General features: G+C 39.2%; 1 protein-coding gene and 2 pseudogenes across 1 annotated transcript in view; all 3 read left to right on the forward strand.

Moving 5' to 3' along the window:
* The first annotated feature begins 11,210 nt into the window (after window positions 1-11,210).
* On the forward strand, window positions 11,211-11,835 carry LOC149164265 (chaperone protein ClpC1, chloroplastic pseudogene; annotated as a pseudogene).
* Window positions 11,836-11,851: 16 nt separating this feature from the next.
* LOC149164266 (chaperone protein ClpC1, chloroplastic pseudogene) lies at window positions 11,852-60,437 on the forward strand (annotated as a pseudogene).
* A 10,850-nt stretch (window positions 60,438-71,287) lies between these two features.
* Window positions 71,288-72,089, forward strand: part of LOC149164267 (uncharacterized) — a 2,848-nt gene continuing 2,046 nt past the window's right edge. The window contains exon 1 of the mRNA XM_089432010.1: window positions 71,288-72,089. This exon is cut by the window's right edge and continues 144 nt beyond it. Within this exon, the coding sequence (XP_089288136.1) occupies window positions 71,507-72,089 (583 nt within the window). The 5' untranslated portion in view covers window positions 71,288-71,506.

Here is a 72,089-nt window from a genome sequence, read left to right on the forward strand (position 1 = left end):
TTTTGAAATTTTTAATTACAATGTCCATTATTGTTTAGTTGATTCAGGTGCATCTGTGAATGTAATGCCATTATCTGCTGCTAAGATAATAAATGTAAAATGGGAAAAAATCGATGCATAAATCATTCAGTTGGACAAATCTCTTGTCTAAGCCATTGGTGAACTCAAGAATGTTATTAAGTTCACCAATGTATAAATATTGTAATTATGGACATCCCTAAAGCTTATGGCATACTCTTGAGTAGAGATTGGTCTAGTAAATCACAAGGGTATTTTGCTATGGATTGGTCACATTTATGGCTTCCATATAAGGGTAGAAAGAATCAGATTCAAGTGGAAAGTGAATCATACATAAAATACACTGTGACAACACTTGAAGGCCATAATGAGCATGTTTCCTTTGCTGATTTAATATTTGGAATTTGTTTATTGGAAACCCACCATGGGCGTTATCAAGACCAACCATCACTAGTTCCACCAGATACACAGTTGGATCTCCTTCCTTGTTCTCCAGCTGATGTAAATGAATCTTGTAATATAGATGTACATAGTAATAGTAGTATAGGAAGCAACTTAGTAGCTAATAATATTTGTACTTTATACTTTGATGGTTCAAAGATGCAGGATGGTTGTGGAGTTGGTTGCGTACCTATAGACCCATGTAATAAGAAGCATATCATTTCATGTCATTTGGAGTTCGAGTGTGAAAATAATACTGCCAAATATGAATCGCTCGTACTTGGACTAAAGAAGGCCATCAATATGAAGATAATTTCACTCAAGGTAATTGGTGACTTAGAAGTGGCACTTGTAAGGTTCATGATACTATCCATTGTGTTTCATCAAATATTAAAAAATACCAGTAGGAGGTATGGAAATTAATTAATTATTTTAAAGCTTTTAATATTATTTATGTTCCTAGGCTTAGAATTGTTGCAGCATATGCATTAGCAAATGCAAATGCTAGGATGTCGCCATTGTGTTGACAATGCTGGAAATTCATCAACCAAGGGGGTCTCCCCGATGTGAAGTCCCAATTAGACCTTAGACCATTTGGAGTAGAGCTCCATCCAGAGTGTCGACCCGATTGCCATGTATTCTTATAGATTTTCCTTGGCTTTAGTTGTCATCAAGAGAGAGAAGTGTGTATATGCCTTTGCTAAAAGCAAGTAAGTGTTCCTGGTGAATGTTCGGTTGCAAGTGTAGCAAGGTTCTTCTACTGTAGAGGGAGGATAAATGAGCCTCTTAAAAGAGAGGTAATAGTACCACCCTAATAGAGGCAGACACAAGCGGAAAACACAATCGCATACCATCAAGAAGAATAGTCCACATAGATGTGGCTATTGTTACAACCATTACAACACATTTCAATGATATAAGAATTAAAATAACTGAAATAATTCAACTACTTTAGTACAGGTGAAAAAAAAAATTGAATCATAAACATTCACAGAACAATCTTACAAATATTCACAATCCATGCATGAAAACGTGTTGGCCGTTGAGCTTCAAGTATTAAGTAAAAGTCCCAAGATACATGTATACAACGAGCATCACTAGCTCCAATAGTGGAGCAGTGGATCCACGACTTGCTCCCCAAAAGTACTGACTATGTCTCTCTGATGCCTTATGGGAGAAGCCAAGGTGGAAAAGTCCTTTGCTTGTACAATGAGGGTGTATATATATATATCAAATGAGGTGACCATTCACCTCCCTTGTGACTCTTGGACTACCCTCGTGACTATTTGACTTCCCCATGACCCTTTGACTTCCTACATGACTTTTTACATTACATGGATGACTCTTAACTTCCACTTTTACAATACATTTTCTAATGTTGAATTACATATTACACAAATGATGTGGCACATGATGGCTCATGACACGACATGACATGACAATCTCAAGTCACGTTTTACTGTTGCTTTCTTTGTGTCTTCTTGTAGAGATGGTACATATTCTTCTTCTTCCTCCTCCTTATGACTTGAAGATAAGGAGTCTTCAATGTGGTTTTGCGCATGGTGGTTTTCTACCCATGGCATTTTGTAGATCCGGTCAAGGGAAGTACGGTTATGTTCTAATCCAGGGTTAATGGATTAGGGTTTATGAATGCTTCAGAATTTATATATATGTATTGTAACAATGAACATAATGAAAAATCAATCTGGTAGTCCTGTTTTTGGGATCCAAGGGGAAATCTCTATGTATTTTTTTTGTGTGTTTTTTGCCATTGTATATTTTCTGTTTTTTTTTTAAGAATTAGTTTGCAGGTAATTTATGTATAGGGTTAAAACCTACATTTGGTATCAAATTTGTTTAAGCTTCGAGGGGACGCCTTTGCTACTAATGTGTTTTGCTCGGGCCTTTAGTAGACCCTGCTAAGTGGGAGATCTACGGGATCGATTCTTGCGATGAAAGAAGATGGCGAGCAGTGGAAAGACAAAGATCGAGAAATTTAATGGTCAGAGTTTTGAGTTGTGGAAATTCAATATGGAGGATCTCCCCATGGATAAAGATCAGTGGATCATGGTAGATCCAAGTACTTAACCAACGACAATGTCAACAGAAGACTAGGTGAAGTTGGTCGGAAGGAAAAGAGCACAATACAGTTATGTATCTCAGATTCAATATTGTTGAAAGTATCAGGGGAAGCTATGTCGACTGCTTTGTGGAAAAAGTTAGTGATTTTGAACCAATCTAAGTCTATGGTGAAAAAATTGTTCCTATGGAAAAATATGTATAACCTGAAGATGAATGATGGAGGTTCGGTGACAGAATATGAACGAAGTTAATAATGTGGTAAGAAAATTTTTATCTGTTGATATTAAAATTTTAGATGAAGATAAGTGCATCAATTTGTTGAGTTCTCTACCAGATTCGTGGGATAGTCTAGTTGTTGCACTTGGTAGCAATACAACTACCTGGAAGTTTGATAAAATAGTCTCATCCTTATTGTTGGAGAAAATGAGATGGAAAAATATGGAGGGCTAGAATGGAGATTCCTTGTCTGTACAAGGACAGTCCCAAACAAAAACAAAGTTAAGTCCTCAAGTGGAAGATCTAAATGTAGCATGAGATCTAAATCTCTAGGAAAGCCTGTAAAGGTGTGTTGGAAATGCGGAAAGGAAGGGTACATCAAAAAGGACTGTAGATCTAAAGCCCCTGAGAAAGGAAAGAGATATGATGATACTCCTCCTTTAGAGGAAAAAACTACCTCAGTTGAAGGTGGGGATGTATACTTGGCTTCTTCTTCAAGTACACATGTAGATCACGAGGCATGGTTGATTGACTCAGGCGCATCCTTTCACTTCACTCCCCATAGGGAGTGGTTTTGCAAGTATAAGATATGTGATGGTGGTGATGTATTCTTATGGGATGACAAGAAGGTTAGAATTTCCGGACATGGAAAAGTCAAGCTGAAGTTACAAGGTGGAAGGATTAGAACACTTCCTGGTGTTCTGCATATTCCTGCATTGGCCAGAAATCTGATTTTTGTAAGCAAGATGGATGATGCAGGTGTAAAAACAGTGTTGGATAAAGATACCTGTAAGATGGTTCAGGGAGCACTGGTATTGATGCGGGGAGTTCGAATTGGAACTCTGTACAAGCTTCTGGGTAGTATTGTTATTGATGGGTTCAAAAGTTTTGTGGTTTCTGAAAGTGGAGTAGAAAATCTATTGGTCTCTGGAGAATGGCATTAAAGGCTTGGATATATTAGAGAGAAGGGCCTTAGAATACTTCATGGTAATGGTATGGTAGAAGGTACGTCTAATTTTTCTCTGGATTTCAATTTTTTTGAACATTGTGTATATGGGAAGCAGAATCAAGTGAGTTTCCCCTTTGGTGCTAAGAGGGCGAAAGAGATATTAGAGCTTGTGCATAATGATGTGTTTGGACTTGTGTCAGTTTTATCACTGGGTAAGTCTATGTACTATGTATCATTTATATATGATTTCTCAAGGAATACATGGATATATTTCCTCAGGAAGAAATCTGAAGTCTTTGACAGGTTTAAAGAATTTAAGGCTTTGGTGGAAAAACAGATAGAGAAAAAGATAAAGGTGTTGATGACAGATAATGGTGGAGAGTTCTACAAGAAGGAATGTGAAGAGTTCTGTAATAAGTGTGGTATAGCACGTCAGAAGACTACTCCATACACACCTCAACAAAATGAAGTTGCAGAAAGAATGAACATGACATTGATGGAAAAGGTAAGAAGTATTCTCAGTGGTGCCAGGTTAAACCAAGAATTATGGGTAGAGGCAATGGAGACTGCATGTTACCTAGTTAATAGATCACCTTCATCAGCGTTGGAAGATAAGACTCCACATGAGGCATGCACTAGTAAGAAACCATCTCTTTCACATCTGAGGGTATTTGGTTGTGATGCATATGTACATGTTCCAAATGAGAAAAGAACCAAGTTGGATAGTAAGTCTGAAAGGTACATGTTTATTGGGTATAATGATTGTTTAAAAAGTTATACGATTTGGAACCCAAAAACAAGGAAGGTTGTGTACAATTGAGATGTGGTGTTTAGAGAGGTGAAAGATGTTATTAAACATGATGTCCTACCAAAGGAACCCGAGAAGGTAGAGTTTGAGCCAAAGGAGGAAAAATCAGACTCTACAGTAGAAAATGAATCAGAAGATGAAGAGCCACAAACTCCAGCTGTGAGAAGATCAGTTCGAGAAAGAAGGCAACCATAAAGGTATAGTCATTAGATTCATCAGGGAGTGTTAATTTTATGGTATGTTCTATGCTTAGAGCAGTTTACTTATCTTTCTTATTATTATCCACAGATTAGCAATCACATGTACATAAGTAAAGTGCAGATAGAACATTAAACGATCAATAGAAAACAAGCCAAGACAAGAGACACAAGATGTGGCGGCTAGCCAGGGACAAACCCCAATATGGGGAAACCCTTTGATCAAATCTTCTTTTATCTTCAATAATTCAACAAAAAGAAATAGTACATAAATCTGATTTACATCAGCAGCAGCAAACCCTAGATCAACGGCATTAGAATCATCGGCATCATCAGCATACCGGCATCATTGGCATCACCGAAATCATCAGCTTCACTGGCATCATCAGCTTCATCGACATCATCAGCGTCACCGACATCATCATCATCAACATCAGCGGCATCAGTATCATCGGCATCAGCCGACATCACTGGCTTCATCGGCATCATCGGCTTCACCGGCATCAGCGGCATCAGTGACATCAGCGGCTTCACCGGCATCATCAGCATCATTGGCATCATCGGCATCATCGGCTTCACCGGCATCATCGGCATCACCAACATCATCGGCTTCACCGACATCATTAGCATCACCAACATCATCGGCATCATCGGCTTCACCAGCATCATCGACTTCACCTTAGGATCTCTCCTCCTACTAAAACCCAAAGAAAAGTAGAGAGAGGAAAAGATCCAAGTGTGTGTAGAAATGACTTGAAGTCCTCTTCTATTTATACTAAAACATAGAGGTTGAATGGACATGACTGTTGGGCTTCTGAGCCTACATAAGTTGCTAGTTGACTTAACAATTTTTCCATAACATAAATAAATTCATAACTTCATAAATACTTATCGGAATCGGATGATCTTTAGATCAATCCTACACCTCTCGAAAATAGGAATCTAATAAAAATATTATCATCCATGAATAATATGACCCACGTGAAGTTTGGCCCTAGTTGCCAATTTTAATAGGGAGGCAGTAGATTCAGAGGATGGAAAACTCTAGAAAGAGGCCATGGTTGATGAAATGGCTTGGTGAGCTCATAGGTGAGTTACCTTCATTCAATTGAGGGGTAATATTCCCTACACCCTTAGATCTGAACTTCCCAATGAAGTGATCTTTAAGTAGGCCATCAGAAACTTCCGCTGCACCATTTTGATAATATTCTTTGCTTCCACTTCACCCTCAGTGAATTTGAACCCATTGATCCTTTTGTCTTGTCCCAACTGTTGTCGGTGATTGCTCTTTCACTCTTGCTTGGGCATTGTCTTCACCTCAGCTCTGATACCATGTTAATTTTATGGTATGTTCTATGCTTAGAGCAGTTTACTTATCTTTCTTATTATTATCCATAGATTAGCAATCACATGTACATAAGTAAAGTGCAGATAGAACATTAAACGATCAACAGAAAACAAGCCAAGAAAAGAGACACAAGATGTGGTGGCTAGCCAGGGACAAACCCCAATATGGGGAAACCCTTTCATCAAATCTTCTTTTATCTTCAATAATTCAGCAGAGAGAAATAGTACATAAATTTGATTTACATCAGCAACAACAAACCCTAGATCAGTGGCATCAGCATCATCGGCATCACCGGCATCATCGGCTTCACCGGCATCATCGGCATCACCGACATCATCGGCTTCACCAAAATCATCATCATCGGCATCACCGACATCATCGGCTTCACTGGCATCATTGGCTTCACCGGCATCATCGACATCACCGACATCATTAGCATCATTGGCATCATCGGCTTCACCAGCATCATCTGCTTCACTGGCATCATCAAATTCATCTGAATCATTGGCAGCACCGGCATCATCATCATTAGCATCAGCGACATCAGTATTATCGGCATCAACCGGCATCATCGGCATCACCAGTATCATCGGCATCACCGGCTTCATCGACATCATCGGAATCACTAGTAGCATCGACTTCACCAGCATCATCGGCATCACCAACATCATCAGCATCATCGGCTTCACCGGCATCATCAGCATCACCGGCTTCACCGGCATCATCAGCATCACCGACTTCACCGGCATCATCAGCATCACCGACATCATTGGCATCATCAGCTTCATCGGCATCATCGGCATCACCAGCATCACATCGGCTTCATCGGCATCATCGGCTTCACCTTAGTATCTCTCCTCCTTTTAAAACCCAAAGACAAGTAGAGAGAGGAAGAGATCCAATTGTGTGTAGAAATGACTTGAAGTCCTCTTCTATTTATACTAAAATGTAGAGGTTGAATAGACATGACTGTTGGGCTTCTGAGCCTACATAAGTTGCTGGTCGACTTAACAATTTGTCCATAACATAAATAAATTCATAACTTCATAAATACTTATCGGAATCGAATGATCTTTAGATCAATCCTACACCTCTCGACAAGAGGAATCTAATAAAAATACTATCAGCCATGAATAAGATGACCCACATGAATTTTGGCCCTAGTTGCCAGTTTTAACAGGGAGACAGTAGATTCAGAGGATGGAAAACTCTAGAAAGAGGCCATGGTTGACGAAATGGAATCTTTGGATAATAATGAGGCTTGGGATCTAGTGGAGAAATATAAAGCTCGGTTGGTAGCAAAAGGTTATTCCCAGGTGTTGGGAATTGATATTGGCGATATCTCCAGTTTCCAAGGCAGCTTCCATCAGATTACTTTTGTCTGTTGCTACTGCTTTTTATTTTAAGGTAGAAAATATGGATGTGAAGACAACATTTCTTCACGGGAATCTAGAAGAAGAGATCTACATGAAGCAAGTTGAAGGCTTTGCTATGAAGGGAAAGAAAGAATTGGTATGCAGGTTAAAATAGTCTTTGTATGGGTTAAAACAATCACCAAGGATGTGGTATCAGAAATTCGATACATATATACGGGGACTTGGCTTCACTAGAAGCAAAGTGGATCACTGTGTGTATTTTAAATTAATTGGTGACCATGTTATTTATCTGGTCTTGTATGTGGATGATATGTTGTTGATTGGAAATGATAAGGAAATTATCTAGGATTTGAAGACCCAATTGTCTTCCAAATTCGGCATGAAGGATCTTAGTGCTGCAAACTATATTTTTGGCATGGAAACTAAACGAGATTGGGAAAAAATGGAAGATCTGGTTAAACCAGAGGAGGTATGTCGAGAAAATATTTTAGAGGTTTAATATGTAGGACAGTAAACCAATGAAGGTTCCTATTCCTATAGGTGTAAAGTTATCTGCTAAACAATGTCCCAAGACAAAAGAAGAGGAAGAAGACATGTTCCATAAGCAAGTGCAGTCGGTAGCCTGATGTATGTAATGGTTTGTACTAGATTAGACATTGCACATGCAGTGGGAGTATGGATCCGATTTATGTCAAAACCAGGGAAGGAGCATTGGACAACAGTGAAGCAGGATTTTAGACTAGGCTGGAGATCTGGATAAGAAAATATCTACAAGTGGGTATGTGTTCAATCTATTTGGAGGTGCAGCCAGTTGGATGAGCAAGAGACAGTATGTAGTGGCACTTTCAACTACAGAGGAAAAATACATGGCAACCACTCATGAAAGCATGGAAGTAGTTTGGTTGTAGGTATTGTGTTCAAGTATGGGGTTAGTACATCAAGCTATAAGGATAGACTGTGACAGCCAAAGTACAATTTTCTTGGCAAAGAACTCTGCTTATCATTCAAAGATAAAGCACATTGATGTTCAATATCACTTTGTGAGGGATATGGTTGAGGAAAAAAAGGTGTTGCTAGTAAAGGTGGATACTTTGAGGAATGTTGCAGATGCATTAATGAAGTTTGTGACCACTAACAAGTTTTCTTGGTATAGAGAAATAATGGGTTTGTGCAGGGCTGGACTAATGACTAAGCTCTCCTGTGACCCCTTGTGTGGAAAAGAAAACAACAAGTGGGAGAATGTTGGGTGTGCGTTATATTCTTTCCACGACTAGTCGCACAAGCGGGGAGGCAGAAGCATCTCCTGTTCATTGCGTTGGGCGTAGTAGGGGGGTCATGGGGGGGGCACAACTCCCCCTGTCGTGGGGTTTCAGGGGGCTGGCCTCCCTGCACAGGGTCTAGGGCAGCGACTCGGGAATTTTTTTTTTAGGACCCTATATTAGGTGGGAGGACCTATCTATGGTTTTGTGCAGGTGTTTTGCATATGGTTTTGGGCATGATGGTTTTTTGCCCATGGTATTTTTTAGATCCGGTCAAGGGAAGTACGATTATGTTCTAATCCAGGGTTAATGGATTGGGGTTTATGAATGCTTCGGAATTTATATATATGTATTGTAACAATGAAGGAACATAATGAAAAATCAATCTAGTAGTCCTGTTTTTGGGATCCAAGGGAAAATCTCTATGTATTTTTTTTTGTGTTTTTTGCCATTGTATATTTTCTGTTTTTTTTTTTTAAGAATTAGTTTGCAGGTAATTTATGTATGTTGGACACCTAATCCTAAAGGGTTAGTGTGGAAGCCGAAAAGACTAAGCAGTCCAAGAGACCTTGGGATCTGAAACCCAAGAGTCACAACATTGTATTATAAATGTACATCTTCTGTTAATAAAAAATGTACTGAATGTTTTATCTTTCATATCTTTTGTGCTGTCCATGTATGTTTAACATGGTATCAGAGCGGGCGAATTCTGGCCCTGCTCATATTTGAGCCACTTGTTTTGTGGTCTCTACCTACATGTCAGTTCTGTCTTTCTACTAATCAGAGTTATCAGAATTGCCACCTTATTGAGCTTTGTATTCCTCATTCTGCACCATATTCTTTCCTACGCTCTGTGCACTCTCTATAACCGTTTTCTGCCATATTCTATTTATATTCCCTGCGCTATGCTCCATACAAACCTGACATTTGAACGCTGGTCCGACATTATTCTCCTGCTCTTCTGTTGCGCTGTTTGACCACCTGTTTGAATGCGTTGAGTGCCTGCCATTACCTGCGGTCTGCTACAATCCCATGTGGAGTATGAGGATTGTCCTGAGAATTATGAGGTTGCCCGTTACCTTTCAGAAATGAATCGCTGGAACGTTCTGTTACTCACGACAGTAGAAAGGCGTGATTCGATTCATAGTATGCTATTCGATTTATGGTGTATATGAATGGTGTGATTCGGTTCATAGTGTAAATATTCGATGCATAGTATGTGATTCACTGTGCGTTGAAATCCATGTTCGTGGGTTGATATAAAAGGTCTCCATGTATTAATTATTGGAATGAAGAATTGAACTTCTGCTGATCCTAAAACGTTTGAGAAGCTGTTAAAATTGCATTGAAAGTTATGTAACGTTTGCTCTGAAGCTTGTTCCATTGACATATGTCATGAACCATTGTTGAAACGGTCATCATTGCCTCAAAAGTCATCATCACCTCGTTCGCCTTCTCTGCCATTGCATAGAAAGTAAAAATAGTAGCAAAGGTCTAGCGGGAGAGAATCCCATCGGCCTTCACGGATTTTGCTTCATCCCACATTGCATCAAACATCTTGTTATTGCCAAGAACATCGACAAGCAGATTCCAGGCATAAGGGTTGTGCTTGCCCCCAAGCAGATTAACAGACTAGTGGAAAAACTTGAGGGACGCTTCACCTGCCTTGTATGAGTTCTTCAGCACTGATCCAATCGTAACAATATAGATTAAAAAAAATGACATGGTAGGACCTCAGCAAAAATAGTGTGCGGTCCAAAATCCATGTGGTACAGCGATAGCATAAGGTCGTCAGTTCCACTCTCGGCAAAGGATTCGATAGCCTCTTCCAGCAATTGTATTTTCTCTCTAGAGCGCTGAACCAGGTCATTCTGGAAGGTAAGAATTTCTGGAGCAGCTTTCTCATTTCTCCAGGCCCGTTTTAGAAGCTCGACGTCCGTAGCAGCCCCGGATACGTCTGCGGTGTCTTCTTGCGTCCAAATGCTTGAGAGGAGTTATTAGCTGGCCCCGGGGGAAGAGGTTGTGCCTTCCCCGTTCTCCATTACTGTGCGGCCGTCTGTATCAATTCGAGCTACGCTGGTGCTGTAAACTCTCATTCCTCTACTCAATCAATCAGGTGTTTACAGTTGTGGTTTGAAAAAGGTACGAATGGCAAGGGTTTATGGTTTGTAACGCGAACGATGGACAGTTAACAGAATTGTCGAATGGTAATTCAGATGGTTGGAGAAAGTACAGAAGTTGTTGGTGCTGGAGTTGGAGGTGGTAGCAGCAGCAACAAGATGCCGACTCTTGAGGTATATGGAACGAATTTGACAAAACTGGCAGAGGAAGGCAAGCTTGATCCAGTAGTTGGATGGCAGTCACAAATAGAACGTGTTACTCAAATACTGGGACGCCGTACAAAAAATAATCCTTGTCTTATTGGTGAGCCTGGTGTAGGAAAAACAGCTATTGCTGAGGGACTTGCGCAGTGAATAGCTTCTGGAGATGTTCCAAAGACAATCAAGGGTAAAAAGGTCATCACTTTAGATATGGGTTTACTTGTTGCTGGTACCAAGTATCGTGGAGAGTTTGAAGAAAGATTGAAGAAATTGATCAAACAGAGTGATGAGATTATACTCTTCATAGACGAAGTTCATACTTTGATTGGAGCAGGTGCAGCAGAAGGTGCAATTGATGCAGCCAATATTCTGAAACCATCTCTTGCACGAGGTGAACTTCAGTGTATTGGAGCCACCACCTTGGATGAATACAGGAAACACATTGAGAAGGACCCAGCACTAGAGAGGAGATTCCAACCAGTACAAGTGCCAGAGCCAACTATTGATGAAACGATACAGATACTGAAAGGTTTACGTGAGCGATATGAGATTCATCACAAGCTTCGTTATACTGATGAGTCTTTGGTGGCTACTGCAAATTTGTCGTATCAATATATCAGTGATCATTTCCTTCCTGACAAAGCAATTGATCTGATTGATGAGGCTGGTTCTCGAGTGAGATTGAGGCATGCACAGCTTCCTGAGGAGGCCAGAGAGCTTGAAAAACAACTTAGACAAATAACAAAAGAAAAGAATGAAGTTGTTCGAAGCCAGGACTTTAAAAAGGCTGGAGAGCTACGTGACCGGGAGATGGAGTTGAAGGCACATATTGTTGCTATAACAGAGAAGGGTAAAGAAAAATCAAAAGCTGAGAGTGAGGCAAATGATGAGGGTCCAACAGTGACAGAGGCAGACATTGAACATATTGTATCTTCATGGACAGGTATTCCTATTGAAAAGGTATCAACTGATGAGTCTGACAGACTTTTGAAGATGGAGGAAACTCTTCATCACCGTGTCATAGGGCAAGATGAAGCTGTAAAAGCAATCAGTCGAGCTATTCGTCGAGCACGAGTTGGTTTGAAAAATCCCAACAGGCCAATTGCGAGTTTTATTTTCTCAGGTCCAACTGGTTGTGGCAAATCAGAGCTTGCGAAGGCACTAGCAGCTTATTATTTTGGTTCAGAGGAGGCAATGATACGGTTGGATATGAGTGAATTTATGGAGAGGCATACTGTCTCAAAATTGATTGGTTCACCCCCAGGATATGTTGGTTACAGTGAACGAGGAAAGCTGACTGAAGCTGTGAGAAGGCGACCCTATACAGTGGTCCTTTTTGATGAAATTGAAAAGGCTCATCCAGACGTCTTCAATATGATGCTTCAAATTCTTGAAGATGGAAGACTGACAGATAGTAGAGGACGGACTGTGGACTTTAAGAATACCCTTTTGATCATGACTTCTAATGTTGGGAGTAGCGTGATTGAGAACGGAGGCCGTGGAATTGGTTTCCAGCTTGATTACGATGAGAAAGACAGCAGCTACACAAGGATCAAAAGTCTTGTCAATGAAGAGCTGAAGCAATATTTTCGACCTGAGTTCCTGAATCGACTAGATGAGATGATTGTGTTTAGACAGCTCACAAAGACAGAGGTGAAGGAAATGACCAGAATTGAAGATGCATTAAAGTTACTGAATATCCTAATTCATTCCACTGTTGATGGGATGGTAAAAGTCAACATAGAAACTCTTTTTGACATTCAAACTTATTTGCAAAATGCACAAAAAAAAATCGATTTTTTGCAGCTTGAATCACAGCTACAGCAAGAAGAGCTACATCAAAATAGACACCATTCTAAACCTGTTTTTTTTCAGAACATTAAGACAACCACCCATCAGCAGCATGTTAATAATGTTACAATTCATTCAAATAAAGCAGCAGTTGTACATGCAGATGCAGAAACTCAATCTGCACTTCCCAAGCCCATCATCAGACCTTGGGAACAACTTGTCCACAACAAGCACAGAACTGGTCTTGGATATGACAAGGACTTGTCCTTTCATATTCCAGACTATGCCAAGCCCATTCAGTTTCAGAGTGTTGGATTCATTGATGACAATTCACCTGCTTCTCATGACAGTTCAGCTTCAGCTGTTCCAGATTCTGCCCCTCTTCCACAACAGCAGCAGCAACAACAACAACAACAACAACAACAGATCATAAAATGCCAACACTGTGACCGAGTTGGCCATTTGAAAGATCACTGTTTTGATCTTCATCCATGTAAGCACTGTCATAAAACCAGTCATTCCTCACACAGATGCTTCAGAAACAAAGGTCCTGCAAGAACAAAGATTCATCTTGGATGGATCGCTTCTTGGCAATGGGCATCAACAGCCAAGAAGATATTCCAAACACATGTCAGAACTTGTTCCAGAGTATTGAACAGTCTTGCAGTTGAGTTTTCTCCATCTTCTCACCTTGTATCTGACAGGGGGGGAAATGATGGTCATCTACAAGCTTCATCAAGTGAGCCTGAGCCACAACCTGCCACATCAGTTTCAGAGTTGTAGCCAGAGACAAAGATGCCCGTGAACAGATTGAGAACACTTCCTCTTGCAGAAGACACCAGCTTCTTGCGAGTTTTGGAAGAGTTCCAGGAATTGCATTAAGCATTCCAGAGTTGTTGGTTATCCTTAAACCATCACAGAGTTGTTGGTTATCCTTAAACCATCACAGAGTTGTTGGTTATCCTTAAACCATCACAGGTTGAGACTTCCCCTTTCAGGTTGAAGTTTTACCTTTTATGCGGGGTGAGACCTCCCTTTTATGGTTGAAGGTTTCCCTCTTTAAAACAATAGGATCACTTCCTCTAGCAGAAAACTTCAGTTTCTTGCCAGTTTTGGAAGAGTTCCGGGAACTGCACTAAGCGTTCCAGTGTTGGTGGTCATCCTTAAACCACCGCCCTTTATACCAACATTTCAGAGAGCACATTCAGCCTAGTGCTGCCATGTATTTTTTGCACATTTTGTATTACAGCTCTTTTCTTGGACTCATACATAACCCTTCGGATTAAGGGGGGGAATGTTGGACACCTAATCCTAAAGGGTTAGTGTGGAAGCCGAAAAGACTAAGCAGTCCAAGAGACCTTGGGATCTGAAACCCAAGAGTCACAACATTGTATTATAAATGTACATCTTCTGTTAATAAAAAATGTACTGAATGTTTTATCTTTCATATCTTTTGTGCTGTCCATGTCTGTTTAACAATGTATAGGGTTAAAACCTACATTGGCAACACACTGGTAGAACTCCAACTTCTCTTCCTTAGTCAATTATTTTGTGCAGGGTCTAGCCCTTATGGGAGTATTGATTCATCATTTAAATTACCATGGCTTCCCCACTTACCCCATGCATAAACATAGTCCCCTTCATTCCTTTACTCGATTAAACACAAACATAAGGTCAACGATCACACAATGCTTCAAATTAGGGAAGGGTAATGAAGTTCGCGAGATTTATATTTTCAGAGTGTAGTTTTTCATCTCTAGTGTTGCTCCACTGCCAGCAGGCCTAGACAACACCCCGAAGAAGTCACTTTAGGGACACAAACATTGCTTCATTGCCAACAGACCTGGACAATACCCTGACAAAGTTGCTTGCTTTATCTCTCTGCGCAGGAAGCCATTCTCCTCTTTTGCCTTTATTTCTTTATTTTATATAGGATTGTGCATCAACACTTATTTATTTCATGGGCAGAAGAGGGATCCCCACTTATTGAGAGCATAAGAGGTTGTCCATTCAAAGAAGCATATATAAGACCTCTGATATTGGTTTGCTCATTTAGATTTTTCCCTTGTCCTTCTCTACTTGATTGGATCAGCCTAAAAACACCAAAACATAAAGACCCGAGTGTAGGGATGAGCTTTCTAGAATAGGCATGGAGATCATGGTTCGACACAATGATTTCCTTCGCAAGAATCATATTTTCCATTGGAACATCATCGACCAAAGGCTGTAACCAAGGCAAGAAAGAAAGACAAAGAGTTAGCCAAACATTGCAATGTCAGAAATCCCCTTTTCTATTTTGCCACATTTCCTTTTGATCCAATAGAGCATCTTCATGCAAGATCTTACAAAAGAAAAGAAAAGATAACACACATCAAATAAAAAAAACTAGAAGACAAAACAGAGGGTGGCTAAACCAAAACATGATGCGAAACTAAAATAAAAAAAGACAAGACAAACTACAGAAAATGGATGCAAGATGAATGTGTAGGTAAACTAATATGCAACTAGACCTACTCCTAACCTAACGAGCTAGAAGGTCAAGGTCATGTGTAATGAAATTTCCAATGAATCCACTGTAGCTACTTCCGACCTGCATTCACAAAGATACAAGCAATTAAAATAGATACAAATATTATGCCACATAAAATATCAGAGCTTGACTAACTTGCACAAAAAATAGAAGGTCTTTCTTATCAGCAGAAAGATATTCCATAGCCACTACTTCTAACCAGTTGACATTCTTACCTTTTCGATGACCATTGTAAGCAGACAAACCATGAAAGCTCCCTGTGAGTGCACCTTAATTTATGTCATCCTTCTTACCAAGCATGAGAAAAGACCAAAACTTGTTATTATCAAGGGGCTTACTAAGAAAGATGCTTCTAGGGATGCTTAGAAAATATCGTGAAATTCAAAACAGTCCTCTTGAAAACCCCAAAATCCTTGAAAAGATGATTTTTCAATTAAAGGCACAGGGTCCAGATGAGAATCTTGTGAGAGGCAATTGATTTGATCATATTTAGTCGGTTTCTCAAGACAATGAGGACCCGACATGACCATCAGCAAAGGTTGAAGTGCCTCAACCGTTTGAGAAATACTTGAAGGATGAGATGTTAAACCATGAAGATCAAAGAGTGTAAAACAATTGTCATAGGATATACTAGTGGGAAAATGATAAAATGAATGCTAGTTAATATTATGATCACATGGACTATTTATGGCATGAGATTCCTAGTTCAAAGATGGATCAATTTAAACATTTTTACGAATGCCTTGAACAAATGAATCATCTTCCTTGCATGATAGATATAACAATCCATTTCCTTGTAACTGGTAACATATTGCACTAGCATCGTAATCATCGAAAGAAGTGAAATGAATGCCAATATGACAAACACATGAAACTAGTCAGGATACAATGAGTGAAGAAGAATTTGATTCGCCCGATAACTCATGCATTCATTATTACTCGAGGATTTCAGGTTCCATGAAGGGAAAGGTTGAAATATAACACTCACAAGAAAAACCAGGAGCTGACTATTAAGAAACAAATTTGATAGGCATGATTCCCTTAGCCAAAGATGATTTTTGAAATGATTGACTTCACAGTTCCATGATTCTATGAGAGATACACATTACAAACCTGCATTTTCTACATGAGATTTGCATGAAGATGAATCAACTGAAGAGGATTGAATTCGATCAGAAATAAAATCTTGAAAGCTCGAAATACTACATCTGCGATACTAAACATCTTTCAAAAAGAAATTTACATCAAGTGGAACCATGCAAAGAAAAGGATTGTGTGAGAGAAACCATATCTGACTTAGTTCGGGGGGCTTGATAGAGTCGCAAGATCCTAACATAACCATCAACGGAAGTTGAAGTGCCTCGACTTCCTGACAAGTCCCGAAACTTTCAAGGATTGCAAAATCATAATCTAAAGATTGAATTAGATCATGCATGGTGTGAGGATAACTTCCTCATCCGATCTCAATGTGACCATTGCTAATTGGATGGAGGCCATCTTTGTCACTGATTTGATCAGATTTTACAACTTCAACAACCAGATTACTCAAAATGAAAGATTCTTTTGATCGTAAATCTGGAGATGTATGAATCGGGGAAATTTCATGAGCACGCTGTTTTGAAGAGTTGTCTTCATGCAAAACAAGAGATGATGAGGGATTGAAAGAATACTCAGTGATTTGATTATTTCCTTTGATGTCATGGATAATCTCACTACCTTGTGTCAATTGAGAAGTTAACTCATCAGGTGAATAACTTGAAGAGCAATGAGTATCCTCGTCGCAAGTTGATGCAATGCAAATGGTAGAACACAAGGGACAATGAGATGAAGAGGAAGTTTCTATAAGAGCATATTCTTCGACTGAATCAGATTCTAGATCTAAACCTTTCAAATCAAAATCTTCTATAGGAACTGAAAGATTGGTTGGTGCACTTGGGAATTCATCATCACATACAACAACATATTCATCATCATTAGAATGATTGTTTCCCAAGACTTCAGATTTATTAAGTAATTTCCATTTGATTCATCATTGAGATTCTTAGATTGAAAATCAACCAAGGATGGAAGAGCATTATCCTGACATGGGGAACTTTGAAAAAGAGAAGAAAGATCAAATGTCTCTTCATTTTCTTTCCCCTCTACTTGCATAATGTGACTGACTTGTACCTAATCGAAATTTGAACCAACAACTTGAAATTCAAGAGAGTGTGAAGAACTGGTTGATGGAGCAAATTGAACAAGCATATCATGATATAAAAATTCATGGCATGTAGATGATAGAGGGTGAAAAATGTCCCTTAAAGAAGTAATATTTTCAGTGGAACAAGATTCAGGATTGAGGTTAAGAATGCCAAAATCATCTTGAGGAGTGGAAGAATTAGTCTTCACCATAGGATTCATGATCCATTCCCAGGTTTCCTCCATTGGATTTGAATCATGAAAAGAAAGAGGAGGATGAGAAGATGTATTAGGAATTTGATTTGCAAATTTCCCAACTTTATTATGATTGCAAGGAGGCACCCACATTGGTACTGGAAAAGAAGGAGGACAAGGAAAAAAAGTAGTAGGTTCCTCCTATGAAATTAGAGGTGCTTCATGATTTACAAAAGTTGGGGAAGTAGAAATACCAGGGGGTTTAGATACACCGGGCAAAGAGATGTGAACCAAACGCTTAAAATTTTGTTTAAAGAAATCTCAATCTGTGTCTTCTCCCAGAAATTCATAATAAAGGTGAAGGAAACAAATAGAGAAATTCTCAATTAATTCATTAGGTTTCATCTTAGTTGATTAATTCTTTTAAGAACATCATAGTAAGCATACCTATCAAATGTTTTATGGAGCTCCTTTGCAAGCTAGTTGAATGAATGTATAGAAGCGTAAGGTAATGTATCACACCATCTCTTAACACAACCTTCAAATGTGAGGGTGAGCAATATAGCCATGCCATACTTGCAATGTATTCCATTAGAAAGAAAAATATAGACAACTTGAAACATATGTTCACAAAGAGTTAATTCTCCCTCGCCATCAAACTTAAATTGCGACATGTTTTAGAAAACTTCTGTAGGGATGGTAAGGTTAAGCTCTTTAGAAAAACATCCCGGGATTATGATTAGGGAAAGATCCATTTTGGATAAGAGATTGAATGTAGACTCAATGGGCACAACCTGTTATCTGGCCCTCCTTTAGCACCATTTTGTTGATGGTGCTAGAAATCTGTCAACCAAGGGTGTCTCCCCAATGTGAAGTCCTAATTAGACCTCACACCATTTGGAGTAGGAGATCCATACAGAGTGTCGACCCTGTTACCATGTATTCTTATATATTTTCCTTGTCTTTAGTTGTCATAAAGAGAGAGAAGCGTGTATGTGTCTTTGCGAAAAGCAAGTGTGTTTGGTGAATTTTTGGTTGTAGGTGTATCAAGGTTATTCTACTGCAGAGGGAGGAGAAATGAGCCTCTTAAAATAGAGGTAATAGTACCACCCTAATAGAGGCACACATAAGTGAAAAATAGAATCACCTAACATCAAGCAGAATAGTCTGCATAGATGCGACGACTTTTACAACCATTGCAACATATTTTTAATAAGATAAGGACTAAAATAACCGAAATAGTTCAACTAGTTTAGTACAAGTGAAAACCAACATGAATCATAAGCATTCACAAAATAGTCTTACAAATATTCACAATCCATGCATGAAAATTTGTTGGCCATCAATCTTCAAGTATCAAGTAAAATTCCAAAGATACATGTATACAATGAACATCACTAGCTCCAATAGTGGAGCATTGGAGCCACAAACTGCTCCCCAAAATTACTGACTCTATCTCTCTGATGCCATATGGGAGAAGCCAAGGTGAAAAAGTCCTTTTCTTGTACAATGAGGGTGTATATATAAAAAATGAGGTGACCATTTACCTCCCTTGTGACTCTTGGAATACCCTCATGACCTTTTGACTTCTCCATGACTCTTTGACTTTCTACATGACATTTCACATTACATGGATGACTCTTTGACTTCCTACATGACATTTCACATTACATGAATGACTCTTTGACTTCCACTTTTACAATACATTTTCCAATGTTGAATTACATATTCCACAAATGATGTGGCACATGATGGCTCATGATACGACATGACATGACTGCATGATGACATGGCAATGTCAAGTCACATTTTGTTGTTTCTTTCTTTGTGTCTTCTTGAAGATATGGTGCATGTTCTTCTTCTTCCCCCTCCTTATGACTTGAATATAAGGAGTCTTCAATGTGGTCTTGATCTTCCATCTTTTGTTATAATCCAATGTTCCTTTGTCTTCTTTCCTGATGATCATCTTATCTCCTCAACTCCTTATATGTCTTCTAGCATGTCCTCCTTCTTCATCATCTTTCCATATCATGATAAAGTACCTGCATTTGCAATCCACTCATGACAAGATGACATCATTACAATAAAACCCTAGTCTAAGATGTCACACATGATCCAATGACTAAGCCAGAACTGGGCAGTAGGTTGAGTGAGAGGCTCAGTGACTACGCAATTATGCAGCTCAGGCAGTCAAGGGTAAGGATTGAGCCTTGAGACTACGTAATGCATAGTGTAGGCTTGGACTGAGTAATAAGATTGTGTATTTGGGGAGCTCAGGGAGCCAGGATGAGGACTTGAGCACTGATATTGCCCACTGCACAGTTCTGGAAGTTAGAGGAGGCCATGTGATTTCACAATTGCACAGTTCAAGAGCTCAGAGATCAGGCTTGAGCCTTAAGACTACGCAATGCACAGTACTATCTCGGTAGGAGAGAGAAATTACGTAGTTTTTTAGGCCAGAGGTTAAGCTTGAGCATTGTGGCTGCCTAGTGCAATGTCCTAGAAGTTGGGAATTACACATTGCGTGGTTCCAAGAGGAAGGGTTGCAACTTGAGGGATGAGACTGCAAAATGCGTAGTTCAGGAGGGCTATATGAGGCTAAGTTGCTTGGTTGGGAAGTTTTCTGAATTTGAATATGCGTGGGATCTGTGCAACTGATGTGAATAGTGACAAGACTTGAATGTGATCACACACTTAGAACACTTGATGACACAACATATATCATCCAGTACATATGAGAAACATACTTCCCTCAGTGTGACAAATTTTCGACAACTTATGGCAAGTGCAACACCAAAGATACACTTTGCGATGACCGTGACGACACTTATGCAACAATGCTAAACTTTGGGAATGAGTTTGATGCATGTTTACATGGTAAGTACAACTTATTAATGCAAATATTACCCCTTTAAACACAAAAAAATTGGCTTTCATGCATTGTGTGACACTCCACATGCCAAAAGTTGACATTTACTATTTGAAGAGAAAATGGATAACAATAATGAAAGTGACACATGCCATAGTGAAGATAACATGAAAATGACACTAATTAAAGTGAAAGAAATCAAAAGTGACAGTCAAAAGAATGAAAATGACACTCGCGAAAGCGAAGGTGCACAAAAATGACAATTTGAAAAACTCACCAAAATAGAAGTACAAATGCAGCCAAAAGTGAGGGATTGTCAATAACAGTGCACACTGACTGTCAACATGGGTTGAACACTGCAAAAACATTGACTTGATGGAGTGTGCTATGCTTATTCAAGCTTGCGTAAAAGAATGCACTCATGAACTTGTTGCACACTGAGCATGTGTGAGCAAGTGACTTCGACTGATCAAGAAGTGACCATGGAATGAATGATCTGAAGATCCACAGTAGGCTCCAAAATTCAAGTGTAGGCAAAATTTTGTAAGGTGTTTGTCGCAGTGACAACACACTGAGAAATGGTTTTTCTATTGAGATTATATATAAACCATATGTGCCTGATAATGTCACTAATATTTTCATTTTCAATGACGACCAACATATAGTACATTTCATGGCTAGTGCGGATGTGTTTAAAAATGATGCCATAAAGGAGGATGAACATGACAAGGCTTTGTAGGAGGAATTTAATGCAATAAAAGGAAACACTATGCCTAAAGGTGTGGTGTCTCTTGAAATATTATATGACCTGCAAAACCAATTTAGAGGACCAACTAATACCAATACTCAGAGCTCGAAGTTATCATTCGAACAAGTCAATTTGGGAACTCAAGAAGATCCGAAGTATGTAAACCTCAATACATGTTGTTCTCCACAAGAATGACAAGAATTCATCTACTTATTCAAATAGTACTGTGATGTTTTTTCATGGACATACGATGACTTAAAGACATATGATACTCGTATTATCTAGCATGTCATTCCCATCAAAGAAGGGGCAAAACCTTTCCAACAGAAACTAAGGAAAGTTCATCCAACGCTAGAGCCCCTGATCCAAAAATAATTGAGAATGTTGTTGGATGCTCAACATTTTCAAAGTCAGACATTCCACTTGGGTTTCAAATTTGGTCCCAGTCAGAATTTTTTTTGATGAGATAAGGTTATGTGTAGACTTACACAATCTCAACTAGGCATATAATAAAGATAATTACCCAGTATCATCCATGGAACAAATCCTCCAAAAAATATCTAGGTTTGAAATGTTCTCGCTACTAGATGGTTTTTTGGCTATAATCAAGTGTTAGTGGTGGAACTGATTGTTTGAAAACCACCTTTAGGACCAAATTGGGAAAATTCGCTTTTAAGAGAATGCCATTCGGACTTATTAATGTTGGTGCTACCTTTCAAAGAGTGACGGACATCGCTTTTCATGCCCTAATTGGTTAGAGTGTATTTGTTTATTTGGATGATGTAAATTTGTTTTTCAAATGATGATCAGATCATGTACGTCATTTGAAACAAATATTTGAGCAGTGTCACAAATATGGGATTTATTTAAATCCAAAGAAAATAATCTTTGATGTGTCATAAGGGACACTCTTAGAGCACATCTTTGCAAAGAGTGGAATTAAAGTTGATAACGAGAGGGTTAAAGCTATAATTTAGATCTCGTTCCCAATGAATAAGAAAGCTACACAATATTTCTTAGGGAAGATTATTTTCCTACGAAAATTCATCTTTGATTATGATTAGATAGTGAAGCATTTACAGGAGATGGTTAAGAAAGATGCGACTTACAAATGGACAAAAGGGAAAAGGATGTTTTCACTCAAATTAAATAGGTTGTCGCTGATGCACCTGCATTATTTAGTCATGATTATGGCAAAGATTTATTGCTTTACACCTTTTCTTCATGTTTGTCTATTGCGGGCGTACTGAATCAAAAGGATGTTGAAGCAAACAAACAACCGATATCTTTCATGAATATTGGATTACAGGGGTCAGAGCTAAATTACCCCGCCATCGACAAACAAACATATGTTGTGTATAAGACAATCAAATATTTTAGGCCCTATCTTCTTAAAGCTCACACGATTATTTATGTGCCTCATCCAGGGGTTAGAACACTCTTTGTGCAACAAGAGCTGGGTGAGAAGAAGGAAAATTGGATGACCTGTTTACAAGAATATGATGTGGAATCTAAACTAGTTCATACCATTAAGGGTCATTTCCCCTGTCAACTTGCAATTGAAGTGAGAGATTCTCCCGAATAAGATCTTTCTATTTGGGAGAAGGAAATATAGATGTACAATGTTGAACATGTTCCCTAAACCGCATCTACAACACCATGGTATTTGATATATGGAAATTCTTAGAGCATGAAACCTTGCCCACACATTTATTGAATAATTAAATGAGCGAAATTCACCTTAAAGCTCTATCTTACCAGTTTTTTCATGGGGTTCTTTTTAGAAAGCACCACAACCGTGTCTTGCTAAGATACCTTGTGCCACAAGTTACAAACAAGGTACTTAGATATCTACACAACAAACTGACAGGTGGTCACTATGCAAGTGATACAACTGTGCATAAAGTAATGAGGGTCGGTTATCATTGGCCCACTTTATTCAAATATGCTCACGCCTATGTTCGCAAGTGCCCAACGTGTTAGAGATGTGTCAGTCGGGATCAGAAGTCAACCACCCCACTGTTACCAGTAGAAGTCGAGGAACCTTTCCAATAGTGGTGCCTAGATGTTATCGAAGAAATGTTTCCACACTCATCAAAGCAATGTCGATATATTTTGACAGCGACAGATTATTTTACTCAGTGGTCAGAAGAAGTTCCCTTAAGACAAGTAAATGACTAGGGAAGTCATCCATTTCATGCAACAAAACATTATAACTAGGTTTGGTGTTCTGACGTCTGTTATCTTTGATAATGCGACTTATTTCTCTTCATTGAAACTTTATGAATTTGCATTAGAAAATGGGATTGTATTAAAGAATGCATCTAACTATTACCTGAAGTGAAATGGTTTTGCTGAATCAACAAATAGAAATCTTGTTCGTATAATAAATAAAACCATTTTCTTTGAGAAAAGGAGCTGGAAGAACGCTTTGACAAATGCATTATGGGCTGATGGTGTCACTCCTAAGCCTTCCCTTAAAACCTCATCGTACTTTCTGGTTTATGGTAAAGAAGTTATCTTGCCCCTGAACCTGTATCTCCCAGCCTTGCAACTCTCCCATGAGTCCCAAGGTAGACTTTTCCAGCTGGTTCAGAACAAGATAGATACTTTACTCAAACTTGAGGAAGAAAGGCTCAAAGCCAAAGAGAGATTTGTCATCCATCAAAATCATGTCAAGCGCTAGTTCGACAAGAAATATGCAGGGGCTAAGAGTTTCGATGTGTGCGACCTAGTACTGAAGTGGGGGGATTGACCCCCTTCCCGTAAATGGTCTATATTTGAATCATTATTTTCAATGGCAGCTACAAGCTGCACTTCCTGTACAATTTTTCCTTTTCCTTTTCTTTTTTGTCAGTGTTAATCATATATGTGTTGTGTTAGTCGTGTCCTCTATTGTTTTGTGTCTTGGTCATTGTACATAAATAAGACCTTATGTGAAAAGTGCATGGCTAAAAAAGACTTTGTCGTGCAATAAAAGAGAAGATGTGACAACCAAAACGCTTGGATTTCTATTTGTTCTTCTTCTTTGTTTGGGAAGATGCCATAGGTTGAGCTAAGTCTGGATGGAAAATACGATATATCTAAAAGGAAAACCTTGAGGAAACCTATTAGATCTGTGCCTATTCTAGTATCGAAACTACTTTGTATAAATCTACGTGTGTGTTACATGCTTATCCAATCTACTAGAGAGGGATAAGTGGAAAATATAAAGCGAGCAAAACAATATTAGAGGTTATAAAATACTTCTTTGAATGGGAAACCTCCTCTTCTCTCAATAAGCTAGGGTCCTTCTTCCACCCATTGAAAATAATAAGTGTCGAAACATAGTACCACTAAATAAATAAATAAAGAGTGAAAGAAGAGAAAGGATTCCAGCGCAGGGAGGTGAAGCAAGCAACTTTGTCGGGGTACTATCCAGGCCTACTGGCAGCGAAGCAACGTTTGTGGTCTTGAAGTGATTCTGTTCGGGCACTGTCCAGGCCTGCTGGCAGTGGAGCACTACCATAAATGAAAACTCATACTGTGTGAAAATTTCTGAATTTAACACATCAGAAACCCCTACTGCAATTACTAGTTTAACATATCCTCCTTGTTCTTTGCATTAAAAAGTTACTTAATTACATAAACATCGATGTAAACATTATTACAGCCTACACATACATACAAATCATGAACTGAAATAAACTGAGACAAATACACAAGGGACACCATTATTTTTGGACAATCGTCCCCGGAAAAACCCAATTCGGGAAAACCGGTGCAACATATAGAGGGTTTGTATTATTAAGTAGATTCTTGAATACAACTAGGGCATCAGATATGGCTCACCCAACATAGAAAAAACTTGGCAGAAGTACCTCTATCTTGAGACAAATATTCCAGCAAATTCAACAACTGGATGATCAAACCCCACAGTGACCTAACTGTTCCTAATGCTGGACAATGATGGTTGCTCCAAGCTCTACGCTAGAACTATGTCACTCCTCTAGAAGCTGCGTCGCCCCAACAGTGAGCCTCCCTTGCTCAAAAAGTTGATTTTTCTAATCTGCATCCTCTCTGCCCCACAGAATCTCCCTAGCGCTGCCTCTAAGGGCCTTTGTCAGCCTATACCGCTTTTGCTTCACTTGCGTTAGCCTTCTGCTTCACATGTGTCATCCCTTAAAGCCTCTGTGTCACCCTCTCAAGGACTGCGCTGCCTCTCCCAGTGCTTCTTTGCCTCTCTGCTATGTATTCTTCGACCTCAGACTGAAGTTCCCTTGTCGAACCGCCCCTCACTGCAACTCAGACCACTACCTTGATTTTCTCAACAAACCACGCCCTAGAAAAATCGAAATCTTCGATCTCTTAGTGTATCTCTAACTAACCCTCAAGCCTCCTCTGATCTAATCTCCAATCGACAACTAAGATTAAAATAGACTTGATCCTTGTCACTTAGAGCCTTCTCACCCATATTTTTATTAATACACATTAATATTTTTATTTTCCTAAGTTTAGACTTAGGAACCCATTAAAAATATTAATTATTTTAATAACTCCTCATCTAGGTGGAATTTCTCCAAATGATTTATGGGGTATGGAGATCTCATGTGTTCTAGCCCCTCCACAAAAGTTTGCAGCTAGAGCACATTCAATGCTGCCCAAAATAAACACTCCCTCTTAGCGAGGAATGTGCTCTAGCAATACTTCCCCATAGAAGCATTACACTAATCCACTGCATTGGTCCTCTGTGTTGCTGATGCTCGACCTGCTGCCCTTCATCCACTTCACTGTTGCTTCCTATACTGCTGCCCATGACACTGGCACTGTCACTGCTACATCTGTACTACAAATCCCTCTCAAAATGTTGCCTCTTACTACCCATAGCACTGCCACTGCTAACTGTTACACTGCAACTCAGTTGCTGAGAAGTAAGCAACTGAAAAAATTCACCCAAAAACTGACATCTTGATTAGTATGTATGCCTCGTGATCCTAAAGCTACCCCTACAGTTAATCTATGCTGACCCTCTGCTGCCACTACGTTGTTGCAAACTGCTATGTGCCTCTCACACTGCTACTACATCCACTGCGCTGCCTTAGACTTTGGCACTCTAGCTCTGCCATTGTCGCTCCATCACACCTCGCTCCAACTGACACCCGCCATTTTTTTACTATTGTTAAGGGCTCCCGTAGCCGTATGTGATCTAAGAGTTTGGGCACCTCAAGGATCCTACCCCTTATGTAGTCCTCCCAAATACAGCTTAATATCACCCCATGTCTTCTCGAGAGATGCATGAGCACTCATGGCGCAATCATCATCCTCACCTTCCTTGTCCACTTTCGTTGGAGTAGTTTTTGATTCTGAAGCTCCCCCCTTGCCCTTCTTTCAGGGGCACTGAGTGGCATAATGTCCCAGCTCCCCACAGTTGAAGCATATGACCTTGGTGATGTCCTTCTTCTTTTTCTTTTGCTGCCCCTTTTGTCCTGATGATGCGAGAGTTTCATCCTCCTCCTCCTCCTTCTTGACTCGGGCTCCCTTACCGCTACTCCCTATCTTGGTAATCCTCCTGAGCTCTTCTTGTTGAAAAGCTGCCCACATCTCCTCCCAACTAGGGAGAGTTGCTCTGCCCAAGACACTTTGGAAAAAGGTCTCCCAATCCTCGGTGACTGCATTTAGGGAATACATGACCATGAACTCAGGATCTGGTGTAGAGCTCACGGAAGTCAACTGGTCACAAATCCCTTACAACCTGAGAAGGAAGGGATCTATCTCCTCTCCTTTCTACATTTGGTACTATCTCAACTGATTTTCTAATACCATCTTCCATTGCATGAAAGAGCCCTGGTACAGGGTGGTCAGGGTCTCCCACATACCCCTTGTTGTTTCCTTCTCGTCAATGTGTGGTACTACATGATCTTTGATCCTATCTAGGATCATGCACTTTGCCTTCGCCTGGGCCTCCTCATATTTCTTTTCTGCATCAGCGTTAACCAGAACAACAACCACTTTCAAGGCATAGTCCTTGATGCGATGTTTATCTAGGATTTCCAGGATCCTAGCCTTCTAGATGAAAAAATTGGATGCTCCATCCAATCTGTACTGATCCCTCAACCCATTCATTGCCATCTCTGCTCAACAATAGGACTGGTTCTCTTCTCCCTGTCATGCTGTCAATCTAGCAGGACTTGGATCTGCATTCCTTGGGCACAAGAAACCCTCTAAGGAACAATCTCCTCTCTAGACTCCCTCTGAGTCTTGATTTCCCTCTCGGAAATACTTTGGCCAACTGTCGAATCGCTCCTCTTCAATCCTCCTTTGCTGCTACAACCCGGATCTAGATTTCTTGGATAGAAATCTATCAAGGCAGTGATTCCCTCTACCTTGGTTCAGTCTCCTTAGACACTATTATGCACCAACAGAAACAACGTCCCACTAGCTCCTCAAATCGAAAAACTTCTTAGCTTCCTTAGCCCCAACAACCTGAAGAATCTGAACCTTTCAGGCTCTACGCAATCACTGCGTGGGTTGAATCACCTCCTCCTGGCCAACTGCATCAATCCTTCCTGGCTCAGAAAGATGATGTGGCTTTGCATGAGCCTCATCTTCCCCCCTCCGTGTTTGCGCTGACCTTGACGGATTATGCAGCTACTGTGTGGGCTCCTCCCAGCTACTACATCACCTCCACCTGGCTCAGAGTGTTGATGCAGGCATTGCGTGAGCCTCTGCGTCACTTTTTCTACACTACGTCACTCCTCCTTCTGCGTCTCTGGCTATTATGAAACTAGCTCAAGAAAAAGATAGAAAAGATAGATCAACGCCTTAAAATTCAGCCTCTTCGAGGGGGCAACCTCCTTTACATTACATAAATGAACAATTCTTGGATGATTCAAATGACAAAACCTCCTTTCTATATATAGGAGTCTAAGGAGTCACAATATAACCCAACCGACCTAACAATAATAATATAAAGCCACAAAAATAACAATAGAGGGATTCTATGGGGCACAGTAATAACAATATGGGGACAATAGGGGCACAACAATATTAATAAGGGGTACAACTACAATAGTAATGGGGTAATCACTAGTATTATAGTGACCCAACATGCCCCTCTCCTTCAAAAAAGTGTTGTCCTCAATGCTTGAGTAGTTCTGGATGCTTCTGTATAAAATTCTCATCCTCCCATGTGGAATCTTCAATAGATAAGTTCTTCCACTTGATAAGATACTCTGAAATTGATCGATTTCGTAGCTGTTGAGTTCTTGTTTCTGTGATTGCTTCTGGTTCCAATATAATTTTTCCTTCCTCGTCAAGTTTTGGCAATATTTTTTGAACTGGGAGGTTATCGCCTATAACCTTCTTTAAACATGAAACATGGAAAATTGGGTGCAATCGAGAAGCTGCAGGAAGCTCCAATTTGTATGCCATAGTACCAATCTTTTGCAACACCTTGTACGGACCATAATAATTTGGTGATAATTTATTATCCTTCTTAGCTTGCTTGAGGGACATTTGCTTATGTGGTTGTAGCCGTAGGAATACCCAATCACCTACATCAAAACTTCTTTCGCTGCGATGTTGATCTGCCTGTTGTTTCATTCTATTATGTGCCAACATGAGGTTATCCTTTAAGAGTTGGAGGACTTGTTGTTGATGTTCGATGTGATGTTCCACTACTTGAACCTTAGAAATTTCTCTTAAATATGATGTGATGGATGGTGGCTGATACCCATAAAGTGCCATAAATGGGGTCATTTTTGTTGCTGTATGGAAGGAAGTGTTATACCACCATTCAGCCAGAGGCAACCATTTGACCCATCGTGTCTGTTTATCAGATACAAAGCAACAAAGATATCCTTCCAAACATTTGTTTACTATCTCAGTTTGCCCATCAGATTGAGGATGATAAGATGAGCTATGAGCTAACTGAGTACCAAGACAAGAAAATAATTCTGTCCAAAAATTTCCAGTGAAAATGGGATCTTTGTCACTTACAATAACCTTTGGGTTTCCATGTAGCTTTTGAATTGTTTCCATAAATGCAGTAGAAACTGTACTGGCTTTAAATGGATGTGATAATGCACAAAAGTGTGCATACTTGGTAAGTCTGTCAACTACCACCATGATGACACTCTTTCCCTCATACTTGGGTAAACCTGTGATAAAATCCTTTGAAACCTCCTCCCAACGTTGGCTTGGAATGGATAAAGGTTGTAATAGACCTGGTGTCTTAATTGTTTCAACTTTATTTTGTTGGCAAACCAAACATTCCACCACAAACTTTTGAATATATAATTTAAGGCCATCCCAAAAAAATTCCTTCTTAACCCTGTGGTAAGTTTTTAAAAATCCCGAGTGCCCTCCTAAGGGAGAAGTGTGCAATTCCATAAGAATCTTTTGTTTTAGTTGGGAATTCTTACAGAGGTATAAGCGATCTTTGTACCATAACGAATCATTTTTCCAGCTAAATGTATCCAACGTACTGGAATCTTGTTGTAACTTTCGAATAAGTGCCCACACTTCTTCGTCATTCTTCCATTCCTCCCTTGCTTCGTTTATCCAATCTGGTTGGATAATAGAAATGGCGCACAACAATGCTTCCACATCCTCATCCTTTCTTGAGAGTGCATCTACCACCACATTTTGCTTCCCTTTTTTGTAGATGATTTCAAAGTCATAACCCAACATCTTTTTGACCCACTTTTGTTGCTCTTCAGAGGATAATCTTTGTTCTAAAAAGTATTTAAGGCTATCATGATCCATTTTTACCTTGAAGTGTCTTCCCATTAGGTAGGGTCGTTGTTTCTTAAGTACATGGAGTATTGCCAACATTTCCTTCTCATAAAAAGCTTTGTGTAAAAACTTTCCCTTGATTGGATGACTTTCAAAAGCAATGGGTATTTCATCTTGCATTAAAACAACACCAATTCCATTTCCTGAAGCATCACATTCCACAATAAAGGTTTTTGTGAAGTCTGGTGTAGCTAAGACAGGTGCTTGGTACATTGCCTCTTTAAGATGTTCGAAGGCCTTTGTTGCTTCTGGAGTCCATGAAAATGCATCTTTCTTCAATAGTGTTGTTAGAGGTGTTGCTATTCTCCCATAATTCTTAACAAACTTGCGATAATACCCTGTCAACCCGAGAAATCCTCACAGATGCTTTATGGATGTGGGGATTTTCCATTCCTTAATGGCTTTAATTTTGCTAGGGTCTACCTTAACTCCTTCATGAGATACAATATGCAACAGATATTCCACCTCTTGTACTCCAAAGAAACATTTGGATCTTTTGCATATAATTGTTTCTCCTCTAATAGTTGTAGCACCTTGTCAACATGTTCAACATGATCCTTCCAAGACTTGATGTAGATTAGTATATCATCAAAAAATACTAACACAAATTTTCTAAGGAATGGTTTGAAAATTGAATTCATCAAACCTTGAAATGTTGAGGGTGCATTGGTAAGGCCAAAAGGCATGACCAAAAATTCATAATGACCCTCATGAGTTCTAAATGCTGTTTTTGGAATGTCTTCAGTCTTCATTCTGATTTGATGATATCCTAAACGAAGATCCAACTTGGTGAAGTAAATTTATCCATGCAATTCATCCAGTAATTCATCAATGACAGGAATGAGAAACTTGTCTTTAATAGTGAGCTTGTTGAGCTCCCTATAATCCGAACACATGCGCCATGATCCATCCTTCTTGTGCACCAATACTACTGGAGCAGAGAAAGAACTTTGAATCGGTTGAATTATACCAGCCTCTAGCATTTCTGCAACCATACGTTCAATTTCACTCTTTTGGACATAGGGATATCTGTGCGGCCTGATGTTTGAAGGAACACTTCCTCGAATTAAATGAATAGGATGATCATGATCACGAATAGGTGGGATCCCTTTGGGAGTCTCAAATACCTCTGAATGATTGTCCAAGACATTTTGGAGATCTGGAGAAATAGATGATTCCAATGTGGAAACATCTAGCGAACATGTTATGCTCCTATACCAATAGGTGTCATATTTCATGATTGACTGATGAAATGCCAAATATGTTCATCCTTTCCATGCTGCAAAGGTTCCATATTTTGAAAAAAAAATCAAAAAATTAAAAAATGAAAAGAGGGTATGCCCTAAAAGAAATATCAAAGGGCAAAAAGAATGAATTGGTCAAAAAGAAAGAAAATGAACCCAAAATAAAAGACCAGGAAAGTGTGCTAGTCCAAAATGCCACTACTATTCTGTTTTTGCAAAAAATTTCATCATGTGCACTTAAGTGACTTTTGTCACACTTGATGGATGGCCTAACAGCTTAATCTTGGCCAGTCCATGTTTAAATTTCTTGTTTTAGAACTAGAGAATAAAATCTGTCCAAACAGTTCAAGCTTGGCAGACAAGTAGTTAGGTAGAGAAGCAAGGGTGCTCAACAGTTAAATCTGAGCCCCTGGAAGAAATAAGGGCAGACTTAGATAGGATGGCAGTTAAAAGAAAGGAAGAGAGTAAGGGTTTGCTAGCTTAAATGCACCCAAGGAAAAGGAAGAAAAAATGTTAGGTGTAATAGGTTGGGTAGGCAGTTTTGATGTTGCAAAAGCAGGTTTATGAGAAATTTTGTCTTTTGAAGATGATCCATCTCATGGATATCATGAGTATCATGGCAACTATGTGGTCACAAAACAGAAGAAGCATGACCAACTTCCCTCCACACATCTCCAAAAAAAAAAAACACTTACTAACCTCCCCTCCAAGGACATTGGGATCTACTCAATACTCCCAGTTCACTTCATTTCATGAAAAAGACTAAGTGAAACTCTGTTTTTACTTAGGAAAATAAAGCCACATTTCTTGTGTAAAAATGTTTTTCTTCCATTATGCTAAGCTTTCCAAATTCATAGATTGGATCCTTTTCATTTCCCTAAGCCTAAGTTTCACTTTTACAACTTAGTCCTTTTATTTGAATATGTCTCTTATATTAACATATTAACCTTATTATATAGTTCCCACATAATATTTTTCCCGCCCCTATTATATAAAATACATGAAAACCCCAAAAACATTGTAAATATCCCGACCCCTGGCTAATTATAGCCATATGGTAATGTTACGGGAGTTAGTGGTTCATCTGGGGCCATTAACAACCCTCCGCACATAAGAACATTGGAATTTATTTAACATTTGGTTAAATAAATAACCGGACCCGCAAACCCCGATAACCAAAGGTTATACCCGCCCGATATCTTTGAAACATTGAATATTATGTGGGTCCCTTGCGCCTTAGCCCTCCGCCAATTCTGGTTACCGCCCGCCATCGGATCATAGCCCACAGATTGGATGGCTCGCATCAATATCGCGAGCCCCCCTCTGCCTACACTTTAGCGCCGGGGGATGGTGGTTTTGCCACTGTACCATGGGACAGGTGGCAGTCTCCCGCACTGCTCACTGCCCCCCTCCAATACCACCTCTGTCCAAAAGCGGTGTAGGGGCCAAACCGCTTACCGCCCTGCTGCCTCCCTGCTGACATCACCCTCGCATCATCCGCTGATGTCACAACTACGTCAGCGCTACGTCAACGCCACGTCATCCCGCTACACGACAAATTGCTCTGTCATGCTGACGTCACCCGACCGAAACGTGCCAAAACCCGCCAAAGTCAATTTTGTGTTAAAAAAGGCGTGAAGCGTCATTTTCACCCATTTTTGCTTGTCTTCTCTGTGCGACCTCTGCATGCTGTTTTACGTCCAAAGCAGTGTTTAACCACACAGTCCGCCACCAGGCCAAATCAAGCCCGCAATTCGGTCTTCCAGCTCGTCCCGTGACCTACAATTGCACAGTCCACTGTTAAAACAGGTATTTACCTCGATTTTTACTTCCAAACCCTGTTTTTTAGCTTTCCTATGCAATTTTCCAAAAAATACCCAAATTTAAGTTCAAATTCGCCATACCACCTTCAACAAGTGCACCAGAACCACTGTTTTTGCCCATTTTTACCAAAGAACCCCGCGGACTTTGTTTTCCTCTGCAATTTTCACCCACTAAGCTTAATACAAGTCAGCTTCGGTCTGCAATTCCTGGAGAAAAGCCCCAGAGTTGTCATTTTACCCATTTGGCTACAAAAACCCCAAATTTCAATTGAAAAATCACAGAGAAGTAAGCAATGGAAGCTCCAGTGGCCCTAAATATATCTCCCCTTAATGCACCTCATAAGGACTTAGAATGGTTGCCCTTAGCTGATAGGGATTTTCAAATACAAGACTTAATTGGTGACAAAAACCACCTCCAAGCATTCTGTGAAATCAGGAACAGTGACCTAAACAAAACTGATCTCTATGGGATATGGGAATCCAATCTGCCCAGATACTATCTCCCCTCAGTAAATGTAGTCCCAGATGTCATCCGCCTGTGTTGTACCAATTATGAACCTACTCAAAGAGCAGTCATGTCCCCAACTAGAACTGTCCTTTTCCATATAACTCCTGACTCAATCAATGAGATGTTGCACTTCAAACCTACTCAGCCTCTAACTCCTCTTTCCATGGGAGATTTGCTGGATCAAGGCTCTAAACTATCCACTGCAGAAATAGGCCGGGTTGCCAAGTTGTTTATGAGACCAGATTGCCAGCCCAGAGAGCCACCTCCTTTTCACCATGTCTGGTTCAATGAAGCTGGAAGATTCATTATTGATATGATATCCTATGTCCTGGGATTTAAAACAAGTGAATACGTTGATGAGACCATTTTAGCTCTGATGTCCATGTTTATTCTAGGACATCCTCCTGCTGTCAAATTTGACTTTGCTACTTTCATTGCCAACAAGATTCATGACCAATTCATGAGTCTAGAAAGAGAAGGAGTCTTCAAGTACACATCATATATATATCATCTGTTCTTGTACTATCAAACAGACAGTTTTCAGTTGCCTATCAGAAAATTGGATTCTAAAGGAGAAAAGAGGTCTGTGATCTTTTGGACCTCAGTCTTCCATCAAGTCCATAATTCTCCTTACACTTACTGTGAATTCATTGATCTATTTATACATCCAGTCTCCTCTCTGCTGATGAGAACTCCTCCCCCAGACTCTCTAGTGACATGCAGAAAATTTTACAGCTCTCCCAAAGCTACAAAATAGGTGACTGGTATCTCTACGAGAATCACACTGAGATCAGGATATATGGCTGTGAGCTGTGCCCCTATAAACTACCAAAATATGTGCCTATGAGACTCTTTGCTCTTGAATACTTCAGGCAATTTATCAACTCAGATTTGACTCATTTTTATGGTGCCAAGAAAAAAGCTCAGCTGAAATTAAGAAACCAATTAGGCCCTTTCATCATTAACAAAAAGGAAGGATGGCAAGATGCTGAAAAGATATTGGGTGAACAACTCAAATTAAAAAGGAGCTTTTGGTGGGTACCCTATGACCCAAATGGATTCATCTGTGATAGAAAGGTAAAAAATAGGCTATCAGCCTATAATCATTGTAGGATCCCTGAATTAGAGCAGTATGCTAATCAAGATGAGTGGGTAGAGGGCACATTGATAGAAGAACTCACTGAGGAAGAAAGAATGGAACAAGCAATGAAAAATCTTGAAAAGACTCTTGACCTGGACTCTTTTGGACAGGTCTCTTTCAAATTGCCTCAGCAAACTGGAGTGGGCACATCAACTGCTGCAACTTCACAGCAACCTGCCCAAGAAAGCACTACACCAGCGGCAAGGACATCTAAGGGCAAAGAAGTGCTAGATTCAGAACAACACATAATGACAGATCAGCCAACATCATCAAAACAACAAGGCCAAGGGAAAATTCCTCCTGCCCAGACCAAAGCACCAGAGGTACCAGCATTGCAGACTCCTCTAAATGAGGAAAAGGGCATAAAAAGGGACCAAGAAGAGACCATAGCTGTAAGTGGGCCAGTAGAGCAACCAGGGACAAAAAGGCAGAGGGTGGATCCTCTACCTGAAGAGGAAATTATAGAGGAGATCATAGAAAGTCCAAGAAGTGAGAGGGCAACCAGCCCACAGACATCTCTAGTGGTAGAAACATCCACCAGTTCTCATAGGCAGGAATTGGAGAAACAACATAGTGTGGAAGTTTCCTCCTCAAGGCCACAAAGCAAGCAAGGTTCTGATATCAAAAGAACATTTACGGATATCAAGGCCCAAAATGAGCCAATAAGACTGCAACTTTATGATCAGTTTCTCAAGATGACCCCCGCCAAACAGCAAAGGTTAATGTCTGCATATGACATTAAAGAAGGAAAGATGATCTTGAGTCACTTTAAGCCTAAAGTGCAACAGCCACAGTCAGCAGCTGATTATATTAGAACAAATCTGGAGGCTCTTGCCAAAGACATTCACCCTATGGACCAGATTGAGTTGCACAAGAAAACTGGAGAGATGGTCTACTCCACATTGGCAGACAAAGCAATGCCAACTCAACAATTGCAGAATTCATTGAACAACACATCTGCCCAACTGGATTTGGAAAAGGCATCTTCTTTGGCCAAGGACAACAGGATAAAGTCCTTGGAAGAAATTATCATTGAGCTGGGACATGATCCCAAGGATGCCAAGGGAATAAAAGCATTAATGAAGAAAAATGAGGATGACATAGCTTCCCTCAAGAAACAATTGAAGCTCCCAATTACTATGCATCCACAAACCACAGAGGTTGTGCAAGAAAAAGCAGAAGAAGACATGATGGATTTGCTAATGAAAATGAATCAAGGATTAAATGAGGCAGAGCAAGAATTGGAGAAGGCATTGCAGGAAAAGCAGGGAGTGTTGACCTCCCAGCCATCTCAAATAGCTCCAACAGTTACAACTGCTCCTCCTACAGCCACAACAGCAGTCCCTCCCACTGGCCCAGCATCAGCAGCAGGTACTTCAGCAACAACAACAGCAAGCAGCAGCACTACCATGACCACTGAGGAATTGATAAAGGCTATGGAGGATTTAAAACTCCAAGTATCAGAATTGAAAGAAGCCAAAGAAAAATTGGCAAAGCTAGAAATAAGTTATGATAAATCTAAAATGACTGTGGCAGAAAATACAAGAGAGGTAAAGGCATAGAGAATAAAGTAAAGGCATTGGAAAAGGACCTCTTTTTAGATAAGCCTCTGGGAGAAATCAAGGGAATTTTGTGGGCTAACATCAATGAATCGATCAGGAATGTGTGGAGATCTATTCAAATTATATATGAGCAGATTGACTTGATAGTAACAACCCAGGTGGAAATTCAAAATGCCAGAAATTTATTGGGACATAAGCCCGAACAGGCCAACAGGCTAATCCATTTTTTGAACAATAAAACCAAGGAAGAACTAGCAATATTGGACATTAGAGACAGGACAGGCACCATCTTAACAATCAAACGAGTTCTGACTATGAGGACCCTGATGCAGAATTTAGAGAGAAAGAGCCAAGATATGTAGGTGGAGGTAAATTCTTTTTTAGAAAAATTTGCAGTTTTGCAGGAAAGGGGCTTGCCAAGTCTGGTGGGAAACAATGAACGCCTGTTGAGACAAGCTGCGTATCAGCTCAGTTTGAATAGACATGCTTCTGATCAAAAAAATGCATCATCATCAAGTACTCCAGCAGAGAAGACCCTTCCATCTAGCCAATCTCTTTACAGCAACTTGGAAAATCTGTTTTATATTGAGCATGAAGTACAACATCTTTTTACAGTCCAGCCTAACTTCTACAGGTAAACAGACGCTGATGAGACTTTGATAAAGCTGCAAAGACATCAGTTTCCAAAAGAGCACTGGTGGCAAAGCATGTTGGAAGTCTTGTAGGTAGGTTTCAAACTTTTGTTTTTTCCCAGAAAATAACAGATATCATAAAGCGCAGAAAAGGAATGGGTGAAAGTCTCGCGGGGCAGTGGTTTATTAAAGCAAAATTAAAAGCACCCAAGAAAGCAAAGCCAGCAATGCGGAATATCAGTGAAATCATCCACCCGCCGACTCACTAAGCAAACAGTCAATGCACCTTACCAACTGAACGGCCAGCACAACACCATTCACCTCTGCATTTATTTCTTCCTGTTCCCAAGATCATTTACTTCCCCTGTAGAGTAGGTAGAAGAAGTTATTGCTAGATATTATCTCATTGAGATATTTTGTAAACATTTTTTTACAAATACCTCCCCAAGTGAAGTATTAGGGGTTGGTGATACATTTCTGGAACTGCGTTGTAACTCTGAAAACTCTTCTGAATAAAATGTTGCTGGAATGCGTTGTTGCTGAACTCTCTGGTTATGGAATTGATGGCAGAGGACTATGTTGCAGAATTCTCGAATTATTTCATGGATCAATAAGTCTTTTTTAACTCATGTTTTACAGTTTATGTGTTTTTATATATCATCTATGTTCATAATCTTAATAACAAGGAAAAAGAATAACCCAGAACTTGCTCAACTGTACTCTGTGTTCAATCTATGTTATTGTTTATGTTTTCTTCAGAATTATCATAAGCAGGAATTCTTAACTGCTCCTGTTTCCCCTGGTTCTTACATCTTGAATATAGCTAAGGAATTCTTAACTGCTCCCTGGCAATATTCATCCACTTTCCCTCTATCAGCATGATGAAGGATTCTTAGTTGCCCTTCACCCCCTGACCCCATCTCACTCGATTCCAGCTTACAATTTATTTCATGGTTGATTACCTTGCTCTATAGTACCTCCCTCTGTCAAAGAAACCATATCCAGCAGTTCATCCTCACAGACTCCATTAGCACAATGGACTGAACTTCTCAGATTTACACCCCTATTCTGTTGAAAGTCACCATCCAAAAATCAAACAAACCCCTATATTTCATAACTAGCCTAATATACCTTAAAAACAAAGCTAAATTAAAAAGAGAGAGCCCTCTCTGGATGTAGATTGGCTAGAACCTGCATCTAAAAGATTGGTCTGTGGTTACCTCGGTCGTATTCCCTTTTCTTACAACTTTTGGGGAACAACCTGAGTGATAATAGAACATAATTGTGCAATTACACCTTTTCGTTCCTTTTTTAGAAGCTTTGTCATACCGTTAGAGCTGATTATCTTTCTTGGTTTCCCTGCAATACCCATTAATTCAACTTCCTTTCCTTCCATAGAAAATTTCATTAAAAGTTCTTGAAAATTAAAAGCTATTGTACCCAAGGATTGTAGCCATTAGACTCCTAATACAACATCAGCACCTCCCATTGGATTGGAAAGCATTGGGCTAATCAATACATATTCTCCCATGGATAGCTCGATATTATGGCACTTTCCAGAGCAATTTATTGTTCCTCCATTTGCAACCATCACTTGACACTCTGGTGCTGGATATAAGAAGCAATTCAATTCTTTTGCTACCTTACAATGAATAAAATTGTGGGTACTTCCTGAATCAATCAACACTATTACCTTTTTCTTCTTGATTTGTCCTTCTATCTTGATGGTTTGAGGAGTGGTAATTCCTGCCAAGGCATTACAATATATGGTCAGATTCATTTGTTCTTCATCTAGGCTTTGTTCCTGGAGTATATCCTCTTCCTTTGAGCCTTCTTGCTCCTTTTGTTCTTCCTCTTCACAATCTATGTAGAATAATTTCTTCTCAGCACACTTATGACCTTAAGTGTATTTGCTATCACAACTGTAACAAAGCCCTTTTGCTCTTTTTTCTTCCAACTGTTGCGGTGTCAACCTTATAGGTTGTGGAAGACTAGCAGCAACAACACTTTCGTCTTTATAGTTGTGAGTGGTATGCTTCCTGGTTGCCATAATTTTGATTTCCATTTTTCTTGCTAACCTGAATGCCTTCTCTAATGAATCAGGTTCCCAAAGGCGAACATCATGTTGGATATTATCCTTTAAAGACCCTATGAACACATCAATCCTATGCTTCTCTGGAATATTTTTTACCCTTATGTTCAATTTTTGGAATTCTTCAATGTGCTCCATTATTGAACCCTTTTGTTTGAGACTTATCAATTGGATAAAAAAAGTGTTGCTTTTTGTATCCTCATAATGTGCTATCAATTCTTCCGTGAAAATTTCCCAAGTGATAAATTGTTTACGAGAGCAAAGCCATTGATACCATACAAACTGATTTGGTTCCAAATATAAAGTTGCAATACGTACCTTTTGTATGTTTTGCACATTATTGAGATTGAAAAATTGCTCCATCTATAATATCCATGTTGCGGGATCCTTGCCATCAAACTTCCTCATATCGATTTTTGGAATATGGTGCGTCTTCGATCCAACATTAGAGTCTATGAAATCATGATTAACATTTCTCTTGTTTGCATCATGAGTTTCTTTTCCTCCCCTTTCACCATTAGTAAGTATTTCTTGTAGAAAATTTGTCAAATCTGCCTTCAAATCTATCTTCAAATCATCAATCTTGGCTTCCACGCCCTTTATCTTAGATTCCACTCCATTTATCTTAGCTTCTGTTAGCTTTTGTGAGAGTGAAATTTGTTGCACTTGGTCTTGTAATTTTGATATATCATGTAGCATTTCTTCCTCTTCTTCATGAGTCATGCTAGAGCTTTCAGATTGCTTACTAGGTGTTTGCATTTTCTTTCCTCGGGGCATTACTTACTGATACTAATGCTCTACTATGCCCTTTGAATTCCTTAAAAATAATTTTTCAAACCAAGCTTAAGCAAAAATTTTAAAAATCTACACACCTTTTTTCACTTTGTAGGAGCTCAATATTGCCTCTGATATATCTCTGTAATTTTGGATCATCTAATTCTGAAATTGCGACCTGTGTTAGCCTTCTGTGTCCTCTTTCCAATGCCACCAGTCTAACCCCAAGTGGATTCTCCAATGAAGAGTTATGCCAAATATCCCACAGTGACCTTATTATAGACTAATTCAGTAGATCAAACTTGTACGACGTGCCACATGTCCCTGTTTTGACCTTTGGCTCTAAAAAATATATACAAGAAACTACAGTCCGTCCTCTTTCTGTACCTTCTTACAAAATTTCAATCTGATGCTCAGAGAGAAAGTTATGATGATTTTCGTCAGGTCACCTGTTTGGAATGTAATTCAGGAGTCTGCAAAAAGACCAACTTTCTCAGATCATATCTCTGCAAATATAGTGTGAAAAACTCTAAAATTTGGACTGGAGCTTCAACGTGATGTCTTCTCAAATGGGTTTTTTTTTTTAGCTTCTGAAACGTCACAGAAAAAAAGTTATAGCGAAAATGCCACGATGACTTGTTTGGAGCAGCGAAACCCTAGAATCCAAAGCTCTGATACCAAATGTTATGAAACCAGCTCAAGAAAAAGATAGAAAAGATAGATCAACGCCTTAAAATTCAGCCTCCTCGAGGGGGAAACCTCCTTTACATTACATAAATTAACAATTCTTGGATGATTCAAATGAAAAAACCTCCTTTCTATATATAGGAGTCTAAGGACTCACAATATAACTCAGCCAACCTAACAATAATAATATAAAGCCACAAAAATAACAATAGAGGGATTCTATGGGGCACAGTAATAACAATATGGGGACAATAGGGGCACAACAATATTAATAAGGGGTACAACTACAATAGTAATAGGGTAATCACTAGTATTATAGGGACCCAACACTGGCTCTGGAACAACGCTGTCACTCGGGACAACTACTTTTCTGCTGCAAATTCTCCGGATTTCTTGGCTGGTGTCTTCAGTTTCCTATGATCTTCAATGCTCTAATACCATGTGAAAAATTATGAATCTAACACATCAGAAACCTCTACTGCAATTACTGGTTTAACATCTCCCACTTTTTCTTTGCATTAACAAGTTACTTAATTACATAAAAATTGATGTAAACATTCTTACATCGTACACATACAGACAGGTAATGAACTGAAATAAATTGAGACAAATACACATGGGACATCTCTATTTTTGGACAATCGTCCCCAAAAAAACCCAATTCGATAAAACCGGTGCAACATATAGAGGGTTTGCATGATTAAGCAGATTCTTGAATACAACTAGGGTGCCAGATATGGCTCACCCAACAGAGAAAAAACTTGGTAGAAATACCACTATCTGGAGACAGATATCCCAACAAATTCAGCAACTGGATGATCAAACCCCACAGTGACCCAGTTGTTCCTAGTGTCGGACATTGATGGCTACTCCAAGCTCTGCGCTAGAACTGCGTCACTCCTCTAGGAGTTGCGACACCCCAACAATGAGCCTCTCTTGCTCAGAAAGTCGATTTTCCTGATCTACATCCTCTCTGCCCCATAGAATTTCCCCAACGCTGCCTCTAAGGGCCTGCGTCAGCCTCTACGACTTCTGTGCCACCTGCTTCAACCTTCTGCATCACTTGCGTCAACGCCTACGGCCTCTGCGTCACCCTCACCTCTCTCGGTGCTACTCTGCCTCTCTGCTACGTATTCTTCAGCCTTAGACTGAAGTTCCCTTGTTGCATTGCACATGACTGCAACTCAAACCACTAGCTCGATTTCTCAGCAAACCACACGCTAGAAAAATCGAACTCTTTGATCTCTTGGTGTATCTCCAACTGACCCTCAAGCCTCCTCTTATGTTTTTCCTATTGATGAATCAATGGAAGTGATCTAATCTCTAATCAGTGACTATGATTAAAACAGACTTGATCCTCGTCACTTAGAACCTTCTCACCTATCTTTTTACTAATACACATTAATATTTTTATTTTCCTAAGTTTAGACTTAGGAACCCATTAAAAATATTAATTATTTTAATAACTCCTTATCTGGGTGGAATTTATCAAAACGATTTATGGGTTTTGGTGATCTCATGTGTTCTAGTCCCTCCACAAAATTTTGGAGCTAGAGCACATTCGATGCTACCCAAAATCAACACTATGAATATCATAAACTTGTTGTGCATGTTATCCTTTCCTAGATTGAAACCATTGTGATACGACATATCTTTTGTGTGTTGAACCAAGTGAAATAAAGTGAGGTTCTATGTATATAACTAGGTCAAAAGGAGAAATTCAAAGAAATTTTATTGGTGAATCAATACTTCCTGAAGGGTTGACCCTTTTAACTAAAAATCTATTCCTAGACAGGGAAGCTGAAGCTTGCCCAATGTGTCGCCAAGTGTTGTCACTACTACAACACCCTCCAAACATTTCATTACATTTAAATTTTGGATCCTATTTCACTGTCATACCTAGTGTTGCCTTGGTCTTCAAGTGGTGTTTCGAGTTATTCTATATGTTTCAAGTGTTCTTAATCATCCTTATGTGTCGTCGCATTGATTAAAACATCTTTAATACATTTCATGGTAGTAACACCTTTGTTGTTGTAAAATGAAACCTTTTGGTTGCATTCACACACACTTTGTTTGTTGTACTTGGGGAATGTATGTAAATTGAGATTTTGATGTCTATTTATCATTGTTCAATATTTTCTAAGTTTTCTTGATGAGTTGGTATGTGTCGCACATAATTTTATGTCTAAACTCATTGTGTTCGCCCCTCGTTCTATCCTCCAGAATTAGACAAATTTTGGTTGGAAAGTGAACCCATTAAGGCAAGGAACACATGAGCACACTCTCAAGCCTTGATCGAGAATCCTTCATTATTCGAAAGTGTGCCTTGCACCCTCCAAGAGTGCATAGTGCACTCCTAAATCATATTTCCCCTTCCTTGTTCCTAACTATGCCCATGAAGAGCCAAGTCTTCCTTTGATTAGAATCCTTTGGCTCGAAGGATTATTCCCTCCATGAGCACATGAGCACACCCTAAAGACTTGAATCTTAACCCCTTTAACTTTTGGCAATGCGACCTCCTTAGCCCTTTGAGCGCATGAGCACACCCCGAAACCCTGAATCCTCTCTCTTCAGCCTTCAACTCTACGCCATGCACCCTCCTTGTTTCCTTGGAGCACACAACGTACTTGAGAAGATCAAAGCCTCATACTTCTTCCGTCAAACATGCGCCCTTCTCCTTCCCTTGAGTGTCTCCCTCTCTTGAGCACATGAGTGCATTTTTAAACCCTGGAGCTTTTTCTCTTTATCCCTTTAGCCTTTCGAAGTGTGCCCTAAAGCTCTCCTTTCTTCTTTCAAGCGCATTGTTAAGGCATGACCACAAAATCTAGATGAAACATGTTAGAATACAAGATTTTTAGGCTAATGGTTGCTTGTCATGAGTGATTTCAGTTACAGGTATTTCAGGAACAACATGGAAAACATGCATAAAGAAGATTAGGCAAAGAAGCCAGACGAAAAAAGCATCGAAGAACAAAGAACAAATTGAAGTCTTGACAATCGAAGCATCCTCATGAAGACCCCATAAGATCAAAGACCCTTCAGAGGGTGAAGCCATCAATGATCAAAAGTTGCATTTAGAACAAAGACACGAGTGGAAACCATGTCACCTACTTAAGAAAGTCCACGTCATCAGTCACTATGAGTCCCGGTCATCAAAGATAGTGACTTGTCATGTGTCATCACATGATGATGTGGAGGTTATGATGTAATGATGTAATCATTGTAAAGATAAATAAGTGGAAGTCCAAGAGTCATGTATGGATGAAAGAGCCATAAAAGTAAAGACATGTAGTACCAAGAGTCATATATAATTCCTAAATTCATTTGGAAGTCCGCGGGTTGTAAAAGTCAAAATGGCATTAGGCTTTTGAAAGTCAAGAGTCATGAGGATGTGAAAGGTCATGCCTTAAGTTATAAAAGGATCCTCATTACTCATGCATGGGAATTTAAACCTTGGCTTCTCCCACAAGGCATTAGAGAAATAGAGTTAGTATTTTTGGGAGCAAGTAGTGGCTCTAACGCTCCACTATTGGAGCTAGTGGTGTTCATAGTACTTGTGTATCTTGGAAATTTTGCTTAATACTTGAATCCTTTGAGCCAACACATTTTCATACATGGATTGTGGATGTTTTAAGACTATTCTTTGCATGTTTATGATTCATGTTCGCTTTCACATGTATTGAAGCAATTGAACTATTTCGATGACTTTGGTGCTTAACTTATTGGAAATGTGTTGTGATTGTAATGATTGTTACATCTATGTGAACTATTTCGCTTGATGTTAAACACACCTTTCTCATATATATGTGTCTCCATTAGGGTAGTACTATTACTTTGCTTTTAGAGGCTCACTTTATTTCCCCTCTGCAATGAAAGAACCTTGATACATCTGTAATTAAACATTCATAAGGAACACTCGATTTCTCATTCAAGAGCACGTGTGCCTCTCTCTCATGCTAACCATTAGAGCCAAGGCATATCTTTAAGTAAACGACAACTAGGCCGTATTTCTGATGGCACTCCTACACCAAACAGTGTGAGGTCTAATTAGGACCTCATATCTGGGGGATCCCCTGCATGTTGGCGGTATCCATCATCATCAACACGGCCACATAATGCAAAAGTAAGAGGTTCTCAAACTATTGAAGGACAATTTGATTATAGCACAAAATAGGTTGAAACAACAAGAAGATCAACATCATAGTGAAAAGGAATTGGAAGTGGGGTATTGGGTATTTTTTAGGATAAAAACATATAAATAAATGTCCCTAAAGAAACAAAAGAAGGACAATAAATTAGCACCCAGGTATTATGGCCCCTATGAGGTGTTGTAGAGGATTAGAAGTATGAATTACAAATTTGAGTTACCTCCATGTTCATGTGTACATCGAGTCTTCCAAATTTTTTTATTAAAGAAGGTAACTAGTGAAAAGATCTTAGTCGAAATTGTTTTACCAAAGATTAATGAAGAAACTTTTTATCATTTTTAAAGTGATTGGATCATTACGCTATGTTGAACGCCTAAGGTTGCATTATTTTCCTCTTCCAATTTTCATAGTGTTGTTTTTCCTACATATAATCCTACTCCAATGTTTTAATTATTATCAAAAGACAATGTGATGAGAATAACCTTGCTTATAATATTTGTTTTCTTTTAATCTCAAATTTATTATATCCATGGACTTTTTGTGCCACTAATATCACTCTCCTTAATTAATCTATTATCTATTGGTTGCTTACAAACCTAACTTATACTACATAACTCATCCGTTAATTGATTACAAACTTAACTTATAAAAGTGGCCTTAATGAGTTGTGATCCACTTGAGTAAATTTGTGCATATTGGTAAGCCCATATAATACTATGATCATGACATAAGATGCTAACAAGAGTGATAACTACATAACATTATAGTCCCTACCTCTTTTGATAGTTATGGATATGTTGGTATGATTAAGGCAGTGTGAGGTCCATGTTTTGTCATTATTTGAGAATGCTCCATTTCCAAAATCGTTTCTGCAAGCTGCACCTCTGCACTCCACACAATGATGGTTAAACCTTGAGATATGAACACTTCACAATCATTATAGTAGTTACTTGAATTTGGTCACATCTTATCTGAAATTCAATTTAAGAAGCTAGATTAAATATAGGTGAGACAAACACTCAACAATATTATATATCAAGCAAGTGCACACATACCCAAAAATTTAAGTCCCACAAAATTAATATATCAATTTCACTCTGAGGTGTAGAGGAAGCTTTCTTTGTGTGGAGAGTGGAGGTGTAGGAGTGCAAAGATGCAAAAAAAGCACATCGAAAGCTTCCTTCATACCTCTGCACTCTCCACAATGAAAGCTTCCTCTACACCTTCACACTTAGAGGAAATATATTTGTATTTTTTATGAAATATATTTTGTAGAATCCTAATCAAAGTTATAAAGAAAATATGTGTAAATATCAACATGGAATATAAACTATGGATCTTTTTTAATAGATGTTTAGGGTTTCACTTCTCTGATTTCTTTACAGGTGGTCTTTAATTGTTAGACATATGTTGGGCAGGACAAAAAAGGAGATCATGGATTATGTTCGTCCATGGAAAAGGTATTTTATAGGAAGGAAATGATTCATCTATTACAAACTTGAGGTGAGTTAGTGGTAGAAATGATGCCTGAAATTCTATTGCAAATATCAACATCTTGTTTATTGCAATTTTTCAATGCCATGATCTACTTGCCCTTTTTGGTGAATACATTATTAATTTTGTAGCTTGGGAGGTACTCCCATAGATCATGGGTACTTGATTTGTGAGGTGGTAACTAAAGTACGCAAGTTATGAGTTCTAACCCTAAATGAGTGGGAAAAGAACTCAACTTAATGTTATAAGGGTCAGTGGTCTAAAACGTTAAAATGATCTAGTGCTGTCCTAATAAAACCGAAAGTGAATTATAAGTAGAGGCCAATGGAAAGGCCTAAAGACACATTGTGAAAGTGATCATTCATGAGAGCTATTCATGAATGAGAGGGATATTTTTCTGAGATAGCTACTGCAAGTAAGATAGTGGAAGGTCAGGCCATGTATGGTAGACCTAGGGTCGAAGGCCTAAGAAGAAGCCAAGTTTTTTGCAAGTGATCATGAATGAAGAAAAGGAATAGTTTGTTGGCCTATATATAGCTATTGGAGAGGTAGGTCTGGTTGAGTTTTCCTTGTGGTCTTGTTATAAGGCTAAGTAGTATGCCCATAAAATAAGTGTTAGGTCCCTATAATACTAGTGTATTCCCTTTATTTTTATTGTTAATGTATCCCCTTATTGTTATTGTTGTGCCCATGTATCCACCATGTTGTTATTGTTGTGCTCCATAGAAGCCCACTATTGTTATTTTTGTTCCCTTACATTACTATTATTATGTAGGCTCTGATTATATTGTGACCTCTTAAACTCCTATATATACCAAGGAGGTATTATCATTTGAATCATCCAAGATTGTTCATTTATGTAATGTAAAGGAGGTTTCGCCGTCAAAGAGGCTAATTTTCAAGAAGTTGAGGTATCTTTTCTTCTATTTTGTGAGTTGGTTGCATAACATTTGGTATCAAAGCTTTGGATTCTAGGGTTTTGCTTCTTCAAACATGTCATCTTGGAATTTTAGCTATAATTTTTTTTATATGAGACTTCAAAAGATGAAATTGCAACCACGTAGAGTTGAAATATTGGTGAACTTCGTGTATGAATTTCATATTTTAGTTCGCTATATTTTTGGATATATGATCCGAGGAAGTTAGGGTTTTTACAGGCTCCATAATTAAATATCAAACAAGTGACCCAGGGAAAATTGTCATAACTTTTTCTCTGAGCATCAGATTTGACTTTCGTAATAAGTGGCTAAAATTGCATGGAGTGTATTTTTTCTTGTATCATTTTCAGGGCCGAAGGTCAAAACAATGACACATGACACTTCGTACAAGTTCGCTCTACTGAACCCATCGATAATCAAGTCATTGTGGGAGATTGGACATAACTCTTTCTTGAAGAATCCAATCTCAGTCTGAATTATGGGGTTGGAAAAAAGACTCATAGGGCTACCATAGGACAAAATTTCAGACCTTGGAGACTCAAAATTATAGAGATATAATAGTTTCAATATCGATCTCTTAAAAAGTAAGAAAAATGTGTGTATTTTTTAATTTTGCATAACTTTTGTTTCAAAAATAAGTTTGAAGTGATTCAAAGGGCATATTGAAGCATAGATATTATTATTTTGTTCTAAATTCCTCCCCCAAAAAACAATTCTACACACATTAATCCCTTAGAAAGTTCTACTATGACGCATGAAGAGGAAGAATTGAAACATGATATATAAAAATTATGGGACCAAGTGCAACAAATTTCGTTCTCACAAAGAGCAACCAATGATGCCATGGATGGCTTAAAATTGGACATGGATGGTATAAAAGGAAACATGGAGGTCTTTAAAGTAGACATGGATGCGATGAATGTCAAGTTGGAATGGTTGACGAAGTTGTTGCAAGAAAGGCTTCTCGATGGTGACAAGGTAATCCATGAAAATCACGATGAGGACAAAATGAGTATGAATAATGATTTTAGAGACTCTAATGTGGGGTTTAAGAACCACCACATTCCAAAGATAGATATGAGGAAGTTTGATGGCAAGGATTCGGTAACATGGATACTACAAATGGATCGATACTTTAATCTACATGATGTGCAACCCTCACAAAAGGTACATATTGCATCTTTATATTTAGAACCCAATTAGTTTGTATGGTATAGATGACTTTGTCTCATAAACCACTTGTCACCTAGTCAATTTTTATGGAGGAAATGACAACACATTATGAAGATACAAAGAGCAACAGGGATACGACGTGATTGAAACAAAAAATCTATGAACAATCAGGAAGATAATCAATCTCCACACCCAACAAAGGAAACTTTCATTGTGTGGAGTACAGGAGTGTGGAGGAAGCACAATAAAAGCTTCCTTCGCACTCCACCCAATGAAATTAACTCAATTAAAAATAAAAGATTAAAACGTGTAACATATTTCGAACTTTAAAATATTAAAACTTATAACATATTTCAAACTTTATAGTAAATAAAACTACAAATATTCAATAATCAAAATAATAAAAGTTGCCATATATTATGTGTTTTCACTGAATTTCTTATTGACCATCATTGTGTTAGTGTTGTATTCTTGGGTGATGTATGCATTCAAAATCCATTTATTTTGTTTCCAATCAGGGGATGTTTCTCCATATTTATCAAGTCAATTACTAATGACATATGTCTAAATAGAATTATATAGCATTGAAAAAGTACCGTAGAAACGTATAGATTTCAAAAGAACCTAGGTCTATGCGGAATAGAAACAAGGATAGGAAGTCTTCCGTCCCTTTGCTGAGGGTGCCACTAAATTTTATTTATGTATGGATTTGAAAATCCTTTATATAAGATACATATTAAATACAAACATGTTGTGAGAAGGTTAAGGTTAGATTAAAATAGACGCTCGATTCCAAATCCATGTAAATGTGGAAGTGTGGAGGTACACGAGTGTGGAGGTGCATGAGTGTGGAGGTGTGGAAAGTGACAATTTTTGAAAACTGGGGAATGGAAGTTGTTTTCACAACAATTGTATAAATTCAACTCCTCCCACACAAATTAAGGTTCCCAACACCTTTGCTTGAATGGATAGGCTTCTTATCCCAACTCTTTCCAATTTGTGACAAGTTCAAAATTTTTCCTTTAGATAATGAAATTAAAAGCTCAAACTCATTAATGGTCTTGTGAAGACTCTGACTAATCTTCATAGGTTATCTGAAAGGAATAACCATGAGAAAATTCACAACAGGTGACATGTTATCAGTAAAAGTTCTAGTTAAAAGTGGACCTACACATACATAGACTACATAATTAATCCCAAAAGCAATGAAACTTTTCAGAGCGGGTGAATGTCGAAGTCTAGAAATTATTACCTAAACAAAGTGCTCAGAAAAATCTCACAAAATATTTTAAATGTGAGAGCTGGCCTTGTACTCCCGAAAAAGCACATGAAAAAAAATATTAACTCATTTAATAGAATCTTAACATCCATGTTAAATATGCATATTTGTCCTCCAATAATTTACATTGACCTCTCCTAAACGTATGCAAAAGGAAGTAACACTAGTTTGGTGGCGTCATGTTTGTAGACTACAAACACAAAATGAGACAAGTTCTTGAATCGTGGGGATAGTGAAGCCAACGCAAAGTGCCAATTGGAAGATAATAACAACATGCATGGAAACACTATGAACGGTGGATGAAGCTTTCATTGTGCAGAGTGTGGAGGAAGCACAATGAAAGCTTCCTCTGCACCTTTGCACTTCGTACAATGAAGTTAACTCAATTAAAAATAAAAGATTAAAACATATATATTTTAAACTTTAAAAGATTAAAACATATAACATATTTCAAACTTTAGAGTAAATAGAACTACAAAGCTTCTATAACCAAAATAATAAAAATTGTTGTACATTATGTGTTTTCATTGTATTTTTTTATCGACCTCCACTGTGTTAGCGTTGTATTCTTGGGAGATATATGCATTTTGAATTCATTGAGTTTGTTAGCAATCGATGACAGTTTCTCGATATTTATCAAGTCAATTACCAATGACATATGTCTAAATAAAATTCTATGTAGCATTGAAAAGGTATTGTAGAAAAGTATAGATTTCAAAAGATCCTCAGTCTAGTCAGAATAGAAAAAAGGATTGGAAGTCTTCCGCGTCTTTACTGAGGGCGCCACTAAATTTTATTTACATATGGATTTGACAATCCTTTCTATAGGATACATATTAAATATGAACACATTGTTAGAAGTGACGACGTTGTAAGAAGGTTAAGTTTAGTCGAAGATAAACAATCAATTCAAAATCCATGAAATTGCGGAAGTGTGGAGGTACTGGAGCGTGGAGGTGTGGAAGGTGACCATTTTTGAAAATCGAGGAATAAAAGTTGTTTCACAACAATGGTATAAATGCCACCCCCCGAACCCCCTCGCTTGTGTGAAAGACTTGGGTAGAGCACTAGAAGTGTTAGGCTAACAATGTCAGTGTTAATGTCAAGTTAACAAAGTTAGTATCAGTGTTAGAGCATTCACCGATGAAATATCCATTTAGAAAATTAGTCTTTTTTATTTATTTTAAAATGATTTCTGAGGTACTAACAAATACCAAAAATAAATTGCCCTACAGCAGGGGAATTATGTCACATCAAGGCTCGCTCAACCAATGATCTGTTTTTGAATGATTAGTTTTTGCTGTGCTAATATCAATTATAGATTTCTATACATATGCTTGCTTATTGCTTCTTGTGCTGAGGTTTCATTAGCTGTTTGTGTATGTAATCAGGTAAATTCCTTAAGTTTAAAATGACATTCATGAGAAAAATAGCTTTAAAAACAAATACTGAATAGCAGACATTCAAAGTACAACAAATCATCAATGAGACACTTTAACACAGTGTTTCGATGAAGGATTTCACCCCTCTTGGGCTACATCTCCTTGGTCCAACTTCCATGGATTAGGCCTCTGTATTATCTCAATGTGGCAAAATGTTATTTTACAAAGCTCTATGGCTCCTAATACATGGACCAATGTGTAAAGAATGTCCAAATTAGCCAAGAACACCTCTTCTTGAGCTCAATTTGGTCGAAAATTGCCTTCTCCATGACTCAGTTAGTCTTTTCCTAGAAAAGTTCTGCTAAATCTGGAATGACTCTAGTTAGTGCGCTAAATTTGGAGGTAGGACCGAAATTAGGGGCACCGCCAAATCCTCCCCAAACTAAACTGAGAGTTAACTAATAGTTAAACTGCACTTACTTAAATTAATTTGGATTAGCACAAACCTTATCCTTAACATCCAGCGGTTTTGGTGGGTTGTTCACATGTGATGGTTAGCATCGCATTAACTGTCGGGTTAATGGTCCATCGGAAGTGCTGACAGTTTGATGTTGCGGTAATCACGTTCACATGGAATATATTAAACCATCGTGGATTAATGGTATGTCAAAGCCGCCTGGTTAACATAAACTGTTTGCAGTTTATAACAAATGCATTCACATGGGGTAGGGTTGGCCTACGGGCTAGCCCTCCCCTAACCACCCAACTCCTAACTGTTACACTTTAAATGCAAGCGGAAAACATATGGGGCAAGGATCACCCCGTAGAGGAGGCGGTTAAGGTGTATGGACTGTGTACCAGAGGTCGTGGGTTCGACCTCGACTTCCACCAAATTTTTGTTGAATTGCACTTTGCTTAGGCCGTTGGGAGGTGCCACGTGGTAGCCTCCAGGCTTGCCACGTGGCATTTTTCCATTGGTCCAAAAATAAAGCAAGCAGATTGCGCCAACACACCACCTGTATAACCCAATAAAGCGATGCCACTTGTCCATATGTGGTTTTTTGTTGACCATATTTGACCATGCCTAGTCACTTGCCACGTCAGCAGTATGAACTACTAACTGTGCAGTGACTGGGCATTTTTTTTGAAAATTTTGCGTGTTTAGCAAAGCGATCAGAACACAATAACTTTCTCATATGAACTCAATTTTCGACGAAATGAGTTGCGTTAGGATCATTTTTCTGAGACGGACAAGATCATTTAGGTTTTTGAGCCATTCTGAGAACTTTGATATTTGAGCTAAATACTAAGCACTTGATTAATCAAGAAAGTAGTGGGAATGAGATTGAGAAGAAACACTTGGATCAGAAAATGCCAAGCATGGCAATCTCCCCACTAGGAGCCTTTTGGACCCCAAAAGATACTATCAATTGTTCAGCAGGTGAGGGTAGAACTCCCTCACCTTCTCGATCTGCAACCATTTTGATTTTGAAGGCTTTTGTCCCTTGAGTCCCACTCCAAGGTATTCAACATCCCCTCTCTTTGAAAGTCCTGATTCTTCTGTCAAGTAGGAGATCTTGCTGAATATCATCTAGATATTCTGGTGAGAAATCATCTATTGATGGCAGCTGAGCATGCTCTCCTTGATCATCAATCAAGGGAGGCTCAAACAATCTCAAATTCTCAACATTAACAATAGAGTATATTTGCATACAAGGAGGCAAATCAAGTTTAAATGCATTGTTACCAATCTTTTCCAAAATTTTAAAAGGACCATAATGGATTGGTTTAAGCTTTTTACCTTCCCCTAGAAGTCTCTCTTTGCTAATATATAACCAAACTTCGTCACCAATTTGAAATTTGTGATCAACTTGGTGTTTTTCATGCCTTTCCTTATAACTGCTTTGACTTTTCTCAAGCTGTTCTTGCATTGTATAATGTATCAACTGAATTTGCTCTATGAACTTCCTTGCCTTATCGATGTCAATGTGACCATCAATGGTGACATATTTCTCAAAGATGAATTCCAATGGCAATCTTGGCAAGTACCCATAACATTCCTCAAATGACGATATGTTTGTGGAAGAATGCTTTGCCCTGTTGTGTGCACGCTGTATGTAATGCAATTGTTCATCCCACAACTTTGTATGTTTGCTGCAATATCCTTTAAGAAGATAAATAATTGTTTTTTTGACCACCTCAGTTTGTCCATCTGTTTGTGGATGAAAAGTTGTACTTTTTTTCAACTTTGTGTCCATCATGTCCCACAAATTCGACCAAAAATTCCCAACAAATCGAGAATATCGATCACTTACAATAGAAGTAGGAAGACCAAAATGAACCCAAATGTTTTGGAAGAAAAGATGAGTTGTTTGTTCAGCTGTAATTTTCTTTTTACATGGTGTTAGTATGCACATCTAGTTGAACCTATCTACAATTACATACAAGTAATCATGACCTTTCCTTTATAGAAATTCTCACTGTAGATCAACAGATTATGCAATATACTAAAACAAAATACAAGATCTACTTCTACAACAAACTTTGCGAAATCTTAATCGAATATGAGAAAGATTAAATAGAACACATATAACTGAGAATGAGAAATCAATCACACGTGAACACAGAAGAATAACCCGAGGAAAGCCTCAGCCTAAAACCCCAACCTTTGTATTATCATACAAGTGGAAATATGTTCAAGTTACAAAAAGAATCACCTCTCAAGCTATCCTTCTCTCTTTGCAATCAAACAATACAACTCACAAAATGAATAGACACTAGATATGCCTTCCCTAAGCCCTCCAAGCCTCCTATTTCCTTGCGAAATTTTTCTTGGGGTCCAATGATGCCACCTGTGTGAATTGGCCTCATCACACTCACTAAACTAAAGAAGTAACTGTGCAATCTCCAAGGAATGAATTTCTTCTGCATGCAAGAGATATTCACAATGGAATATTCCTGCAACTAATAGTACATTGTCCCTCCATCTGATCTCAACTGGGTCTCTTTCTGAACTGACATGCATGAGTTATTCATGAGAGAATATTCAGTTATCTGAAGTGCAGCAGTTACATGCATGCATGCATTAACTAACTGAACTCACAATTAATTCAACAAATTGTTTGAATTAATTTAACTAGACTTGACTCAGTTAACTGAGCCAACTAATTACAACTCATCCTCATCTCTTTAACTCATGGATAAATTCCTCAATCAATGGAGAAATTGTTGCATGTCCCCACATAGACTTCATGTTTGATTTTCTACAACTATTTAACTCAAGATGAATTAATTAATTATTTTACAAACAGATGCTAAGATCAAATTCAAATTTTACTTCTCTATTTTAATTTAGGGTCTAACTAAAATAGGAAGGTATCCCGAAATGCTATTTATAGCAGTGCTAAATTTAGCATTTCTTGTTGCTATTTTTAACACTCCTTCTCAACAAGAAAGGGATTATCAGTAACCCCAATCCTGTCTCTGTGGAACTTGAACTTGCATTTTGACAATGCCTTAGTCAAAATATCTGCATTCTGTTCCTCGGTTGAAACATACAACAACAACATGATCCTCTCGACCACACAGTGTCGAAGATGGTGATACCGGATATCAATGTGTTGAAAATAGCAACAAGAAATTCTAAATATAGAAGTGCTAAATTTAGCACTGCTATAAATAGCATTTTGGGATACCTTCCTATTTTAGTTAGTCCCTGAATTAAAATAGAGAAGTAAAATTCGAATTTGATCTTAGCAGCTGTTTGTAAAATAATTAATTAATTCATCTTGAGTTAATTAGTTGTAGAAAATCAAACATGAAGTCTATGTGGGGACATGCAATAGTTTCTCCATTGATTGAGGAAGTTATCCATCAGTTAAAGAGATAAGGATGAGTTGAAATATTGAGTTGTAATTAGTTGGCTTAGTTAACTGAGTCAAGTCCAGTTAAATTAATTCAAACAGTTTGTTGAATTAATTGTGAGTTCAGTTAGTTAATGCATGCATGCAAGTAACTGCTGCACTTTAGATAACTGAAAATTCTCTCATAAGTTCAAACAGAGACCCAGTTGAGATCAGATGGAGGGACAATACTGTTAGTTGCAGGAATATTCCATTGTGAATATCTCTTGCATGCAGAAGGAATTCATTCCTTGGAGATTGCACAGTTACTTCTTCAGTTTAGTGAGTGTGATGAGGCCAATTCACACAGGTGGCATCATTGGACCCCAAGAAAAACTATGCAATGAAATAGGAGGCTTGGAGGGTTGAGGGAAGGCATATCTAGTGTCTATTCAATCTGTGAGCTGTATAGTTTGATTGCAGAGAGAGAAGGATAGCTTGAGAGTTGATTCTTTTTGTAACTTGAACATATTTCCACTTGTATGATAATATAGAGATTGGGATTTTAGGCTGAGGCTTTCCCCGGGTTATTCTTCTGTGTTCATGTGTGATTGATTTCTCATTCTCAGTTATATATGTTATATTTGATCTTGCTCATATTCGATTAAGCTTCTGCAAAGTTTGTTGTAGAAGTAGATCTTGTATTTTTCTTTAGTATATTGCATAAAATGTTGATCTACAGTGAGAATTTCTACATGGTATCAGAATAAAGGTGATAAAAGCGAAGAACAATATACAAGAAGGGAGAAGTTCGAAGTTTGAAGTTCCTGAATATAGAAATCGAGTTCTTATCACATCTCAATTTCACCAATGGCATTCAATGGTTTAAGACTCGAGTATGCCCTTGATGGTAGCTTGAATTATATAGCCTGGAAGGATCGCATGGAAGTGGTATTAGAGGATAACAGTCTAAAGGAATTCATTGATCAAGAAGTCCCTAGGCCGACTGATGCTACAGAATTGGTGGAATGGAAGAAATGTGTGACTGGAGCAAGGAGAATCCTTTTGGAGGGAGTTCGAGACCACATAGTCTCGAGTATCCATAGGAAGGAGACACTATTTTCGATGTGGAAAACATTGAACGATCTATATCAGAATAGCAGCGATCAGAGGAAGCTGGCGCTAAATGACAAGCTTTGGAAAATCAAGTGTGAAAAGGACGACACGATCTCTACATATCTAAACAAGCTCATCACCTGCAAGGATGAGCTTGGAAGTGTAGGGATCACGACAGCCGATGATGACATGGTGAGTCTTGCACTCCTCGGTCTTCCTAAGAGCTGGCATAGCTACCAAGACTCAGTTAATGGAAGAGAAAGACTGCCAGATTGGGAATGAATTTGGTCGGATCTGATGCAGGAGGAGATAAGAAGAAGCACCAGAGATGGATCCTCATCAAAGCAAGATGATGAGGAAAATCTAGCCTTAGCAAGTAAGGTGAGGAAAGGGAAAGGGAAGGTGTCCCATCCCAAATCCAGTTCTTCCCATGGTGGGAAGAAGTTTGAAAAATCGAAAGTGTGATGCTTTCACTGTCATGAAGTGGGCCATTATGCTATGAATTGTCCAAAGAAGAAATCCAAGAAGGGTTCCTTGAAGAGATTTGATGGTGAGGCACTGGTCTCATAGTTTGAGTTGGATTTCTCGCTTATCGCATGCATGGTTTCATCCATGGTGGGATGTGTGTGGTACCTGGACAGTGGAGCTTCATTCCACATGTCAAGTGACAAGAATCTTTTCAGTACCTTGGAGGAGAAGGATCTCCAAATGTAGATCGAGATGGGCGATGATGGAAAGTATCGTGTTTTAGGTGAAGGTACAATTGTGTTTCAGAGGGAGCATGGAGCTCCCCTCACCCTGACTAATGTAAAGTATGTACTAGTTCTGAAGAAGAATCTTATGTATGTCGCTATGCTAGAAGATAAAGGCTATGATGTAGTCTTTAGTAAAGGAAAGGTATTCCTGAGGCATATCGGTACTGGACAGACCAAGCGAATCGGGATTCAAGTAAAGAATCTCTACAAGTTGGAGGTAGATGATTGTGCTGCATTGAGTTCCAAAGCTAAGATGGTGCAAAGCCAAGATGTTGGCGAGCTATGGCATAGAAGATTAGACCACTTGCACCATGGAGCCCTGAAGATCATGCAGCAGATTTCTACCGGACTTCCCAAGGGAAAATTGGAGCAGACGAATACATGCAAAGGTTGTACCTTGGGTAAGTGTGTGAAATATTCCTTTCCGGATCGAGACAGTAGAGCTAGAGCAATCCTGGAGCGAGTTCACTCAAATGTTTGTGTACCATTCTCTACATCCTCCACCGCTAAACAAAGGTACTATGTTATTTTTATTGATGATTTTTCTCGTAGATGCTGGATCTACTTTATGCAAAAGAAGGATCAGACCTTCTTGAGGTTTTGTGAGTTTAAAGCCTTGGCAGAGAAAGAATCTGGAAAGAAAATGAAAGCCTTGCATAGTGACAATGGTGGAGAGTATGTCTCCCAACAGTTTAAAGACTTCTGCGTTGCAGAAGGAATTAAATGGGAATTGACGGCACCCCATAAATGATAGCAGAATGGGGTGGCCGAAAGGAAGAACAGAACGATTGTGGGAGCAGCTCGAGCGATGTTGCATGACCAAAGCCTACCATTGCATTTGTGTGCTGAGGCATGAAATACAACAATATACTTGTAGAACAGAAGCCCACACTGTATACTAGGAATGGAGACACCTATGGAGGCCTTTTCCGGGAAGCGACCAGATGTGAGTCACTTCTGGATCATCAGTTTACTATCATGTGACCAAAGATGCCCGGAAGAAGCTAGATCCAAAAACTGAGTTGGGAATACTTGTGGGGCACACGGATACACCCCACAACTATCGGGTGTACCTGCCTACCAGTCAGAGGAAAATTGTACGTAAGGATCTGAAGTTTGACGAGCAGAAAGCCATGCGAGTATCACTTGAGAGGGAGCTCAAGTTGCATGCAGAGGAGGAACTTGTGGTTCCTAAGGAGGAGGAGCCTCAGATTGATGCGGAGCAGTTGCATGCAGAGGATCCAGGAGTGGAGACATCCACTCATTTTGAGACTTCCAGAGATGGGTGGAAACGCTCAAGGGAAGTTGACAGGTTGATGCTGGATGTGCGGGAGAATATGGGACAACCATCTTCTCAGTGTAGACAAAGGAGGTCACCCGAGCGGTACACTGTGTACATGGCCCTGGTTGGAGAGTGTGTAGATACCGAACCTTCTTCATTCGAGGAGGCAATGTAGCAACTAGTCTGGGTTAATGCAATGATAGAGGAGTACGACTCTATATTTCAGAATAGTGTGTGGGATGTTGTCCCAAGACCTCAGGGCAAGTCAGTAGTTAGTTCTAGAAGGATTTACAAGGTAAAGCAGGCAACTGATGGCAGTGTTGAGAAACATAAGGCAAGGTTTGTTGCCCGAGGTTTCTCACAGGTCGAGGGGATCAAATACGATGAGACCTTTGCTCCTGTAGCAAGGTACTCATCTATCATATCGATGTTGGCACTATCAGCTCAGATGGATTGGAAGATCAATTAGATGGACGTGAAGACAACATTCCTCAATGGGAAGATTGAGGAGGAGGTGTACATTGAGCAGCCAGAGAGTTTCGAGACCTTCAATCGTGAGTCGCATGTGTGCCGACTCAAGAGGGATTTGTATGGGCTGAAGCAAGCACCCCGTGCTTGGTACACCAGGATCGACAACTATTTCACCAGGTTGGGCTTCACCAAGAGTGAAGCAGATGTAAACCTTTACCACATCATGGTAGAAGGTAAACCATTGATCATTGTTCTTTATGTCGATGATCTGATTTTGACAGGTGATGATCAGCTGATACAGTCTTGCAAGGAGGACCTTGCAAGAGAATTTGAATGAAAGACATGGGTCTTATGCACTACTTTCTAGGCATGGAGGTGTGGCAGAAAGATGGTGAAGTATTTGTGTCTCAAGGAAAGTATGCCAATGATATACTCAGGCGCTTTCACATGGAGAAGTGCAAGCCCATGCAGACTCCTCTAGCTGGGAAATGGAGGAAGGAGGATGCTACTTCAGGTGAACAGTAGCTGCTATTGTTTATCGGCAGCTGGTGGGTTCACTTATGTATCTGGTGAACACACGACCCGACTTATGCTTTGCGGTGAACCAGCTGAGTCAAGCTATGGTTCAGCGTACCCAGCTTTTTTGGAAGGCAACAAAGCATGTGCTTAGATACCTCAGAGGCACATCTCAGTTTAGATTGTGGTACAGACGGATAGAGGGAGTGAAGCTTCAAGGCTTCACAGATGCGGATTGGGTAGGGAGTCCATTAGACCGGAAGAGCAATTTTGGAGGAATCTTCAACCTTGGTTCAGCTGCAGTTTCCTAGTACAGCAGGAAACAGAGGTCAGTTGCACTTATCTCAGCGGAGGCTGAATACATGGATGCTAGTCAGGCTGCATGTGAGGCCATTTGGATGCGGAAAATTCTAGTGGGATTGTTTGGTCTGAGGATGGATCCAACCATGATCTATTGCGATAATCAAAGTTGTATCAAACTCTCTGAGAATCTAGTTTTTCATGACAGGTCCAAGCACATTGATATTCGGTATCACCATCTTCGAGACTGTGTGGTCAAGAGGATCGTGTTGTTGTTGTATGTTTCGACCGAGGAACAGGATGCAAACATTTTGACTAAGGCATTGTCAAAATGCAAGTTCGAGTTCCACAGAGACAGGATTGGGGTTACTGATAATCCCTTTCTTGTTGAGAGGGAGTGTTGAAAATAGCAACAAGAAATGCTAAATATAGAAGTGCTAAATTTAACACTCCTATAAATAGCATTTCGGGATACCTGCCTATTTTAGCTAGTCCCTGAACTAAAATAGAGAAGTAAAATTCGAATTTGATCTTAGCAGTTGTTTGTAAAATAATTAATTAATTCATCTTGAGTTAAATAGTTGTAGAAAATCAAACATGAAGTCTATGTGGGGACATGCAACAATTTCTCCATTGATTGAGGAATTTATCCATTAGTTAAAGAGATAAGGATGAGTTGTAATTAGTTGGATTAATTAACTGAGTCAAGTCCAGTTAGATTAATTCAAACAGTTTGTTGAATTAGTTGTGAGTTCAGTTAGTTAATGCATGCATGCATGTAACTGCTGCACTTTAGATAACTGAATATTCTCTCATAAATAACTCATGCATTTCAGTTCAGACAGAGACCCAGTTGAGATAAGATGGAGGGACAGTGTACTATTAGTTGCAAGAATATTCCATTGTGAATATCTCTTGCATGCAGAAGGAATTCATTCCTTGGAGATTGCAAAATTACTTCTTCAATTTAGTGAGTGTGATGAGGCCAATTCACATAGGTGGCAACATTGGACCCAAGGAAATACTGCGCAAGGAAATAGGAGGCTTAGAGGGCTGAGGGAAGGCATATCTAGTGTCTATTCAGTCTGTGAGCTGTATTGTTTGATTGCAGAGAGAGCAGGATAACTTGAGAGCTTATTCCTTTTGTAACATGAACATATTTCCACTTGTATGATAATACAGAGATTGGGGTTTTAGGCTGAGGCTTTCCCCATGGTATTCTTCTGTGTTCATGTGTGATTGATTTCTCATTCTCAGTTATATGTTTTCTATTTGATCTTGCTCATATTCGATTAAGCTTCCACAAAGTTTGTTGTAGAAGTAGATCTTGTATTTTGCTTTAGTATATTTCATAATCTGTTGATCTACAGTGAGAATTTCTACACAATTTTCTTGGACCTGTCATGAAAAACTGGATTCTCATAGAGTTTGATACAACTTTGATTATCGCAGTAGATCACAGTTGGATCCATCCTTTGACCAAACAATCCCACTAGGATCTTCTACATCTAAATGGCCTCACATGCAACCTGACTAGCAGCCATGTATTCATCCTCTACTGAACTAAGTGCAACTGAACTCTATTTCCTGCTATACCAGGAAACTGCAGCTGAGCCAAGGTTGAATATTCCTCCAGAAGTGCTCTTCCAGTCTGATGGACTCCCTGCCCAATCCGAATCTGTGAAGCCCTGAAGCTTCACTCCCTCTGTCCGTCTATACCACAATCCAAACTGAGATGTGCCTATGAGGTATCTCAGCACATGCTTCACTACCTTCCAAAACAACTTGGTAAGCTGAACCATAGCTTGACTTAGCTGGTTCACCGCAAAGCATAAGTCAGGTTGTGTGTTCACCATAAACATAAGTGAACCCACCAGCTGCCGATAAACAGTAGCAGCTACTATTCACCTAAAGTAGCATCCTCAGCTAGAGGAGTCTGCATGGGCTTGCACTTCTCCATGTGAAAGCGCTTGAGTATCTCATTGGCATACTTGCCTCGAGACACAAATACTTCACCATATTTCTTCCACATGTCCATGCCTAGAAAGTAGTGCATAAAACCCATGTCTTTCATTTCGAACTCTCTTGCAAGGTCCTCCTTGCAAGACTGGATTAGCTGATCATCACTTGTCAAAATCAGATCATCGACATAAAGAACAATGATCAATGGTTTACCTTCTACCATGATGTGGTAAAGGTTCACATCTTCTTCACTCTTGGTGAAGCCCAACTTGGTGAAATAGCTGTCGATCTTGGTGTACCAAGCATGGGGTGCTTACTTAAGCCCATACAAAGCCCTCTTGAGTCGGCACACATGCAACTCATGATTGAAGGTCTCGAAACCCTTTGGATGCTCAATGTACACCTCCTCCTCAATCTTCCCATTGAAGAATGTTGTCTTCACGTCCATCTGATGGGTCTTCCAACCCATCTGAGCTGATAGTGCCAACATCGATAAGATAGATGAGTACCTTGCTACAGGAGCAAAGGTCTCATCGTAGTCGATCCCCTCGACCTGTGAGAAACCACAGGTAACAAACCTTGCCTTGTGTTTCTCAACACTGCCATCAACTGCCTGCTTTACCTTGTAAAGCCATCTGGAACTCACCACTAACTTGCCCTGAGGTCTTGGGACAACATCCCACACATTCTTCTGAATGATAGAGTCGTACTTCTCTACCATTGCATCAACCCAAAATGGTTGCTGCACTGCCTCCTTGAATGAAGAAGGTTCAGTATCTACACACTCCCCAACCAAGGCCATGTACCCAGTGTACTGCTTGGGCGACCTCCTTTGTTTGCACTGAGAAGATGGCTGTCCCACATTCTCCCGCACATCCAGCATCAACCTGTCAGCTTCCCTTGAGCGTTTCCGCCCATCTCTGGAAGTCTCAACATGAGTGGATGTCTCCACTCCCGGATCCTCTGCATGCGGCTGCTCCGCATCAATCTGAGGCTCCTCCTCCTTAGGAACTGAAAGTTCCTCCTCTGCATGCAACTTGAGCTCCCTCTCAAGTGATACTCACATGGCTTTCTGCTCGTCGAACTTCAGATCCCTGCGTACCACTGTCCTCTGACTGGTAGGCAGGTACACCCGATAGTTGTGGGGTGTATCCATGTACCCCACAAGTATTCCCAACTCAGCTGTTGGATCTAGCTTCTTCCGGGCATCTTTGGTCACATGACAGTAAACTGATGATCCAAAGATTTGGAAGTGACTCACATCTGGTTGCTTCTCGGAAAAGGTCTCCATAGGTGTCTTCATTCCTAGTATATGGTGCGGGCTTCTGTTATGCAAGTATACCGCTGTATTGCATGCCTAAGACCATAAATGCAATGGTAGGCTTTGGTCATGCAACATCACTTGAGTTGATCCCACAATCGATCTATTCTTCCTTTTGGCCACCCCATTCTATTGTGGGTTATGGGGTGTCGTCAATTCCCATTTAATTCCTTTTGCAGCGCAGAAGTCTTTAAACTATTGGGAGACATACTCTCCACCATTGTAACTATACAAGGCTTTTATTTTCTTTCCAGATTCTTTCTCTACCAAGGCTTTAAACTCACAAAACCTCAAGAAGGTCTGATCCTTATTTTGCATAAAGTAGATCCAGCATCTACGAGAAAAATCATCAATAAAAATAACATAGTACCTTTGTTTAGCGGTGGAGGCTGTAGAGAATGGTCCACAAACATCTGAGTGAACTCACTCCAGGATTGCTCTAGCTCTACTGTCTCAATCCGGAAAGGAAGATTTCACATACTTACCCAAGGTACAACCTTTGCATGTATTCGTCTACTCCAGTTTTCCCTTGGGAAGTTCGGTAGAAATTTGTTGCATGATCTTCAGGGCTCCATGGTGCAAGTGGCCCAGCCTTCTATGCCATAGCTCACCAACATCCTGGCTCTGCACCATCTCAGCTTTGGAACTCAATGTAGCACAGTCATCTACCTCCAGCTTGTAGAGATTCTTTACTCGAATCCCAATTCACTTGGTCTGTCCAGTACCGATATGCCTCAGGAATACCTTTCCTTTACTAAAGACTACAACATAGCCTTTATCTTCTAGCATAGTGATAGACACAAGATTCTTCTTCAGACTTGGTACATACTTTACATCAGTCAGGGTGAGGGGATCTCCATGCTCCCTCTGAAAGAAAACTGTACCTTCACGTGAAACATGTTACTTTCCATCATCGCCCATCTCGATCTGCATCTGGAGATCCTTCTCCTCCAAGGTACTGAAAAGATTCGTGTCACCTGGCATGTGGAATGAAGCTCCACTGTCCAAGTACCACACACATCCCACCATGGATAAAACCATGCATGCGATAAGCGAGAATCCAACTCAAACTGTGAGGCCAATGCCTCACCATCAAATCCCTTCGAGGAACCCTTATTGGATTTCTTATGTGGACAATTCGTAGCATAATGGCCCACTTCATGACAATGAAAGCATCACACTTTCGATTTTTCAAACTTCTTCCCACCATGGGAAGAACTGGATTTGGGATGGGATGCCTACCCTTTCGCTTTCCTCGCCTTACTTGCTAAGGCTAGATTTTCCTCATCATCTTTCTTTGATGAGGATCCATCTCTGGTGCTTCTTCTTATCTCCTCCTGCATCAGATCCGACCAAAGTCGTTCCCAATCTGGCAGTCTTTCTCTTCCATTAACCGAGTCTTGGTAGCTATGCCAGCTCTTAGGAATATCGAGGAGTGCAAGACTCACCATGTCATCATTGGTTGTTGTGATCCCTACACTTCCAAGCTCATCCCTGCAGGTGGTGAGCTTGTTCAAATATGTAGAGATCGTCTCACCCTTTTCACACTTGATTTTCCGAAGTTTGTCTTTCAGCGCCAACTTCCTTTGATCGCTGTTGTTCTGATTAGATCTTTCAATGTCTTCCACATCGAAAACGGAGTCTCCTTCCCACGGAGACTTGAGACTATGTGGTCTCGAACTCCCTCCATAAGGATTCTCCTTGCTCTAGCCACACATTTCTTCCATTCCGCCAATTCTGTAGCATCAGTCGGCTTGGGGACTTCTTGATCAATGAAGTCCTTTAGACCGTTATCCTCTAATACTGCTTCCATGCGATCCTTCCAGGCTATATAATTCGAGCTGCCATCAAGGGCATATTCGAGTCTTAAACCGTTGAAAACCATTGGTGAAATTGAGATGTGATAAGAACTCGATTTCTATATTCAGGAACTTCAAACTTCTCCCTTCTCCCTTCTTGTATACTGTTCTTCGCTTTGATCACCTTTGCTCTGATACCATGTAGAAATTCTCACTGTATATCAACAGATTATGCAATATACTAAAGCAAAATACAAGATCTACTTCTACAACAAACTTTGTGGAAGCTTAATCGAATATGAGCAAGATCAAATAGAACACATATAACTGAGAATGAGAAATCAATCACACATGAACATAGAAGAATAACTCGGGGAAAGCTTCAGCCTAAAAACCCAATCTCTGTATTATCATACAAGTGGAAATATGTTCAAGTCACAAAAAGAATCAGCTCTCAAGCTATCATGCTCTCTCTACAATCAAACAAATACAGCTCACAGATTGAGTAGACACTAGATATGCCTTCCCGCAGCCCTCCAAGCCTCCTATTTCCTTTTGCAGTTTTTCTTGGGGTCCAATGATGCCGCCTATGTGATTGGTCTCATCACACACTCACTAAACTGAAGAAGTAACTGCACAATCTCCAAGGAATGAATTCCTTCTGCATGCAAGAGATATTCACAATGGAATATTCCTGCAACTGATAGTACACTGTCCCTCCATCTGATCTCAACTGGGTCTCTGTTTAAACTGACATGCATGAGTTATTTATGAGAGAATATTCAATTATCTGAAGTGCAGCAGTTACATGCATGCATGCATTAACTAAATGAACTCACAATTAATTCAACAAACTGTTTGAATTAATTTAACTGGACTTGACTCAGTTAACTGAGCCAACTAATTACAACTCAATATTACAACTCATCCTTATCTCTTTAACTGATGGATAGATTCCTCAATCAATGGAGACAATGTTGCATGTCCCCACATAGACTTCATGTTTGATTTTCTACAACTAATTAACTCAAGATGAATTAATTAATTATTTTATGAACAGCTGCTAAGATCAAATTCAAATTTTACTTCTCTATTTAGTTCAGGGACTAACTAAAATATGAAGGTATGCCGAAATGCTATTTATAGCTGTGCTAAATTTAGCACTTCTATATTTAGCATTTCTTGTTGCTATTTTCAACATCCTTGACAATGGAAGACCTCCTACAAAATTCATTAAGATACTCTCCCATGGACGTGAAGGTACCGGAAGTGGAGTGTATGAACCAAGTTTCCTATTGCTAAGCTTACTTGTAGCACATAAAGAAAATCCTCTTATGAAACGAGAAACATTATCCAACATGTGTGGCTAATAACAATACCTTTGAAGATTTTCTATTGTCTTGTCTACATCAAAGTGTCCAACAATCAATGAAGTGTGCGCCTCCCTTATGATATTGTTTCTTTCTCCCTGTGGAATACACAACTTGCCCAAGTGATACAACAAACTGTTATGTACATGATAATCCAACTCTTCAATTTGATTTCCTTGACTCAAGCTTGCATATACTTCTTGAAAGTCACTATCATTTTCATATTGTTCTATGTAACTTTCATGCAAAATAGAATTATGCTTGAGTATAACAGATGAATTTACAATAGGCCTTGAAAGAATATCAACTACCTTATTGTAGATTCCCTTTTTATACCTGATAACCAAATGAAATTGTTGTAGAAAACCCATCCATCTGAAATGTCGTGACTGCTGCAACTTTGACTGTGACTGTAAATACTGCAATGGTTGATGGTCGATATGGATGATGGTCTCCTTCCCCATCAAATAGTGCTTCCATTTCTTAACACTTTGTACCAATTCATAAAGTTCTTTGTCATAGATAGGATAGTTAGTTACAATTCCATTAAATATTTCAGAATGAATAAAATGGGCTTACCATGTTGCAATAGAACTGCTCCCATGACATAGTCGCTTGCATCCGTTTGAATCTCGAATGGCTGTCTAAGATCTAGAAGAACCAATACCGATGTTGAACTTATCTTTTGCTTCAAAGCATCAATGCTTTCTGATGTACAGGTCCCCAATGGAAGACTTTCTTGACACTTGTCAATGCATGTAATGGAGCTGCAATTGAAGAAAAATTAGCAATAAACTTTCTCCAATATATTGCTGCCCCTAAAAAGCTTCTTACCTCTGTAACTGTATTGGGCTTGGGCCAATTCAGAATGACCTCAACCTTAGAGGGGTCGATCTTCAACTCACATCCTCCAACAATGTGTCCCAAATACACCAAAGAAGTCTTGCCAAATTCGCACTTCGACATCTTCAAAAACAACTGTCCTTTTCTCAAGACATCAAGTACTTTGTTTACATGCATGGCATGTTCATCTCTTGACTTTCTGAATATGAGAATATCATCTAAGTAGACAATGACAAATTCATCTAGAAATGGTCTTAATACATCATTCATTACCCTCATGAAAGTAGCTGGAGCATATGTAAGACCGAAAGGCATAACAATCCACTCAAACAATCCTTGTTTAGTTTTAAATGTGGTTTTCCAAATGACTTCTTCAGCTATTCTAACTTGAGGATAACCACTTTGTAAGTCTAACTTAGTGAAATACTTTGCATACCTTAGCTGATCAAGCATATCATCAATTCTTGGGAGTGGATAACGATTCTTTACCGCGATTTTGTTCAATGCATGGAAATCCACACACATGCGCCAAGTTCCATTCTTCTTTGGCACTAAGACAATGGGCGAACCACATGGCGAAGTAGATGGGTGTATGATACCTTTGTTCAACAATTCTTGAATTTTCTTTTTGATTTCCATGCTCTCCATAATCAACATTAGACATATGCCTATGTTTGGAAGTGGAATATCTTGTTGCAACTGAATCTCATGCTGAATTCCCCTCTTGGGAGGTAACCCCTTTGGTTCCTGAAACATCTCGTCATGCTTGCTTACCACATCAAACAAATCAGATTTCAATTTATCATCACAACCTTCAAAATATTCATAATCAATATCGTTCTTTTTCTTGATCATGAGAAGCACAAAATTTTTACTTGCATTTACTAGTCTCTTCATCCGCCCTACATTAACCAAAGAAATATTCAGCTTTTTGTGATGGGCTCTCACAATGTACTACACCCCATTCTTGAGCAATATGTATTTGCTATCATGGCGATAAAATACTGCTTTCCTATCATACAAATAAGGACTACCCAAAATAATTCCTGAGATGTCAAGTGGAACTACATTAACTCAACTTCATCAATGAACTTTTTAGTAATAGCGAACTTGAATAAACGCTTCCTTGTAACCTGTAAGTTTGCATTGTTAACTATCCAACCCAATGGATTTGGCTTATGATGAGGTACAATTTCAAGGTTTAGTTTTTTAAACAAGTCTTTGAAATCAAGTTTGATTGTGACCCACTATCAAATAATGCATCAACCTTTGTATGATTTGAAATCACTCTTACATGAAACAACTCTATTCTTGACTCTTCATTTGGAGTGTTGTTTTGATTATGTGATGAACTAGTGCTTGCAACAGTTTCTTTTCCTTTTGTAACCATGGCTGAAATCTTGGTCTCATCACTAGAGTCTGAACCAAGATCATGTTGTGTGGTAGTGGTTGTCTTTTGTTTTCCCTTATTGTTTTGTTTCTTAGGCCTTAATTTGGGATGCAATTTCTAGTAGTGGGCTTCATCATGCCCCTCTTTGGAACAATGTTTGCATGTGATTTTCTCCCCTTCTTTCTTCACACTTGCATTCTTCTTTCCCTTCCATTTTCCACCCTTCTCTTTCTCCTTACCCTTGAATGGATTCCTCTTATTACCCTCTTCCTGAATGTTCTTTCCTCTAGATTCTAGGCATGTGGCTTGCACACATACCTCATCTAAATTGTTTGGATTGAACATAAAAATAGTATGTTTCAAATAGGAATGTAAACCCCCAATATATTTCAGCAGTGTATTTTGGGAATTCAAATTTACTCCTGACAACAAAGCCCTTTTCCTAAACTCCTGTGTATAATCTTGGACTGTTTGACCTTTAAGCTGCCTAAAATTATGCCTACTCATAACAACTTTTTGCATATAGGCTAAAGGATAAGATTGTCTTTTAATTGCAGAAACAAATTTAACCCAAGTAATGGATATCTTACCTTGGATTTGCATTTCCTCTTGAGTCTTTGCTTCCCACCAAACTAATGCAGCTCCTTCTAGCCTTAGTGAAGCCAACTGGATTTTATGTTGTCTTCTTGAAGGTTCTGAATTCTGCAATATACCTCCAATTGTCGAATCCAGTTGTCCAACTAATCTGCATTCACCTCTCCATTGTACATGGGAAGTTCGAACTTTATGTCCAATTTAATTAAGGGAGTCTTTCATTTTTGGGTTTTTTTGAATGAGTATGGGCAGTTTCAGTGGTGGTAGTGGAAGATGATGCTGTGTGAGATGATGAAGATGATGAGGAAGATGATGAGGATGGTGGAGATGGAAGTGGCTTTCCACCATTCCCTTTGGAATCCTTCTTCTCATATTTTTTATCCTCTGAGCTTCCTTCTCCATGTGGAGGCTTAGAACTCTCTCCAACAATTCTAGTGTTCCACTCTTCATAGATGACTTTAACCATCTCAGTTAAAGTGAAGAAAGCTTTCTTGAATTCTTCCTCTTCTGAAGAAAGACCTTCAGGCTCTCTTTCTCCAGACATAATGGCTATGGATTCATGCTCAGAAACTAGTACTGCTTGTACCTCTTCAATCTCAGTTGAAGGAAAAACTTGAAGAGTTTCAAGTGCAACTGGAATTGGAACTTTGGGTGGTGGAGATTGTGGCCTTGTGGCTCTCCTTATTCTAGGCATTACCTTAGGAGTTGCTACCAATAGCTTCCCTTCTCCTTTCTGCAACTTTAACCTTGTAAGCATCACAATTTTGCAACCATTAAAACCCTAATTGCACAAACTCAAGCAATTAAGCAATTCAACCTTGCTCTGATACCAACTTGATCTGTTTTTGAATGATTAATTTTTTCTATGCTAATATCAATTACAAATTTCTAAACATATTCTTGCTTATTTCTTCTTGTGCCGAGGTTTCATTCGCTGTTTGTGTATGTAATCAGGTAAATTTCCTTAAGTTTAAAATGACATTCATGAGCAAAATCGCTTTAAAAACAAACACTGAACAACAAATATTCAAAGTACATCAAACCATCAATGAGACACTTTAACACATTGTTTTGATGGAGTTCACCCCTCCTGGGGCACATCTCCTTGGTCCAGCTTCCATGGCTTGGGCCTCTGTATTAGCTAAATGTGGCAAAATGCTATTTTACAAATATCTATGGCTCTTGATACCTACACCAATGTGTTCAGAATGTCCAAATTATCCAAGAACACAACTTCCTGAGCTCAATTTGGTCAGAAAAAACCCTCTCCATGACTCAGTCAGTGTTTTCCTAGAGAAGTTCTCCTAAATCTGGAATGACTCCAGTTAGCACTCTAAATCTGGAGGCAGGCCCAAAATTGGGGGCACCGCCAAATCCTCCACCAGACTAAACTGAGATTTAACTAACAGTTAAACTGTGCTTAATTAAAATAATCCGGATTAGCGTAAACCTTATCCTTAACATCTGGCAATTTTGGTGCACTATTCACATGCGATGGTTAGCATCACATTAACCGCTAGGTTAATGGTCCATCGGAAGTGTTGACCATTTGATGTTGAGGTAATCGCGTTCACATGATGTATATTAAACCGTCGCAGAGTAATGCTATGCTGGATTTGTCGGGTTAACATAATTGTTTGGGTTTATAACAAATGCGTTCACACGGGGGAGGGTTGGCCCTCCCCTAACCGCCCAACTCCTAACCGTTACACTTTAAATGCAAGCGGAAAACATATGGGGTAAGGATCACTGGTAGCGGAGGCAGTTAAGGCGTATAGACTGTGTGCCAGAGGTCGTGGGTTCGACCCTGACTTCCACCAAATTTTTGTTAAACTACACTCTACTTAGGCCATTGGGAGGTGCCACGTGGCGGCCTTCGGGCTTGCCACGTGGCATTCTTCCATAGGTCCAAAAATAAACCAATCATATTGCGCCAACACACCACCAGTATAACCCAATCGAATGATGCCACTTGTCCATCTGTGATTCGTCGTTGACCATATTTGACCATGCCTAGTCACTTGCCACATCAGCAGTACGGACTATTGACTGTGCAGTGACTGGGCATTGTTTTTTGAAAATTTCGCTTGTTTAGCAAAACGATTAGGACACAATAACTTTCTCATACGAACTCGGTTTTCGATGAAACGAGTTGCATTAGGATCGTTTTTCCGAGATGGGCGTGGTCGTTCGGGTTTCGAGCCATTATGAGAACTTTTACTTATGAGCTAAATACTGAGTACTTGATCAACCAATAGAAAATTAGAAATAAAATTTCCAAAAAATAAAAAATTATTTTTTCAATTTACGAAAAATAGATATATTCAACATTTTCTTGAAACTTTGGTTAAAGTTACTAAAAATACAAAAAACTTAACAAACTAATCGAGAATCTAAAGACTTCGACCACTAAATAAATACTATACTACTTAATAAAAACAAATACTAATAACCCTTACCAATATCTAAACTATATAGTTTAATAAATAAGCATTTCAACCATTAAATTTGAATGGTATCACATTATTTGCTTAAAGAATGAGGCATTGTCTTGTAGTTTATTAAATTTGTATCATAAAATCTCCTCACCTCATGTGACATTGTGGATTGGCATTTATCTTTCATAGCTAGGAAGTCTTTTTTTTTTTTTCCTTCCTTTTAACACTCCATAATGATATTACATAATAGGTTTCAGATTTTTACAAATACTAAAAAACAACTTATCTCCACAATTAAAAGCGTGGACAGAGAGGGCATATTTTCTTGTGGATAAAAAATCTCTCTTCAAGTTCATGTGAAAATCTATCACATCCAATACGAGAACTCATGGGCGAGTGCAGATAGAGATATAGCAGAAGATACCGCAACAAAGAACGAAAATTGAAGCTTGATGGTGTGGTGAAGGTTACATACATTCATTCACACATTATTCTCAATCTCCACCTGAATCTGAATCTGGTCACCATGCTTGCAATATCCAACATTTCACTTGCTGTTATTCCTCAACCCCCTCCTCATTCTTCTTCAAACAAGAAGAAGAAGAAGCCTGCCACCCATATTATTTCCCCTCGCAAAACCCTGCCACCCTCCTCTCGCGCTACACACTCCTCCCTCGCTGTCAATGTAAATGCAGAGCAGCACATTAAAAAACTGTGTCAGAACAATAAGCTTCCAGAGGCAGTGGAGACCTTCAAGCACATGCTTTTTTCAGCTTCATCCATTCCATCTATTATCATCTGCACTCTTCTCTTAAGAAGCCTAGCCCGAGGGAAACGACACCAGTTAGCCTTGTCTGTTTATAACCTTATGATTGAAGCGGGTATTGTTCCAGATCTCACAACTTTAAACATTGTCATCAATTGCTACTATGAAACAGGGCGAAAGGATTACGCATTCAAAGTGTTTGAAGCAATGAAAACACATGGGTTTGTTCCAAATGTCATAACTTTCAATACGCTCATGAAAGGGCTCTGCAGGGAGGGCAGAATAGAGGATGCCGTGAACCTTTACTATCAAATGGTGGGCAAAGATCAGGTTCCTGATGTTG

This window comes from Pinus tabuliformis, chromosome 5_1 (assembly GCF_031772625.1).
Source record: "Pinus tabuliformis cultivar Carrire ecotype Pingquan chromosome 5_1, CPIR1, whole genome shotgun sequence".
Classification (NCBI taxonomy): domain Eukaryota; kingdom Viridiplantae; phylum Streptophyta; class Pinopsida; order Pinales; family Pinaceae; genus Pinus; species Pinus tabuliformis.